This window comes from Mobula birostris, chromosome 3 (genome assembly GCF_030028105.1).
Source record: "Mobula birostris isolate sMobBir1 chromosome 3, sMobBir1.hap1, whole genome shotgun sequence".
In the NCBI taxonomy this organism is placed as follows: domain Eukaryota; kingdom Metazoa; phylum Chordata; class Chondrichthyes; order Myliobatiformes; family Myliobatidae; genus Mobula; species Mobula birostris.
The window spans coordinates 37,223,599-37,295,687 of record NC_092372.1 but is presented as its reverse complement, the minus strand read 5'-3'; the positions used below and the strand labels follow the sequence as shown (position 1 = coordinate 37,295,687).

At 42.1% G+C, this 72,089-nt stretch overlaps 1 protein-coding gene across 1 annotated transcript; it reads right to left on the bottom strand.

Annotated features, from left to right (window-relative positions):
* Positions 1 to 32,018: 32,018 nt before the first annotated feature.
* On the bottom strand, positions 32,019 to 40,827 carry mrps30 (mitochondrial ribosomal protein S30). Its single transcript, XM_072252489.1, has 5 exons — positions 40,258 to 40,827; positions 36,489 to 36,634; positions 34,960 to 35,065; positions 34,561 to 34,737; positions 32,019 to 32,315 (listed from the first exon to the last, which is right to left on the bottom strand). The coding sequence occupies exons 1-5, from the start codon at positions 40,811 to 40,813 to the stop codon at positions 32,032 to 32,034; spliced, it is 1,269 nt and encodes a 422-aa protein (XP_072108590.1). The 5' UTR covers positions 40,814 to 40,827; the 3' UTR covers positions 32,019 to 32,031.
* Positions 40,828 to 72,089: the final 31,262 nt, after the last annotated feature.

Sequence of the window (72,089 nt, the reverse complement as noted above, 5' to 3'; positions counted from 1 at the left end):
CAAAGAGCCAGAAGTGCCTATTCGACACGGTATCTCTAAATAAATAAACTAATTGGGTATACAGGAATTAATCATAAACACAAGAGATTCTGCACATACTGGAAATCCAGAGCAACACTTACAAAATGCTGGAGGAACTCAGCAGGTCAGGCAATATCTATGGAAATAAATAAACAGCGACTGTTCATTCATTTCCATGGATGTTTCCTGACCTGCTGAGATCCTCCAGCATTTTATGTATTGCTCTGATTATAGAGGATGGCCCTTCAGCCAGACTGAGAAAGAGTTAAGCAAGTTGGTTTGATGGTAGAAACAGTAAAGGAGGAGTATAAGTGAAACAAAAGGACTTTCCCTGATAGGGTGAGACAGGATGACCTAATGTGGGAGATATAAAATCAGATTTAACTTCTGTGTGAGTATAAATGTGCTGTTATTGGAAAGGCAGTGCCTCAGGTTTGGGGATGAATTTCTTCCAATCTGATTTTGTGGGTTCTGAGGAGGCTGATCAAGTCAATGTGGAAACCGTAGATTCTTCCACAGATGGGGTAGATGATGGTTGATGGTTAGGTGATTTTTACAGCAATGCACTCCTTCCATTTATACAGATTTGCTGTCTGTTTCTGGTGCATGCCCTCAATAGTAGCTCAAGTCCTCCTTCTCCAAAACAGTTATGACCAGAGATTCCTAACAGGAAACTTGTACTTTTTTTTCAGGAAGGCTTTATCTACTGCTTTAAGTGGCTTTCTCCTTCCACACAGTGCTTGGAATGGAGTGCCTCCTTCTGGAATTTAGTGTTTGATATAGTCAAATGATAGTCACTAGGACCTCAGCACTGGGGAGGTTGGCCTTGGAGAGGATGCTGACTTTAGTTTGCTTATCCTTCCAATAAATTAAGCTGATCTTGAAGAGACAGCATTGATGGTTTTCCTCCAGTTCCTTTAGATGACTGCTGTAGGTTGCCAAGGTCTCAGAAAGACAATAGATTTTGTGCTAATCTGAGGTCTTAATCTGAAGATACCTTTTTCTTTAATTTACCAAAGACAATGTCAGTGTGTTAAATGTGTTGTCTGTTTTTGCCAACAATTTGACCTTGATGTATGAGAAATGACTTGTGACTTTCCAGGATCTCAACAACACAAATTTTATTGTTAGAGGACAGTGTGTTGCATCAAGGGCAGGCTAATCTACATGACCATCTTCAACCTCACTAAAGCCTTATGACTCCATTATTCAAGGTAACATCTTCCTCAAATTTGGCTGCATGCGGAAACTTATCTCTTGGATAGACAGCGACTGATTAGGGACAGTCAACATCGTTTTGTGATAGGTCGGGTGTGCCTAAACAATCTTACAGAGTTTTTCCAGGAAGTTACCAGGAAGGTTGATGAAGGCACGGCAGAGGATTTTGTCTACATAGAGAAGGCCTTTAATAAGGTCCTGCATAGGAGGGTGGTCAAGAAGGTTCAGTCACTTGGCATTCGAGATCAGGTAGTAAATCGGTGACATGGGAGAAGCCAGAGAGTGGTAGTGGATGCTTGCCTCTCTGACTGGAGGCCTGGAACTAGTGGTGTGCTACAGGGATCGGTGCTGGGTCCATTGTTGTTTGTCATCTATATCAATAATCTAGATGATAATGTGGCAAACTGGATCAACAAACTTGCGGATGACACCAAGACTGGGGACATCATGGACAGCAAGAAAGACTATCAAAGATTGGAGCAGAATCCGGACCAGTTGGAAAAGTAGGCTGAAAAATGACAGATGAAATTTAATGCAAACAAGTGTGAAGTGTTGTACTTTTGGAGGACTAACCAGGGCAGGTCTTACACAGTGAACGGTAGGGAAACAAGGAGTGTGATAGAACAGAGGGATATAGGAATAGAGATCCATAATTCCTTGAAAGTGGTGTTACAGATAGATAGGTCATAAAGATAGCTTTTGGCACATTGGCCTTCACAAATCAATGTATTGAGTACAGGAGTTGGATGTTATGTTAAAATTGAATAAGACATTGGCGAGGCCTAAATCGGAGTATTGTGTGCAATTTTGGTCGACAACCTACAGTAAAGATGTAAGTAGGACTGGAAGAGTGCAGAGAAAATTTACCAGGATGTTGCCCGGACTTGGGAGCCTGAGTTATAGGGAGAGGTTGAACAGGATAGGGCTTTATCCCCTGGAGCATAGCAGATTAAGGGGAGATTTGAATGAGCTGGTGGGGTGGGGGGGGGGCAACTGCACAGGACCGGAAGAAGCTGCAGAGTGTTGTAATCTAGTGGGCTCCATCTCGGGTACTAGCCTACAAAGTACCCAGGACACCTTCAAGGAGCAGTGTCTCAGAAAGGCAGTGTCCATTATTAAAGACCTCCAGCACCCAGGGTATGCCCTTTTCTCACTGTTACCATTAGGTAGGAGGTGCAGAAGCCTGAAGGCACACACGCAGCAATTCAGGAACAGCTTCTTCCCCTCTGCCATCCGATTCCTAAATGGACATTGAACTGTTGAACACTACCTCACTTTTTAAATATATATTATTTCTGTTTTTTGCACAATTTTTAATCTAGTCAATATACGTATATTGTAATTGATTGATTGATTCTTTGTATTATTATTACTTTATTTTTTTTCTTTTTCTTCTATATTACATATTGCATTGAACTGCTGCTGCTAAGTTAACAAATTTCACGACATAAACCTGGTTCTGATTCTGAAACTATGAGAGGTATAGTTAGGGTAAATGCAAGCAGGCTTTTTCTACTGAGGTTGGGTGAGGCTACAACTAGAAGTCATTGGTAAAGGGTGAAAGGTGAAATCATAGTCATAGTCATAGTCATACTTTATTGATCCCGAGGGAAATTGGGTAATGATTAAGAGGAACCTGACAGGGGAGGGCCTTCTTCACTCAGAGGATGGTGAGAGGATGGAATGAGCTTCCAGCAAAAATAGTTGATGTGGATTCGATTTCAACACGTAAGAGAAATTTGGATAGGTATGTGAACATGAGGGGTATTAAGGGCTATAGCCTGGATGCAGATCATTGGACCTAGGCGGATAAATAGTTTGACATGGATGAGACAGATCGAAGTGCCTGTTTCTGTGCTGTTGTTTTCTATGACTCCATCCCATTGGTTCCACAGAAATTCAGGATGCACTCTGACTAAGTTGCAATTGAAATGCTGAATCTGCAGAAGTTGCAAAGTAGAATTACTATAACCATTTTGCTGACATTGACCACATGACCAGAATAACTTCTTTCTGTATCAAAAGTTTTCTTAGATGTTATATTTGTTATGTTCATGTAATTGCTTTACAATATAAAATTCATGGAATTGCCAAAGCACACACTGCCCTCTAGTGTTAATCCAAAATTATTCGGTTCGTTACCCTAGTCCACCCAAGTTCTCTCTCCTTTGTTCACCCTTCCCTTTCTCGAGGGCTTATTATCACAACTTAATTCTCTCCCCCACCTAGTGGACACTGATTTTTTAACATATTTTACAAATATAATTATCATTAGGATAATTAAATCCATTTTAAGATGCTGAAATGCATCACGTTTGTGCTAAAATATATTTAGCCAGAAGCATACCTAAAAACCACCAAAGTTTGCAAATCAGGAAAATCAGTTAAAACAGTTACTATTTTATTACATTATGCAAACAATGAACACTGTACATCACTAATCCCTGCGCCATTCACTGCAGAAGACGATTATAGCAACTGTAAGCAGCTTTGGCCCCCTTATCTAAGAAAAGATGTGTTGACATTGGAGGTGGTCCAGAGAAGGTAGATGACAATTATCCCAGGAATGAAAGGGTTAATGTATGAGGAGCGTTTGATTGCTCTGGGTTTGTATTCACTGGAGTTTAGAAGAATGAGGGGGGATCACATTGAAATGTATCGAATATTGAAAGGCTTAGAGTGGATGTGGAGAGGACGCTTCTTATGTGGGTCGGTCTCAGACAACAGGGCACAGCCTCGGAATGGAGATTCATCCATCGGGAAGGGTGATGAGAAGGAATTTCTTTTTTCCATGGACAGCCGTGGAGGCCAAGTCATTGAATATAGTTAAAGCAGAGGTTGATAGGTTCTTGGTTCGTCAGTGTGTCTAATGTCATGGAGAGAAGGCTGGAGAATGGGATTGAGAGGGATAATAAATTAGCCATGATGGAGTGGCGGAGCAGACTTGATGCGCCAAGTGACCTAATTCTGCTCTTATGTCTTATGGTCTTATAAACCCCACCTATTTTAATCTAATTCCTACTTCCACATTCTAGATAGTGGGCGTATTCAAAACTATGCATCATGTTCTTAAAGTATAAATATATTCAGTATCCTTGAAAAGGATATGCAATAACTATCACTGTTATTAACAAAACAATACCGTAACAGTCACATTCATCTTCCTTGTGCAAGCTATATTGCCATCTACAATTTTTGCCTTGATTCCCACTGAATCTAATCTTAAAAAGAATTGAATTTACTCCATGTAATATCAAGAAATGGTTGATAAAACTGGATAAGTAAAGGCTAAAGGCCCTGGTAATATTCCAGTTCTGATGTAGACATACCCCAAAATTCAGCTCCAAATCTTATTAAGATCTTGAACAAAATTGACAAAAGACTTGAATTCCAGAATTGAGGTCAGTGTGATTGGCCTTGCCATCAAGACTGCACATGACTGAGTGACTGGCATCAAGGAGCTTCAGTAAAATCATTGTTGGGTCAAATCTAGAACTACTTACTTAATAGAACTGTGGTCTACCATCACTGTAGTAATTCAAAAAATCTACTCATTAAAACCTTCTTCAAGACAATTAAGGGTGGCTAATTCACATTGGCCAATGCCACTGATACATTCATCCAACAGAAGAACAAAATCAATATCATCTCACTACTAAACCCACAACACAACATATTATGGTTCCTAAATATTGAATGAAGGGGACAAATCAGAACATGTGCTATAAGTTATATATAAGAAACTGAAGTCTGGAGATAAACAGGGACCAAGATTGGCAAGAGTGGAGTCGGGTGCATTGTACATGAATTTCAAATTGCATGCTGTCGATGTCAGATATGAAGATAACCATAGAATCCATAGGAATGTGGTAAGCTGCTTTCGAAACTGGTTCAGAAATTAAAAGGTAAGATTTAATGAATGTTTTATAAGTGAAGGTTTATTTCCAGTAGGGTTCTACGAAGTCAGAATTTGGTCCCTTATTGATTTAAAGTTGCTGACCCACTCCACCTCCAATGAGGACTGGCTCATGGACCTCAGCTTTCCTCCTCCTGAAGTCAATAATCAGCTCCTTGATCTTCCTGACATTGTGGGAGAGGTTGTTGTTGTTGCAACACTCAGCCAAATTTTCAATCTCCCTTATATATGCTGATTCACCACCATTTTTGATTCAGCCAACAACAGAGGTGTCATCAACTAATATGAATACGGCGTAGGAGCTGTGCTTAACCACACAGTCTGAAGTATAAAGCAAATAGAGCAGCGGGCTAAGCACACAGCCGTGTGGTGTACCTGTGCTGATGGAGATTGTGAAGGAAATGTTGTTGCCAATCCAAACTGACTGAGGTCTGCAGGAAAGGAAATTGAGGATCCAATTGCACAAAGAGGTATTGAGACCAAGGTCTTGAAACTTATTTACTAGTTTTGTGAGAATGATAGTACTGAGTGCTGAGTTATAGTTGATTTAGAGCATCCTGGTATATACATCTTTGCTATTCAGATGTTCCAGGGTTGAATGAGAGGCCCATGAGATGACATCTACTGTGGCCCTGTTGCACCAGTAGGCAAATTGACGCAGATCCAAGTTGCTTCTCGGGCAGGAGCTGATATATTTCATCACTCACCTCTCAAAACATTTCATCCTTGTGGATGTAAGTGCTACTGGATGATAGTCATTGAGGCAGGCTACCATGTTCTTCTTAGGCACCAGTAGAAATGACACTTACTTGAAGCAGGTGGGTACATCATACTGCTGAAGTGAGAGTTAAACTCCTTGATAAACTGCAACAGTCTATGCAAAGAGCAGAGCAATAACCAGTTTTATTAAACAGTGCAGTGAATCTTAGTATAATAACGTAGAAAATGAAAACCGCAAAAGTCTGCTAATGAATCACACGCAACTTAGTTTGTCTAATTCTCCAATTACTTAACCACTGTGGAGACTCTTTCACACCATTATTTCCCATTACTTAAAATTATTAATTACATGGATTAGAGTGACTTTGACTGAAGTGGTAATTATATTTGAACAGTAGCTATTAGATCATGGATACTTTAGCAGTTTCACTGTTCCAGCAGCATTCTTCATGGCTCACAGATGTATTTTTAATGCACCTAATGCATCGGAGGTTAACAATATCCATTTTGAAGTTGGGCTTTCAAGACAATTAAAATAAGAAATGGTTTTAATATTCAAAGTTAATGAAAAGTGTGTTTACCTCAGATCTTGCTTCATTGAGAAGTTGCAGAACCTGGGCCTCTGCACCTCCCTCTGCAATTGGATCCTCAACTTCCTCACTGGGAGACCACAATCTGTGTGGATTGGTGATAACATCTCCTTCTCGCTGACGATCAACACTAGTGCACCTCAGTGGTGTGTGCTTAGCCCACTGCTCTACTCTCTATATACACATGACTGTGTGGCTAGGCATAGCTCAAATACCATCTATAAATTTGCTAACGATACAACCATTGTTGGTAGAATCTCAGGTGGTGACGAGAGGGCGTACAGGAGTGAGATATGCCAACTAGTGGAATGGTGCCACAGCAACAACCTGGCACTCGACGTCAGTAAGATAAAAGAGCTGATTGTAGACTTCAGGAAGGGTAAGACGAAGGAACACATACCAATCCTCATAGAGGGATCAGAAGTGGAGAGAGTGAGCTGGCTTCAAGTTCCTGGGTCTCAAGATCTCTGAGGATCTAACCTGGTCCCAATATATGAATGTAGTTATAAAAGTGGCAAGGCAGTGACTATTCTTTATTAGGAGTTTGAAGAGTATAATGTATTTGATATAATTCTTTTTTCTTGAACTCTGTATTCTCCTAGGTAGGAAATTAATAAAAAGTATTGAAAAAGAGATTTGGCATGTTAACAAATACACTTAAAAACTTCTATTGTTGTACCGTGGAGAACATTCTGACAGGCTGCATCTCTGTCTGGTATGGGGAGGGGGGCTACTGCACAGGACTGAAAGAAGCTACAGAGGGTTGTAAATCTAGTCAGCTCCATCTGGTGCACTAGCCTACAAAGTACCCAGGACATCTTCAGGGAGCGGTGTCTCACTAAAGCAGCTTCCATTATTAAGGACCTCCAGCACACAGGGCATGCCCTTTTCTCACTGTTACTATGAGGTACGAGGTACAGAAGCCTGAAGGCACACACTCAGTGATTCAGGAACAGCTTCTACCCCTCTGCCATCTGATTCCTAAATGGACATTGAATCTTTGGACACTACCTCACTTTTTTTTTAGTATACAGTATTTCTGTTTTTGCACGTTATTCAAAAATCTATTCAATATACGTATATCATAATTGATTTACTTATTTATTATTTTTTAAATGTTATTTATTATTATTATTTTTTCTCTGCGAGATTATGTATTGCATTGAACTGCTGCTGCTAAGTTAACAGATATCATGTCACATGCAGATGATGATAAACCCGATTCTGATCTTACAAAGTACAAAAAACATGAGTTCACCTCAACTTGTTCCCCTACATCCAATAAATACAAACTCAGTGGTATTTATGGTAGGATTTAAGAAGAAAGCTGTAGTTGCAATGCTTACTCCAATAATTTGCAACTTTTCCTATTACCTTTGCAATTGTTGAGGAATTCTTGCCTTATCAACATTTAAAAAGAAAGCAAATAGAAAAAAAGACAATCAGCAGCCAGATGTGCAGATGGAAATAGCTATAGTTTAGTCACAACTTCACAGCTGGATGCTATACACTTCTGGCATGAGCATGAGAATTTGAGTGCGTCATTAAGGCAGTTAACGCATGTTCCCCTGAAGAACTGGTACATTTAGATTCTTGCAAGTTAGCTTTCTCTTTGCAGCTGCCTATTTGCTTGTTTTGTAACTGAAACAAATTTAGAAGCTAATTTATCTGCAAATGTCTATCCTTTCACAAGTACAAAATAAAACAATAGCTTCTATTTTTAAAAAAAAATCTGCAGTTAACACCATGCAAAAGATTAAAAAGTTTAAAGTAGCAAAGCATCACACACACACACACCCACACCTACACAGTCCCGAAGAAGGGTCTTGGCCCAAGATGTCGACTATCCATTAATTCTCTGAGATGTTGCTTGACCTGCTGAGTTTCTCCTGCATTTTGTGTGTGTTGCTTTGGATTTCCGGGGTCTGCAGACCTTCTTGTGTTTATGCTGTAGTTGTACCATTAGAGTACACTTACATTGTGTATGGTATTGAACTGTAGCTCATGGATTATTAGCAGATTCAAAATGTAGTCAATGGTTAGCTTTGCAATGCCAACTGTAAGATCGGGGTTTGATCCCGGACACTGTCTGTAAGGAATTTGCACATTCTCGCCTGACCACAATGATTTCCTCAGGGTCCTCTGGTTTCCTTCCACATCACAAAGATGTACAGTTTGGGTCAGTAAGTTGTGGTCACCCTATGTTGCTGCCAGAAGCATGACAACACTTACAAGCTACATAGCACATCCTCACTGATTTAATTTTACAAAAATGGTGCATTTTAATGTGCTTGTGACAAATGAAGCTAATCTTATCTTATTAATGTAAATATTAATGGATGGCAGAAGTTTCTGCTCCAAAATAAGCTTTTTTCAGTTGGCAGTACAAAAATATTATACCTAAAAATTAAATGAAACACAGTATCATGACATATATGAATAAATTAAGATTTTCAAGCTGTAATTGTCATCTTGCAATGCACAAGGCCAGAAACATTGTGTGTTGTAATCATTGGAGAACATCCACCAACAGAAATTTAATTGTAACAAATAAATCAAGTCTGCCCACCATTCCATCAAGTCTGATTCATTATCCCACTTAATCACCTTCTCCCCGTAATCTTTGATGCCCTGACTGATCAAGAATCTATCAACCTATGATTTAAATGTACCCAATAATTCACAGCAGTCTCTGACAATTAATTCCACAGAATCGCCATTCAATGGCTAAATAAATTCCTCCTTATCTGTTCCAAATGGATGTCCCTCTCTTCTGAGGCTGTAAGCTCTGGTCTTACACTTCCATACTTTAAGAATCATCCTCTCCGCATCCACTCTATCTCAGGTTTCAATATTTGATAGGTTTCAATGAGATCCCCCTCGTTCTTCTAAACTCCCATGAGTACAGGCCCAAAGTCACCAAACGCTCCTCTTACATTAACCCTTTCATTCCCGGAATCATTTGCGTGAACCTCCTCTCGACTCTCTGCAATGCCAGGACATCATTTCTTAGATTCAGGACCAGAACTTCTCACAATACTACAAGTGCAGTGTGACAAAAGTTCAAAGTACATTTATTATTGAAGTATGTATACTTCATACAATCTTGAGATTTATCCCCTTGCAGGCAGCCACAAAACAAAGAAACCCAAAGGAACCCATAACAAAATGAAGACCATCAAACACCCTATGTGCAGGGAAACAAAGTCATGCAAACAATAAAAGTAAGCAAACAGCATTCAGAGCAAAACTGAATCCATAGACGTGGAACCCGGAGCAGCTGGGGCAGACCACAGCCTCGGCCTCAGTTCAGCACAGAGCCGAGTAAATGTCGTGGAGCAGCTATCACAACTGGTTCAACTCTCGCCTCGTCTTGAAACCCTGCCTTTTCAATCCATCTGGGCTGACACTTAAATTGTCCAAGCATCGGGTCGCTTCTTGCACTAGGTCTATGACTGGGAACCAGGCCCTGTCATATTGATACAATCTGGGCCTGGACTCTGCAGCTACATTTCGGCCCATCTCCGATCTTTACAAATTGGCCTGGTGTGTAGTAGATCAATCAGACCTCGCTCTCATTTTAGGTGGATAGGCCTTGAAACTGCTTTTCCTCTGCTCTGACTTTGCTGTGCTCTGCTCACCCCGACTTTGCCTTGAACATGTCTCAATCTCACCTTGACTTTGCTTCACTCCCGCATGCTTCAACCTTCAACACAGTCTCGCCTTCGCTTACCTCTCCATTGCCATGATTATTTACCATAAATTTTACAAGAAAAAGTGTTACTAATAAAGACCAATGCCTTATATAGCCTCTGCATTACATCTTTGCTTTTATATTCTAGTCCATTCGAAATGAATACTAACATTACACATGCCTTCCTTACCACTGAATCTACCTGCACGTGAAACTTTAAGGAATCCTGCAAAAGGACTCTCAAGTTTCTTTGCACCGCTGATTTCTGAATTTTCTCCTCATTTATAAAATAGTCTACACCTTAATTCCTTCAACCAAAGTGCATGACCATACACTTCCTTACACTATATTCCATCTGCCACTTCTTTGCCCATTCTCCCAATCTGTCTAAGTACTTCTGCAGACTCCCTGCTTCCTTAACACTACTTGCCCTTCCACCTGTCTTTGTACCATTGGCAAACTTGGCCCCAAAACCATCAATTCCATCATCCAAATTATTGACACGTAATGTGCAGTGAAACCACTCCAACACTACCCCAGCTGAACAGCAATGGTCACTGGCAGCCAACTAGAAAAGACCCTTTAATCCCACTCTTTGCCTCCTGCCAGTCAGCCAATTTTCTATCCACACTAGTATCTTTCCTATATTACTAAGGACTCTTGTCAAGCATCTTCATGTGCAGCACCTTGCCAAAGACCTTCCAAAAATTCAAGTAAACAAAATGCACTGTTTCTCCTTTGTCTATCCTGCGTATTATTTCCTCAAGGAATTCCAACAGATATGTCAAACTAGATTTCTCCTTAAGGAAACCATGTTGACTTTGGCCTATTTTATCAAGTGCCTCCAGGTATCCTGAAATCTCATCCTTAAAAATGGACTTCAACATCTTCCCAACCACTGAAGTCAGGCTAACAAGCCTATATTTCCTTTTTCCTGCCTCCCTTCTTCAAGGGTGGAGTGCCATTTGCAGTACTCCAGTTCTCCAGAACCATTGTTGAAAGATCAACACTAATGCCTCTACAATCTCTTCAGCTACCTTGTTCAGTACCCTGGGCCGCAATCCATCTGGTCCAGGTAACTTATCTATCTTCAGACCATTCGGCTTCCTAAGCACTTTCTGCTACATTAACTTCCGTCCCCTGACACTCCAGAACATCTGGCATACTCCACAGTGAAGACTGATGCAAAATGCTTACGGAGTTCATCTGCTATTTCTCTGTTCCTTGTTATTTCCACCATCAATTTTCAGCAGTCTCTTATCAATTCTCACCTCTCATCTACTTTTTATATATCTGAGAAAAGCTTTTTTTTTAATCCTCTTTTAAATTATTGGCAAGCTTACCCTCACATTTCATCCTTTCTCTCCTTCTGGCTTTTTTTTACCTGCCTTCTGTTGGTGTTTAAAAGCTTCCCAATCCTCCAAATTCCTCCTAACATTTGCTATATTATATTCCCTTCCTTTTGCTTTTAAGCCATCTTTGACTTTGCTGGTCAGTCACGGTTGCTTAATTCTTTGGATGCACTTCTTCTTTGGGGTGTATCTATCCCACACTGTCCGAAATGCTCCCAGAAATTCCAGCCTTTGCTGTTCTGCTGTCATTCTTATTGGTGTCCCTTTCCAATCTGCATTGACCAGCTTCTCTCTCATGTCTCTATAATTCCCTTTACTGTACTATAATACTGGTATATCCAGCTTTAGCTTCTCCTTCTCAAACTGTAGAGTGAATTCTACCATATTATAATCACTGCCTAAGGATTAAGATCCCTAATCAAATTTGGTTCCGTACACAACCCTCAATCCAGAATTGCCTTTTCCCTAGTGGATTTAAGCACGTGCTACTTTAAAAAGCCATCTCATAGGCATTCTACAAGTCTCCTCTCTCGGGATCAAGCACCAAACTGATTTTCCAGATCTACCTGTATATTCAGATTCCCCATGACTTTCGTAACATTGCCTTCTTTACATGCATTTTTAATCTTCCATCGTAGTTTTTACCTCATATCCTAGCTACTGTTCAGGGGCCTGTAAATAACGCCCATCAGGGTCTTTTCACGCTTGAAGTTTATTAACTCTACCCACAAGGATTCTACATCTTCCAGTCTGATGTCATCTCATTCTAAGGATTTGATTTCATATTTTACCAACAGAGCCACCCACCCCCTCTGCCTTCCTGCCTGTCCTTTCAATAAATGTGTATCCTTGGATGTTAAGCTCCCAACTATGATCTTCTTTCAGCCATGTCTCAATGAGGACCACAATGATATAACTGCTAATCTAACTGTACAGCAAGAGCATCTACCTTATTCTGTATACTGCATGCATCCAAATATAACATCTTCCATCTTGTATTCATTGCCCTTTTCTATTTTGCCCCCATTTTACTCCAACTCGTCCCACTGAACAATTTTGCCCTATCATCTGCCTGTCCTTGCTCACAGTCTCACTACACATTGCATTAACTTGTACAGCAACAGCCCCATCCTCAGCCCTATCACTCCGGTGTGCCCACAGTACTGCTTAAAACATTAGCAAGTTAAATGGAGGAGATTCACCAAGAAACATGTCATAATAGACTGTCACTCCATTTATCAAACATTGCTCATCGTTTTGTTTTAGAAGGCACTGGTGAGGTCTCACCTTGAGTATTGTGAACAGTTTTGGGTTCCTCATCAAAGAAAAGATGGGCTGGCATTGGAGAGGGTTCAGAGGAGGTTCACAAGGATGATTTCGGGAATGAAAGGGTATCATATGAGGAAAGTTTGATAGCTCAGGGTCTGGACTCACTGGAATTTAGAAGGATGAGTGGGGATCTCATTGAAACCTTTTGAATGTTGAAAGTTCTAGATAGATTAGATGTGGAAAGGATGTTTTCCATGGTGGGGGAGTATAGGACAAGAGGGCACAGCCTCAGGAAAGAGGGGAGTCCATTCAAAACAGAAATGCAAAGAAATTTCTTTAGCCAGAAGGTGGTGAATTTGTGGAATTTGTTACCACAGGCAGCTGTGGAGGCCAGGTCGTTGGGTGTATTTAAGGCAGAGATTGATAGGTTCTTAATTGGACACAGCATCAAAAGTTACAGGGAGAAGGCCGAGAAGTGGGGCTGAGGAGAGGAAAAAAGGATCAGTCATGATGGAATGATAGTGCAGACCCAATGGGCCAAATGGTCTAATTCTGCTCCAATGTCTTAGGGTCTTATGGTCTTACAGATGCCACCTTTCGTGTAAGACGTTGCCTCGCAATGTCTTATTAAATATTTTCCCTCTGTGTTTTGATGACCCAATTCTGCAGAAAAGATTGAATCTCTATGGGTTGAGTTAAGAAATGGCAAGGGTAAAAGGACCCTAATGGCAGCTGTATACAGGCCTCCAAACAGCAGCCGGGATGTGGATTACAAATTACAGCAGGAGATAGAAAAGGCATATCAGAAAGGTAATATCATGATAATCATTGGGGATTTTAACATGAAAGTGGATTGAGAAAACCAGGCCAGTACTGGACCTCAAAAGAGAGAATTTGTAGAATGTCTAAGGGATGGCTTTTTAGAACAGCTTGTTGTTCAGCCCACTAGGGGATCAGCTGCGCTGGATTGGGTGTTGTGCAATGATCCAGAGGTGATAAGAGAGCTTAAGGTTAAGGGACCCTTAGGGAATAGTGATCACAATATGATCGAGTTCACTTTGAAATCTGAGAGGGAAAAAATAAAATCTAATGTGTCGGTATTTCAGTGGAATAAAGGAAATTGCAATGGCATGAGAGGAGAACTGGCCGAAGTTGACTGGAAAGGGACATTTGCAGGAAGGACAGCACAACAGCAATGGCTGGAGCTTCTGTGAAAAATGAGGGAAGTGTGAGACAGATATATTCCAAATAAGAAGAATTTTTCAAACAGAAGAAGGACACTACCATGGCTGACAAGTTAAGTCAGAGCCAAAGTAAAAGCAAAAGAGAGGGCATACAAGGAAGCCAGAAATAGTGGGAAGATAGAGGATTGGGAAGCTTTTAAAAACTTGCAGAAGGAAACTAAGAAGGTCATTTGGAAGGAAAAGATGAATTATGAGAGGGAGCTGATGACTAATATCAAAGAAGATACTAAAAGCTTTTTTAAGTATATAAAGGGTAAAAGAGCGTTGAGAGTAGATATAGGACCAATACTAAATGACGCTGGAAATATTGTAATGAAAGGTGCAGAGATGGCAGAGGAACTGAGTGTGTATTTTGCATCAGCCTTCACAGTGGAAGATGTCTGCAGTATACCGTACATTCAAGAGTGTCAGGGAATTGAGGTTTGTGCTGTGAAAATTATGACTGAGAAGGTGCTTAGGAAGCTTAATGGTCTGAGGGTGGATAATTCTCCTGGATCTGATGGAATGCACCCTCGGGTTCTGAAGGAAGTAGCTGGAGAGATCGCGCAGGCGTTAACGATGATCTTTCAAGAATCGATAGATTCTGGCATTGTACCGGATGGCTGGAAAATTGCAAGTGTTACTCTGCTATTTAAGAAAGGTGAGAGGCAGCAGAAAAGAAACTACAGACCTGTTAGCCTGACATCAGTGGTTGGGAAGTTGTTGGAATCAATTGTTAGGGATGAGATTATGATGTACCTGGTGGCACATGACAAGATAGGCCAAAGCCAGCATAGTTTCCTGAAAGAAAGATCCTGCCTGACAAACCTACTGAAATTTTGAGCAAATTCCAAGCAGGGTAGACAAAGGAAATGCAGTGGACGTGGTGTACTTGGATTTTCAGAAGGCCTTTGACAAGGTGCTGCACATTAGGCTGATTAGCAAGATAAGAGCCCATGGAATTACAAGGAAGTTACTAGCGTGGGTGAAGCATTGGCTGGTCAGCAAAAAACAGAATGGAAATAAAGAGATCCTATTCTGGCTGGCTGCCGGTTACCAGTGGAGTTCCACAGCAGTTGGTTTTGGAACCGTTACTTTTTACAATGTATGTCAATGATTTGGACTACGGTATTAAGGGAATTGTGGCTAAATTTGCTGATGATACAAAAATAGGTGGAGGAGCAGGTAGTGTTGAAGAAACAGAGAGCCTACAGAGAGACTTAGATAGTTTAGGGAAATTGGCAAAGAAGTGGCAAATGAAATACAATGTTGGAAAGTGTATTGTCATGCACTTTGGTGGAAGAAATAAACAGGCAGACTATTATTTAGGTGAGGAGAGAATTCAAAATGCAGAGATGTAAAGAGACTTGAGAGTTCTTGTGCAAGATACCCTAAAGGTTAACCTGCAGGTTGAGTCTGTTGTGAAGAAGGCGAATGCAATTTTGGCATTCATTTCTAGGAGTATAGAATATAAGAGTAGGGATGCAATGTTGAGGCTCGATAAGGCACTTGTGAGACCACACTTGGAGTATTGTGTGCAGTTTTGTCCTCCTTATTTTAGAAAGAATATACTGATATTGGAGAGGGCTCAGAGAAGATTCACAAGAATGTTTCCAGGAATGAGAGGGTTACCGTATGAGGAACGTCTGGCAGCTCTTGGACTGTATACCCTGGAGTTCAGGAGAATGAGGGGGGACCTCATAGAAACATTCCAAATGTTAAAAGGCCTGAAAAGATTAGATATGGCAAAGTCATTTCCCATGGTAGGGGATTCTAGGACAAGAGGGCACAACTTCAGGATTGAAGGACGTCTTTTTAGAACTGAGATGTGGAGAAATTACTTTAGTCAGAAGGTGGTAAATCTGTGGAATTTGTTGCCATGAGCGGCTGTGCAGGCCAAGTCATTGGGTATATTTAAGGCAGAGATAGGTTTGTGATTAGCCAGGGCATCAAAGGGTATGGGGTGAAAGCAGGGGAGTGGGGATGACTGGATGAAGTGGATCAGCCCATGATTAAATGGTGGAGCAGACTCGATGTGCCGAATGGCCTACTTCTACTCCTATATCTTATGGTCTTATGGTATTTCCCCTGTCTGCGCTCCTCATGATTTTATACATCTTTGTAAGATCACCCCTCAGTCTCCTACGCTTTGAAGAATTTTAATTGAACTGGTTGAAACAGCAACACTAAGATTCCATAAATCGCGTACAGAGCCTTACGCACTGTGTCCTAAAGTGGATGCTGAACTGCAGAGCTTGGAGACGTCTGACACTGTTTCCAAGGCTGAGTGGAGCAATTGGGCCATGCCCATTGTCCTGGTGATTAACAAAGGGAAAGCTGGAGCTATTTGCATATGTGGGGATTTCAAGGAGAGCATTAACCCAGTGCTGTGTACTGTGCAGTATACAATTCAATCCTGGCCTTCATTGACAGGCGGGGAGAGGTTTTCAAAGATTGACTTGTCACAAGCCTATCTACAAATGGAGATTGAGGAGCCAAGCAGGAAGTTCCTCAAAATGAACATTCACAGGGGACTGTGCCAGTATAATCATCTCGTTTTTGGCTCCAGCAATTTGGCAAAGAGTAATGGACCAAGTGCTCCAAGATATCCCAGGAACACAATGTTACCTTGATGAAATTATTATGACTGGCACCTCCAGAACCTTGGTAAATTGCCGACCAGGCTGAGTGAGTATGTCTGCATGTAAAGAGAGAGAAATGTGAATTTTTCAAGAATGAAATCTCATATTATTGACAAGCATGGCTTACATAAGTCACAAGAGAAGATTGAAGCAGTGCTACAGGTACCCAAACCAGAAACTGTATCACAACTCAGGTTATACTTGGGCCTTGTAAGCTACTACCACCAGTTTCTCCCAAACATTGCTGCAGTGCTGCATCCATTGAATCTACTGTTACAGACGGGAGCGAAGTGGGAATGGTCAGAAAGATGTGAAAAAGCATTCAAGGAAACAAAGAGACTAATAACATCTGATGTACTGCTCATGTATTATGACCCATCTCTGCCCATCAGACTGGTGTGTGGTGTGTCCTCTTATGGCATTGGAGCTGTTTTATCAAACGTTATGAAAGATAGATTTGAACGCCCGATCACGTTTGCTTCAAGATCACTGATGAGTGCAGAACGCAACCACCCACAGATCGACCCAGAGGCCCTTAGTCTAGTATATGGAATAAAGAAGGTCCATCACTACCTCTACGGACAAAAGATTACGCTAGTGATGGATCACCAGCCTCTTGTGTCCATATTCAATCCCAGGAAGGGAATTCCAGTGATGACTGCTACCTGCTTACAACCTTGGGCACTATTGCTAGGAGCTCTCACTTATGGATGGGGTACCAAACAACACAGCAATGCTGATGCCTTGTCACATCTTCCACTATTAGTAACTGAAGAAGAAAAGTCGTCATACTGTGACCCTGCAGAAGCGTTCCACACAGCACTGATGGACCATTTGTCGGTAACAAATTCTGAAATACAAAGGGAAACAAGGAATGACCTGACATTGTCAAACATCCATGAAATCACCACGCAAGGATGGCCAGCTCATGGTAACCCTATGTTTCCAGTGTTCTCAGTGAGACGAGACCAACTGTCGGTATGTCAAAGAACGCTGATGTGTGGATTTCGTGTTGTGGTTCCCTCTAAACTGCACACCAGAGTGTTAGAGAATCTACATGATGGGCACCTGGGTACAGTCAAGATGAGAGTCTTGCCCAGAGCTATGTGTGGTGGCCGGGATTAGATAAACAGATTGAAGACTTGGTCAAAGCTGTTCCGGAATGTGCTCCCAGAAGCCCCATCACTCCCGTCGGAGCTGCCATCGTCACCATGGCAAAAAGTACATATTGACTTTGCTGGACCATTCATGGACTCCATGTTTCTGATTGCTGTGGATTCTCATTTGAAGTGGCCGGAGGTTATACCAATGAAGTCAACCACCTCAGCAAAGTCTGTCTCCATTCTAATCTATCTTCACCGGAAACAGCTTACCAGAACAGATTGTGAGTGACAACGGACCACAATATACGTCAGAAGAATTCCAACCGTTTATGAAGAAAAATGGCGTCAGTTATTTCAAGTCAGCTCCTCACCAGCCAGCAACGAATGGGTTTGTTGAAAGATTTATCCAAACCTTCAAATATTAAAGCGATGGACAAAGGGGACATTTCTCTACAGCACAAGATAGACAACTTGTTGCATATCGCAACTCTGTTCATGCAATGACAAATCAGGCATCTGCAAAGCTGTTCGAGACCAGGATTCTGAGATCTCGTATAGACCTCCTGAAACCAGGCCTATGGAAGGAAGTGCAAAGTAAGCAGTTCAGCCAGTTGCCAAGTGAAGCAGCAAGGGGCTTCGAGATTGGACAGGAAAACCCAGTGCATGATTACCGAGAAGACAAGTGGACACCTAGTAGGACAGCTCCAAGAACTTGACCACTGATGTACACAGTGGATGTTGGAGATCATTCGTGGAGATGTCATGTGGACCAGATACTGATGCTCAAGTGAAGAACACACCTGAGTTGATTGCATCCAACAAAATGGACACATTACAATCAACACACATCGAAGTTGCTGGTGAACGCAGCAGGCCAGACAGCATCTCTAGGAAGAGGTGCAGTCGACGTTTCAGGCCGGGACCCTTCGTCAGGACAATCACCAGACATACCTCTCAGTGATGATGTCACTGACAGTAATGTGACACAGGAAACTGAGAAAGTTGTCTTAGACAAATCACCAACCAAACCCAGTGACAATCCATAGCTTGAGGCACAACGAGAACATTATCCTTGACAAGACACCTGCGAAACCTGATGCCACTCCACAGGTCCAGAGGTGCTATCGTGAAAGAAACCAAGCACCACCCAAAAGGCTGAGCCCTTAGAACTGTGAAGTAAGTAATGGACTCTTACAGTGAAAGCATGTTTATTTGGAATACGGCTTATGAAAGGAAAATTGAATGTTGTGCACATATACAGTTTTATGTTGCATTAATCTAAAGGAGGAGGAAGTGTAATGCATGTATCTATTTCTTTAGAGCAATGACTCCCCTTTAGTGGTACATATTGTTCTGTTGTCTGCGCATATGCTGCTGTCTAGGCATGCATATTGCTTTCTCTCTCTCTCTCTCACTGCAATGTGAAAGCGCCAGTTGAAACCACCTTCTGCATGAGTGCTTTTATTTAATTGATACGTAGTTGTGCACAGACACAACATCTGTAACGCTATAACCATCAGGCATGGATAACTTCACTTACGAAAACTCTGAACTGATTGCTCAATCTACATACTCACTTTCAAGGACTCTCAGAATTACTTATGTTTTTGCACGACTTGTCTTCTTTTGTGCAATGCTTATCAGTTTTTCATAAAGTCTGTTGTATTTCTGTAAATACCTGCAAAAATTGATATGATAACATATATGTACTTTGATAATTAATTTTACTTTGACTTTGCCAATTTTAATGTCACCTGCAAGCTTATTAACCAGAATTTTTACATTTCTATCCATATCTTTGATATAGATGACCTCACTAACACTTGTTGAAAATTAAAATCCCTTATGATGATAACCCCATTATTGCTGCAATTCTGCACATTCTTCCTACATATTTGACCTTCTAATTCATGTTAACTATTTGGGGGCCTATTGAACAATCCCAATGATGCGATCATACCTTTCTTATTTCTCAGCTTCACCAATAGTCTCAGTGGATGATCCTTCAGTAATTTCATCTCTGACTGCTGTTGTGACATTCCCCTCAATTTAAAATGCAACTCCCCCTCCTCCAACTTTATCATGCTTAAAACACCAATACATGAGAAACTTAAGCTGCCAGATCTGTCCTCCCTTTAACAATGTTCCCAGAATGGCAATAAAACCCCAATGCTAAATAGCTATCCAGCTCTAAAGTATATCCATCTTATCTGTCGGTGGGGGGGGGGGGGGGTGTTAATCACGACTGGAATATAGGTGATAAGTCAACTGTAAGTCATTTATCAGTGGCTAATACGCTCAATTTCGTTTCTAAAAGGGTTTATCTAACGAATTTAATATTAAACACACAGTGCATATTTTCCTCTCATGAATATAGTGATAAGTCAATTATAAGTCATAAGGGGGTTCCTTATGTCCAGTCTATTCTGCAATTTAGTTTTTGTTGCATTCATTGCAGAAAACCTCGCTTCACAGCGATATGATGTTGGAAATGGAAGCAACGTTTTCAGTGCTTTCGTGGCTATCTCAGGATATTCAATCTTGACTTTGATCCGGAATGCCGGCAGAGATGTTATGTCAAACAAACTTTTCGGCCCACCGTCATTTGCAAGCTCGAGGAGTTGATCTACTTCCTGCGCTGACATGGATGATTCACCGGGGACATTCACAAGTGGGTCACGGACCCATTCCTTTGCATGTTTTGGGTCACTTACGGTTGGGAAGTAACGCTCGAATTCTGTCGACAGTGAAGACAGGTGTTCATGCACCAGCTGTGAGCCTCAGTCTCTCCCAAATTCCCAGCTAATGTTGGGAACGTGTCAAATATGCCCCTGTCCACTCGCTGTCCCCACAGTTCCAGTTTGGCTGTGAAAGTAGACACTTTATCTGCCAACTTGAAGACAGTTGTCACATTCTCCCCTGAAGTGACAAATTGAGTTCATTGAACAGGTTGAAGATGTAACACAGATAAGTGAGTTTTGCTATCCACTCCTCGTCACTGAAGTGTGCTGCCAGTGGTGACTTTTTTCCTGAAAGAAATCTCTGTAGCTGCTCTCTTAACTCAAAAACTCTGGACAGGGCTCTCCCCCTTGATAGCCATCTGACTTCAGTGTGTAAGAGAAGGCATTTGTGCTCTGCATCCATTTCCTTGCAAAGCTGCTCAAACAGATGTGAGTTAAGGGCTTTTGCTTTGATGTGATTGATAACTTCAACAACATCACTCAATATGCTTCAATTCCAAAGAAGCAGCATACAAATTAGCCAGAGAAAGTGGCTCACCTGAGGACTGGGAGAAATTCAGAGTTCAGCAGAGGAGGACAAAGGGCTTAATTAGGAAGGGGAAAAAAGATTATGAGAGAAAACTGGCAGGGAACATAAAAACTGACTGTAAAAGCTTTTATAGGTATGTAAAAAGGAAAAGACTGGTAAAGACAAATGTAGGTCCCCTACAGACAGAAACAGGTGAATTGATTATGGGGAGCAAGGACATGGCAGACGAATTGAATAATTACTTTGGTTCTGTCTTCACTAAGGAGGACATAAATAATCTTCCAGAAATAGTAGGGGACAGAGGGTCCAGTGAGATGGAGGAACTGAGCGAAATACTTGTTAGTAGGGAAGTGGTGTTAGGTAAATTGAAGGGATTGAAAGCAGATAAATCCCCAGGGCCAGATGGTCTGCATCCTAGAGTGCTTAAGGAAGTAGCCCAAGAAATAGTGGATGCATTAGTGATAATTTTTCAAAACTCGTTAGATTCTGGACTAGTTCCTGAGGATTGGAGGGTGGCTAATGTAACCCCACTTTTTAAAAAAGGAGGGAGAGAGAAACCGGGGAATTTTAGACCGGTTAGCCTAACGTCGGTGGTGGGGAAACTGCTGGAGTCAGTTATCAAAGATGTGATAACAGCACATTTGGAAAGCGGTGAAATCATCGGACAAAGTCAGCATGGATTTGTGAAGGGAAAATCATGTCTGACGAATTTCATAGAATTTTTTGAGGATGTAACTAGTAGAGTGGATAGGGGAGAACCTGTGGATGTGGTATATTTGGATTTTCAGAAGGCTTTTGACAAGGTCCCACACAGGAGATTAGTGTGCAAACTTAAAGCACATGGTATTGGGGGTAAGGTACTGGTGTGGGTGGAGAGTTGGTTAGCAGACAGGAAGCAAAGAGTGGGAATAAACGGGACCTTTTCAGAATGGCAGGCGGTGACTAGTGGGGTACCGCAAGGCTCAGTGCTGGGACCCCAGTTGTTTACAATATATATTAACGACTTGGATGAGGGAATTAAATGCAGCATCTCCAAGTTTGTGGATGACACGAAGCTGGGCGGCAGTGTTAGCTGTGAGGAGGATGCTAAGAGGATGCAGGATGACTTGGATAGGTTACGTGAGTGGGCAAATTCATGGCAGATGCAATTTAATGTGGATAAATGCGAGGTTATCCACTTTGGTGGCAAAAACAGGAAAACAGATTATTATCTGAATGGTGGCAGATTAGGAAAAGGGGAGGTGCAACGAGACCTGGGTGTCATTATACACCAGTCATTGAAAGTGGGCATGTAGGTACAGCAGGCGGTGAAAAATGCGAATGGAATGCTGGCATTCATAACAAGAGGATTCGAGTACAGGAGCAGGGAAGTACTACTGCAGTTGTACAAGGCCTTGTTGAGATCACACCTGGAGTATTGTGTGCAGTTTTGGTTCCCTAATCTGAGGAAAGACATCTTTGCCATAGAGGGAGTACAAAGAAGGTTCACCAGATTGATTCCTGGGATGGCAGGACTTTCATATGAAGAAAGACTGGATGAACTGGGCTTGTACTCGTTGGAATTTAGAAGATTGAGGGGGGATCTGATTGAAACGTATAAAATCCTAAAGGGATTGGACAGGCTAGATGCAGGAAGATTGTTCCCGATGTTGGGGAAGTCCAGAACAAGGGGTTACAGTTTGAGGATAAAGGGGAAGCCTTTTAGGACCGAGATTAGGAAAAACTTCTTCACACAGAGAGTGGCGAATCTGTGGAATTCTCTGCCACAGGAAACAGTTGAGGCCAGTTCACTGGCTATATTTAAGAGGGAGTTAGATATGGCCCTTGTGGCTACAGGGATCAGGGGGTATGGAGGGAAGGCTGGGGCGGGGTTCTGAGTTGGATGATCAGCCATGATCATAATAAATGGCGGTGCAGGCTCGAAGGGCCGAATGGCCTGCTCCTGCACCTATTTTCTATGTTTCTATGTTAATATGCTGTTAAGATCAAGTGACATTTTTCGGCTAGCCAGCATTTCTCTGTGTGTGACACAGTGTGTAGACTGGCAGTCAGGAGAAACCTCTTTGACTCGGGTAGTGAAACCAGACTCGTTAAGCCGTTCCTACAGCTGTGCTTCGATGTCCTCCACTATGTCATTGATTCTCCTTGAAACTGTGTCATTTGATTAGCTGCAGCTTCTCCCAACAGTTCATGGCACATGTCCTTGGCAGCAGGCAGAATCAATTCTTCACCAACAGTGAAAGGCTTCTTAGCCTTAGCAATACGGCTAGCCACTAAGTACGGCGCTGTCAGAGCAGCAGCATTTGTGGAGGTGGTGGCCCTCAGCATTTGCTTCTGTCCCGCTTGCTCACGTTTCTTCCGCTCAAAAAACTCAACGGGTTTGTCTTTAAGTGCAGGGTGCTAGGACTCAAAGTTCCGAGGCAGTTTTGAGGGCTTAATTCCCTCATTAGACAGCTTGTCTCCACATATCACATACAGGAGGCTTGGAGCGTGCAAGTCACCTGTCACAATAAAGCCATATTTTATATACGACTCGTCGTATTTTCTGTTGAAGGAAGCTTTCTTTTTTTTTGCAGTCTCAGCCTCAGCTGTCTCTGCATTATCATCAGCATTAGGCCTTTTACGTCCCCTACCATCTCTTCCAAAGAAACCCTCAAGCCACGTTTGTTTTTTACTCATCGAGTAGTTGTAGGTTAATGACCGACTGATGACCACGCGTGCGTTCAAGTTCAACAGTGGGCGTGACAGGGAATGAGGAAAGGTGCAGTTGACTCATATTGTTTCCTCGCAGCACGGTAGCACATGCTTTGCGGCTCGGTGGTTGGAGACCACTGACATTTTGGATCTTGGCACAAGGGAAGCAAAACTATTCCAGAGTCTCTTTTGTTGCCACAGAATCTCCCATCTACCACCAGCTCTACACCCCCACCCCTATGCATCGAGCTCCTACTCGTCATGCTTAAATAACACATTTTAATGCATTATTTCTACTCTAGTATCCTGTTGAAATGAAAATTACCCAGTGTTTGAACTTGTACACTAGTTCTTCAAACTGGAGGATTTATATAGCTAACAACAGATTTCACTTAAGTATAGTATACACTCTTGTGGCCATTTTAGTAGGTACACCTCCACACTCACACATTAATGCAAATATCTAATTGCCCAATCAATGCATAAAAGCATACAGATGGTCAAGAGGTTCAGTTTTTCTTCAAATCAAACATGAGAATGGGGAAGGAATGTGATCTAAGTGACTTGAAACTTGAAATGATTTTTGGTGCCGTATGCCTTGCCTTGCCTTGCGCCCTTAACTCCTGGTGGAGTCATTGGGACGCCGTCATGACAAGCTTTGCACCAGTCTGTTCCACCTGTCGCGGTTGTGTGCCAGAGCCTGGGTCACCGCAAATGTTTTCCCTGTCCATTCTTTAATGTTGTCCGTCCATCTTTCCCTCTGTCTGCCTCTCTTTCTTTTCCCCTCCACAGTTCCTTGTAGAACGGTCTTTGCAAGGCCACTGGATCTGGTTATGTGGCCGTACCATCTCAGCTTTCTTTTCTTCACCGTTGTGAGAAGGTCTTCATGGGGGCCAACGTGGTGCTGGATGGTCTTGTGGACCTGCTCGTTTGTCAAGTCAAGTCAAATTTATTTATAAAGCACATTTAAAAACAACCCATGTTGACCAAAGTGCTGTACAAACCACAACAGGTAGCTAAAATCACAAATACAAGAAATGTGATGCGGTCCAAGTATGAGATGCCCAAGATGTTGCAATAGCATCTCATTTCCAATGGCTGTATCTTCCTCTGTAGCTCTGCTGTGAGGGTCCATGTCTCGCATGCGTACAGGAAGATGGAGAATACCAATGCACGCAGGAGTCTGATCTTGTACTTCATGGTGATGTTGCTGTCCCTCCATATTGTCTTGAGTTTGGATAGTGCAGTCATTGTCTGTGCGGTTCTTGCCAGGACTTCTGGTCTTGATCCTTCATCACTGATGATTACCCCCAGGTACTTGAATTGCTGCACTGTCTCAACTTTCTGACCATGGATTGATGTCTGTTGAGGTGGCACCATTGGCATTTGCCATGAGCTTGGTTTTCTCGGCTCTTATTTCCATTCCAAACTTTGTGGAGGCTCTGTCAAGATGGCTGACCAGGTTGGCCAGTTCATCCTCTTTTCCTGCAATTCGATCAATGTCATCAGCAAATCTTAGGCTTGTGATGTTCCTCCCTCCGATGCTGACTGTGCCCACATGATCTTCAAGGGCAACACTCATGATCCGTTCCAGGAAGACGTTGAAGAGAGTGGGGGAGAGGAGGCAGCCCTGACGGACTTCTACAGAGGTATGGAACCACTCCCCGATGGTGCCCTGAGCGAGCACTGCACTGGTTGCCTTGGCGTAAAGCTGATGGATTGAATGAATCAGCTTCTGCCCCATGTTGAATTTCTTCATGGTGACCCATAAGGCATCATATCAGACTCTGTCAAACGCCTTCTTGAAGTCTATGAAGACGTGGTAGAACTCTCTCTGGTGCTGAAGGTGTTTCTCACAGTGGGTGTGGAGTTTGAAAATCTCAGTGGTGCTTCTGCCCTTACGGAAGCCTGTATGTTCTTCGGCAATGATGTCTTCTGCCTGAGGTCTCTGTCTGTTCAAGATGATTCTGAGCATTACCTTGCTTACATGGCTGAACAAGCTGATGGTACAGTAATTCTGGCAAAATTGGAGATTGCCTTTCTTGGGAAGCACAATGATCAACGACTGAGTCCAAAGTGTCGGCCATTCACCTGTCTGCCAGATCTTATTGCAGATGGTGGTAAGCATGTCTATCGTGGCCTCTCCTCCATGCTTCAGCAGTTCAGCAGGGATGTTGTCAACTCCTGCCGACTTCCTGCACTTCAGTGATCGTATTGCGACTTCAAATTCTTCACGCATGATTGGATAGTCATCCTCATTGGAAGACTCCTGCACATTCAGCACACTTGGATCCCCTTTGCTCAGGTAGTTGTACAGTTCTGAACAGTACTCTGTTCACCTTTCCATTATTTCCTTTCCTTCTGTGAGACTTTTGCCATTTTTGTCTTGGACGGTGTTCACTTTGGCTTGTTTTTCTTTGGTAAGATCTTTCGCCAGTTGGAATGCCTTCCTTGTGTTGTTGTTGGAGAGACTGTCTTCAATGTCTGCACATTGTTCAGCTATCCATTTTTGCTTTGCTTCCTTCATTTCCCTCCTGATTTCCTTGTTGATTTTCCTGTATTCTGTTCTTCCCTCTGCTATGTTTTTATCTTTCTTTAATTTCCTTCTTGTGTCACACATATCCAGTATCTTGTTAGTGACCCATGGTTTAAACTTGTGGTGGCTTTTCCCCAGAATCTTGCTTGCTGTTTCCGTCATCACTGTGTTAATTTGTGGCGGTCTCTAGGTTTCCATCAAAGAGGAGTATTGGTGCAAACTTCCTCCCAATTGTTGCCTGAAATTCTTCCGGGGTCATTCAGTTTTTAAGGTCGAATCTCAGCCAGGTGCTTTTTGGCTTGTTGATTTTTTTTTAAGCGCACTCTGATGTTCATCATGACGTCATGGTCACTGCCCACGTCTGCTCCTGGGAATGTTCTGGTCTTCGATCTGTCACACCAGATTTGTGCCGTCTTTGCACCAGGATGTAGTCAGTCTGGTGATGTTGACCACTGGGGGCATGCCAGATCCATCTTCGGGATGCTTTGGGCTCTCCAAGTGTGTTCGACAGCACCACGTTGTTATAACTGGCAAATGCCAGCAGGCATAGTCCCCTCTCATTGGAGGTGTCATTGTATGAGAGGCCGATGAGATACCCCCTCTCATCTTGTGCGTCTCTGCCCACCTTGGCACTCCAGTCACCCAGAATGATCAAAATATCTATTTTGTCCACTTTGTCGATGACATCTTGTAGTTTCTTATAGAATTCTTCAATGTGTTCATTGTCGTAGTCTGTTGTTGGGGCATAGACTTGAGTCACTGTGATGTTGAATGGCTTTACTCACAGGCAGGTGGTCATGAGCCTGCTTGACACTGGTTGGCATCCTAGGACAGTGTTCTTGATGGATTTGTTGACTAGGAACCCTACACCATTTTCATGTCTGTTCTCTTCTCCGCTACAATAGAGTATGTGTCCTTCCTCAGTACGCACTTCTCCAGCATTCTTCCATCCGGCTTCACAGAGCCCGAGGAGGTGCCAGTTGTATCTTTCCATCTCATGCGCGAGTTCCTTGAGTTTCCCTATTTGGTTCACCGTTCTTACATTCCATGTGGCGATTGTGATGTTCTCTTTGCCACGGATCTTCTGTGTCGAATCACCAGTAGCACATTTATCACGTCCACCCTGGTGTGAGATGGATAGCAGGGTCATTGGTAACCCAGGCTGCCACCGAACCGGTATGAAGTTGCTTTTTGGTGTGCTCATCATGCGGCATGTCTTGGGCATCTGAAACCTGGCAGACCCCATCCCTCTCCAGGTTTGACCACAGCCGATTTCCTCCAACTAGGTGGCTCACCTTGGTCGTGAACACGTGGCCGTTATAGTTCATCTGAGAACCTTTCCGTCCCGGCCGGTGACTTCATCATGGAAGTCATTCGCTCAGTGGTGCCGTGTTAACACCACCCCCTCACATGGTTTAGCCTGCCTGCTTAAGCAGTTTACTGGGGTATGGGGCTTGGAGCCAACACGTGAGATTTAGGAGATGGATGAGAACCGGTGATGCCCGTCCACCCTGTCTGGTAGGGAGCAGCATGCTAGATATCAAAGGTACTACCTCTATCCAGTGCCCTCTATCCCCCATATGGGTTGATTTGAATATCTCAGAAGCTGCTGGTCTCGTAGGTCTTCACACCCAGTCTCCAGAGTTTACAGAGAATGGTACAAAAAACAGAAAAAAAAACATGCAGTGAGCAGCAGTTCTCTGGGTAAAAAACACCTTTGTAATGAGGAAGGTCAGAGAAGAATTATCAGACCAGTTCAAAATGACAAGAAGGTGACATTAACTCAGATAACTACACATTACAACAGTGGTGTGTAGAAGAGCATCTCTGAACATGTGGTACCTTGAAGTCGGTGGACCTAATAAAGTGGTCATTGAGTGGGCATTGCTGTTTTACTGTGACTGTATAGCCTTCTGCACACAATGCAAATTTCAAACACCCACAGTCACTTGGTTTCTCAATCACAAACGATATCTGCCCTTCATTTATCTTCAATCATATGAATATGTTTTGTTTGTCACTGCTGTTTCTAAGATATCAAGATCAAAAATTTAGGGCAGGGGTTAGAACATTCCTTACAACCTAAGGTTAGTGCCCCTGCTTGGAACTGCCTAGATCCAAGAATTCCATTTATCTGTATTGCTTTTAGTGACCAAATAATCACTTATTAGACTCAGCACCCTATTCAGTTGTTCAGACATGGTGAATCATAAAAGATCGAACTCTATAGCAATAGACAGGTTCTTCAGCCCGCAATGTCAATGCTGAATCCCAGACTAAATTAAACAAAATCAGTTTTGTCTATGCATGATCCACCTCCCTTCCCATCCATCCCATTCACCGCATATTTACGTCTAAAAGCTCCTTGAACACCACTATTCTGCTTCCACCACAGCCCCTGGCAGCTTGTTCCAGGCATCTGCCATATTTTGTGTAGAACAACTTGCCTTGCACATCTCCCTTAAATGCTCCTCCTTCCACTTAAATGCATGTCCAGTTGTGGTATTTGATATTTTTCCTCTGGGATAGAATGATTCAATCTACCCGTATCTATGCTTTTCAATTGTAGATGACTGGAGGTGTTGTATTTGAATACATGCAGTATACAGTATACAGAATAAGGTACATGATCTTCCAGCAGAGTTTTGAGATGAGTTATGACATTATGAGCATTACTGAGTTGTGGCTGAAAGAAGAACATAGTTGGGAGCTTAACATCCAAGGATACACATTGTGGCAAAAAGACAGGCAGGTAGGTAGAGGGGATGTCACGGCTCTGTTGGTAAAAATTGAAATCATATCCTTAGAAAGAGGTGACAAAGGAACTTCGACTCAGACCATGAGAGGCCTGCGTCGGGCATTTTTATGCTTTACAAGGCACAGTTTGGAAGTCTATGTGGGGCGCCCCTCCTCGCACAGACACCAGAGCAATGCGTGATTAAGTGCCTTGCTCAAGGACACAAACACGCTGCCACAGCTGAGGCTCGAACCAGCGACCTTGAGATCACTAGACGAACGCCTTAACTACTTGGCCACTTGCCTCACACAGGACCAGACAATATAGCATCCTTGTGGGTAGTGTTAATAAACTGGAAGGGTAAAAAGACCCTGATGGGAGTTATATACAGGCGTCCAAACAGTAGCCAGGATGTCAGATACAAATTACAATGGAAGATAGGAAAGGTATGTAAAAAGGGCAATGTTACAATAGTCACAGCGACTTTCAATATGTAGGTAGGCTGAGGAAAATCAGGTTAGTGCTGGATCCTGAGAGAACTTGAAGAATGCCTTGGAGATGGCTTTTTAGAGCAGCTTGTGGTTGAGCCCACTAAGGGAAAGGCAATTCTGTATTGAAGTTTGTGTAGTGAACCAGACTTCATTAGGGACCTTAAGGTAAAGGAATCTTTAGGAGACAGTGATCAAATATATATATAATAGAATTCACTCTATATTTTGAGAAAGAAGATAAAGTCAGATGTATCAGTATTGCAGTGGAGTAAAGGGAATTACAGAAACATGAGGAGCTGGCCAAAATTGACTGGAAGGGGACACTACTAGAGGTGACAGCCGAACAGAAATGGCTGGAACTTCTGGGAGCACCTCGGAAGGTGCCAGTTAAATATATCCCAAAGATGAACAACTCCTAAGAGAGGATGAGGTAACCCCTTGTCTTACAAAGGAAGGCAAAGACAGCACGTAATGTGGCAAAACTTAGTGGGAAGTTAGAAGATTGGGTAGTTTTTAAAGACTAACAGAAGGCAACTAAAAAATTGAGGAGAGAAAACATGAAATTTGAAGGCAAGTTAACCAATAATATAAAAGAGGATATTCAAAAAATTTCATCGGATAAAGAATAGAAGAGATATCAGACTGCTGGAAATTGATGCTAAAGAGGTAGTAATGGGCGAAAAAAAATGGCAGACAAATTTATTAAATATTTTGCATCAGTCTTCACTGTCGAAGACACTAGCATAATGCCAGAAATGCTGGAGTGTCAGGTGGCAGAAGGAAAGGGTGCTTGGAAATCCGTTGTCCTTAGGTAGACAAGTCACCTGGAGCAGATGGACTACACCCCAGGGTTCTGAAAGAGGTAGCTGAAGAGATTGTAGAGACACTAGTAATGATCTTTCATTTCTGGAGGGCTGGAAAATTGCAAATATCACTCCACTCTGAAAAGGGAGGAAAGCAGAAGGAAGGAAATCATAACGCAGTTAGCCTGACTTCACTGGTTGGTGAAATGTTGGAGTCCATTATTAAGGATGGGGTTTCAGGATTCTTAGAGGATGTGATAATAAAAGGGAAATCTTGCCTGACAATATGTTGGAATTATTTTATGAAATAACAGGCAAATCAGACAAAGGAGTCAGTGGTTATTTTTTACGTGGATTTTCAGAAGGTTTTTGACAAGGTGCCATACATGAGGCTGCTTAACATGGCATTACAGGAGAGATGCCAGCATGGATAGAAATTTGGCTGACTGGCAGACAGGAAGCAAAGAGTGGGAATAAAGGGGGCCTTTTCTGGTTGGCTGTCGGTGACTAGTGGTGTTCCACAGGGGTCGGTGTTGGGACCACTTTTCACGTTACGTATCAATGATTTGGATAGCTGGTTTTGCGGCCAAGTTTGTGGAGAATACTAAGATAGGTAGAGGAACAATACTGAGAAAGCAGGGAGTCTGGAGAATGGGCAAAATGGCAGATGGAACAACATGGGGAAGGATCATGCACTTTGGTAGAAGTTGTAGACTATCTTCTAAACCAGGAGAAAATTCAAAAATCTGAGGTGCAAAGGGACTTGTGCAGGATTGCCTAAAGGTTGACTTGCAGGTGGATAGGTGGTAAAGAAGGCAAATGTAATGTTAGCATTCATTTTGAGAGGACTAGAATACATGAACAAGAATACTGAGGGTCTACAAGGCATTGGTCATACCCCACTTGGAATATTGAGCTGTTTTGGGCCTTGTATCAAAGAAGGGATGTGCTGGCATTGGAGAATGTCCAGAGCAGGTTCAAGTGAATGACTGTAGGAATGAAAGGGTTAACATATGAGGAGCTTTTGATGACTCTGGGCCTGTATTTGCTGGAGTTTTGGGAGAATTGGGGGACGGGGGGGAAGAAGAGGAATTTCATTGAAACCTATCTATTATTGAAAGGCTTAGATAGAGTGGATGGAGAGAGGATGTTTCCTATAGTGGACGAGAACCAGAGGACACAACATCAGAATAAAGTGATATCCATTTAGAACCGAGATTAGAAGGAATTTCTTAAACCAAACGGTAGTGAGTCAGAGAAATTTATTGTAACAGACAGCTGTGAAGCCAAGTCATTGAGTATATTTAAAGCGGGGGTTTAGAGGTTCTTGGTTAGTCAGGGCATCAAAGGTTACAGGGAGAAGGCAGTAGAATGGGGTTGAGAGGGATAATAAATCAGCTACGGTGGAATGGCAGAGCAGAATTCATGGGTTGAGTGGCCTAATTTTGCTGCTCTGTCTTAAGGAAATTCAAAACTACACTCCACGCTACATTTTGAAATTCATAAGCAAATTATATTTGTAATATTTTAGATATAAACACTAGAAACAGTTTAGTAACCAGAAATATATTCTTCACAACTACTAATTTTCTTGAGTACGAAATAATAAATAAAACAATCTGCCTTATGCAGGAATTGTTTCGAAACATTTATTTTAGATAGCTTAGCACAAGTAGTTTTTGAAATTATGATTGTGGTGCTATTCCTTCAATGTATATTTTAAATTAATTTCAAAGTCATGAAGTTTTACATTCATTTTATTTCAGTTTCAACTGATTCAGGCCTATTAAGCAAAAACCGAACAAGCAGATCCACAACCTCATTATTCAACCCTTTCACATCTCCTCCCTCAATAGTCTCATACAGACGCATACTCTCCATTCCCCAGCAAATGTTCTTTCGGAGATTATGCTGATCTGCTTGAACAGTCAGAGCTAAAGTGTTCAACTGATAGCAAAAGAAGGAGAAATAAACTCCATCTGTAATTACAGCTTGAGAGACAAATGGTCTGGTCACATCTGCCTCACTCCAGAATCCTGAAATAAAACCAAAAACAAATTAAGTGGTTGCCAAGATTTTGCTGATTGCCTACAATTTTTTATAAAAAAAGTCAAGAAAAATTAGACATTAGGGTTAGCCACACCCAAAACATGCTTTGGACTAGTGAGGGTAACGTAATGGTTAGCCCATACTTTACAGTACAGGCAACATGGGTTCAATTCCCACTGCTGTCTGTAAGGAGCTTTTATGTTCTCCCTGTGACCCTGTGGGCTTCCTGCGGGTGCTCCAGTTTCCTCCCACGGTCCAAAGTCATACCAGTTGGTAGGTTAACTGGTCATTGCAAGTTGTCCCGTGATTATGCTCTGATTAAATTGGGGGATTACTAGGCGGGGTGGTTCAAAGGGCCAGAAGGACCTATTCCATGCTGCATCTCAATAAATAAAATAAACTTCAATAATTGAAAATAGATCAATTCTGACCAACTGGAACATCATTCCCAAACACCCTTAGAGATTCTAAGGTTCAGGTAACAAAGGTAACTAAAATAAAATCAACGCAGAAAACAAAATAGATTTCAATTTATCGCTGAATTGTGGCACAGGTGTTTCATTATTTTGTCATCAGTCCAAGTATCACACATCACATTCAAATATCAAGTAATCAGTCCATTTGTGAAATATACAACCCAATAAGTACTGCAAAAATAACCTGTATTTAAAATTTTGAAAAACAATTACTTAACCTTGGTTGAAACTACAAGTTGTGCATGCATAAAATTTCTCCAGTTCCAACCAACACGATAAAGATCAGGTGACATCAGCCAAAAATATTTTTTTCTTCTAATTCAAAAAGTTATAGGTTCAGTACCAAGCCAGAGACAAAAAAAAACAAAACTGAACCATGATATTCCAGAGCTGTATTAATATACAAGTTAGAGCTGCTGTATTCTGGATTAACAATATACTAGCTGAAGGTGGGTGCCATATTTTACACTCTACTTTTAAAAGGTGCTTATCTGACAACTTAAGGGAATGCAAAAGATTCTTTGACACAATTGCCAAGACTATGAGGAATATTTCCATAAATATTTAAACCCAATCAAGATCACAAAATTTGATTTAATTGCTTTGCTGTTAATAGTGCAATACCCTATCAGTTTGCTGCACTGCCTAAAAATTATTACATTTGAGAAGTGGCCTCACTGGGATTGGAACATACTGAGATTGTAAAATTCAAAAGAATTCCTTCACCTTCCAAGGACAATTTGATGCTTTTCCCCCACAGAACACTTTTTTTTGCCTTGCATTGCCCCTTAAATTTTAAGCAGAAATGAGAACAGTAATCCCCCCCCCACCTCCCCAGAGTACAAATTAGTCAACCTTTGCTAATCTACAAGGAAATGGAATTCTGTATCTTTCTTCAAAAGATAATGACTCTAATTGTCATCTCCCAAGGTTGGTGGAGGTGAGATCATCAGTTCTATTTAAAGCAGAGATAAATATTTGAAGGACTGAAGTTAGCATCATGTACAAGTGTCACAGGAAAGGGGTTGAGGCCAGCATTGATGAGCCATGATCATCATGGTATGACGGACTCAGAAGGAAATTATATCAATGAAAAAGCACACACCTTAAATGATGAAATATCGAGCTCTGCATCCTTTCAAAGGAACAAGTTACTTGTTCTATAATTACTTATGTCAAGCGAAAAAAAGAGTACCTTTAGATCTACAAAATGCTGTTTATAGCATCATTTAATGCACATAATAAATATATGGCTATTCAAGAGAATTTTCTGAAAAGTAATGTTGCAAAAAAAATCCACTTTTACAAATTCAAAATAAATCATTTTCTTCAACATTACTGAATATTTAAATTTAGATGATTAATATTTCAATTTAGTAATGTCATCAAGCCCAAACTCTCCAACAACTTTCAGAAATCATATTCCACAAGCTGCAATTAAACTTACTATTAGAGTAATTCAGTTTGCTTTTTTTCAATAAGGTAGGAAACACCAGTCTTCTGCATTTCTTGCTAATCTTCAAGAACTAACGCAAGTCTGAAACTATTTTAATTTCACTCAGCACAATAAAAAAGTGCAATTTGCAACCATAATCAAAACGAGTGAAGCAGATTCCTGTAGAATTTTAGTACATTAAATATGCACTATATCTATCTTTATAAAAATCTGTTTTCCCTTTGGATTCAATGAATTTGTAAAATAAAGATAGTTAGAGGATGAATAATGAGAATCTTTGATGAATTAGCATCATCTAACCTTGATAGGCTGCCTGAGCTGCAGTCCAAGCAAACAGACTTGCAATGCCATTGGCTCGCAAACGCACTTCAATTTGATCAGCTAAGTTGTCCCTTAGAAGTCTTTCTCGTCTCAACTTTTCAGAAGCAAAGTGAAACTGGGTATGCCCATAGCAGGCAGGATCATCGATCTTTGAACCTACAAGTAGAAGACAAAACAAACAAACAAAAAGTCTTGCATTAGCTCAAAGTAAGATTGCAATACAGTAATTTAGTGGAATTCCCTCTCAAATCATACATAGGAATACTACCAATCTATAATAAAGCATATTAAAATGTGTAAAATATTCAACTTTGTAAAACAAATCATGGAAATAAGTAAAATGCATGCAACTAAACTGCAAATTAATTTTATCCCTACCTGTGAAAATATTGTTGTCATACTGCCTTTGAAATAAAGGAAGTGGGCTTGGTTCCAAATGAATAACAGGAACATCTTCAGTGATTTGATTTTCTAGGGGCTCAAACTATGAAGGAAAATAAAATTAATTTACAAAGCATTTTTCAAATTGCATTTTACTTTTAAGGATGATTTACAATTCACTATCAACCACTTATTAACCATAGCATAGATCTAGAAAACTAATGTCAATCCAGAGATAAAAGTAGAAAACATCCATTCTAATTTGTATCAATTGCTAAAGCATTAATTTATGTACAAAGATTTAATTAAATATTAATCAGAAGAACATACTCAATTTCTGGAGCAATCAACTAAAAATGATTAACACAGGACTGAATACTGTCAAACTCTGATAACAGGGCATGTTGCTCTGGAGAGGAATTTTTCTGCATTTTTTGTATATTTATTGGAGTACAACTCTTAATTCTACTTTTTTTTAATGATACTCAGCAGCATTAATAATATTTCAATAAACCAGTTAAGTTTCAAGTGAGTGAGGGAACTGGAGTCTAGGCAGGCAGCCGAACAATCAAATAGCAGACATTCACCACATCTATTAAATTTAGTCCTTAGATCCAAATTCCTGGAGCAGCCCAGAGTAGGTCCAAAGCCTCGCTATCTAGTTCATCATATTAGAAGGGCAAATCACCATAAAGTTTGCAGGCATGAAGCACAGCAGCCAGGGGCAGTCTCACAGCGTTAGCATTGCAGAGAGTGAACCCCAGTCTTTCTGAGATTGTCCGAACCTTGCACTAGGACCTGCGCCCCACCACTGGCGAATCGCCCTGGGCCTAGACTTCGCTGCCGAAGGAGCTGTTCTCAACCTCTCCAGCCTCATCCGACTCCCGACACCCTGCCTTTCCAGTCTAAATGGGTGGCATTTGGATTGTCCAAATAGCGGATTGTACCTTGCATTAGGACCCGGACCTCACCGCGGCAAATTGCTCCGGGCCTTGAACATGCCTCCCAACGATTCGCTTCGCTTTGGACCTGGATTCCGCTGCCAAGTTACCCGTTCTTGACCTCTCCAATTTGGCTCGGCATTTAGAATGATCCTCCCTCGGACCTGGGTTAGTTGGACAGATTTCTGAACTCTTCTCTCCTGTCCTTTTCCCTCTAAATCATCTGCGCCAGCCAGCGTGACTCCAACTACAAATGCATCGATTTTGCAGCGCACTAGCAGAACACACCCCGTGAATTCACTTTGCCTTTGCTCACTTCCTCAGAGAATGGGATGACAGCTTACCACAATTTACTTTTTAAAAAAAGGTTTTAATCAAATTCCTTTGCTTTCAAACTACTAGTGAGCTGTCACACTTCTTCAGTAGCACCATCTGTAATGGGAAGTGCTATCCTGTGCTTGAGAGTCAGACTGTATACAATTCCTTTATCATTTGGCTTTTCTGTACTACAAGGTAACAGATGCCACCAAACTATATGAAAATTTGCAGTTAAAAACAGATGTGTATGAATCTTAATTCTATTACCTCAGGGAGTTGTCGATGTACCCGAATTTGGCAGTAAGGTTTGTCTTCAATCTGGAAACGAATAGGGTCAACCTGTCTTTTCCGGTGCCCTCGGGGAACTGTTCGTTCACCCCGAAACCAATAAAAACCAACTTGTGGTTCATGATCTGTAAGAATAAAAATTATTTAGCTATGCCAACATACAAGTGCAATAACATTATTTTTCAAAAAATTTCAGAACATTGAAATAAACTAAACTACATCTGGGTGCACAATGTAGAAGATTATGAAAGATTCATGGGACAGCTTTATCAGCCAGGTACGTGGGCTGAGGAATAACAAATGGCTTTCAATCCCGATAAATGCAACGTATGGTATTTTGCAAGGTCTAATCACAGTAGGAATTGTAGAGAATAGTTAGGTCCTAAGGAACAGTGAGACCTAGGTGTACAAGCGGCAACGCCACAGGTAATCAGGGTGGTGAACAAGGTACTTAGTCACCAGCCTTCATCAGTTAACATATTTAATACAGGAGTAGGAGGCTATATTGCAGTTACATAAGACTTTGATGGGTCCACACTTAAGAATATTGTGCACAGTTTTAGTTGCCTTGTTATAGATAAGATGGTATTACAGTACAAAGTGAAGAGATTCACTGGAATGTTACTTGCACTTGGGGGCCTGAATTACAAGGAACGGTTGCGTAGACTAGGACATTATTCCCTGAAGACCAAGAGATTGAATGGCAACTTGCTAGAGGTACAGTATATAAAATCGTGAGGGGGACAGACAGGGTGAAAGTACAATCTTTATATCAGGGAGAAGGAAAGGTACGTCGCATCCGGAGTTTCTCTAGTTAGCGGATGACTTCCCTCTACGCCTCTCTGATGTAGTGGGGAATCGCGTACGAGGCAAGTTACAGCAGTGGTTTGCCATTGCCTTCTGCTGTTCTCAGGGAGCAGCTGCTTAAAAACAAGAGGACACAGGTTTAAGTTCAAAGGTGAGGGATTAAAAAAAGGAAATCAGAGGCAGTTTCTTCATGCAAAGGGTGGTGTCAATGTAGAATGAGCTACCAGAAATAATGGTTGAGACAGGCACATCAGCAACTTTCAAAAACCATCTTAGAAAAGCACATGGATAGGCAACAGTGTTGGCATGGGAAGTTAACCAAAAGGCCTATTTCCAATGCCGTATGATTCTGACACTGCATCTTTCAATGTGGAGAGCAGAACACTGACACAGTAAAATCTTTCCATTCTAGCTTGAAATTCTATTCACGTGGAAAGTCTTGTGTAGTTTTAAACTACCTAATGTTTTCCTTTGTCCATTCCTACAATGAAAGTTACTAAAAAATTCACACTATCAGACTTGTAAATGCTTACTAAAATATGTAAACCAAATGTAACAAAGTCAAAATCAGCAAAATGTTTAAGGTGACCTTCCATCTAAGAAAACAAAGGTTTTCTAAGGAAAAAGGCAGTTAAAGAATCAAGAATGCAAAAGGTTTAAAGCAGTAATGAAGAACTGAGAGTTCTGGATGGTAATTACTTACAGTACTGTGCAAAAGTCTTAGGCATCCTAAATTTTGATATAAGTTTTGTTTTAGATGTTTATTTTTTGTTTTCTGTATGTGTGTCAGCAGAAAAGTTAAACTTTTAGATTTCCAAACATTAATTTTCCAAAAACTGCTATTTTTTTTTTGTATTTTGGTAAACAAAGTAACATTAAGTAATTGACCATTTTTCAAATAAAAACGATTACTTTCAAGGTAGATAGCCCAATTCATGATTAAACAAAGACAACAAACAGGATGCTAATGATCAATGACATGAGTTGAATAAACTAATCTGATAAACTGAAACAAAAACAGGTGTAGGAGGAGTCAAGCAGAGCGAAGGACAATCAGACAAAAAGGTGAAGGTGTGGCAGAAGTGACAGTTTAACGTTCAAATCACCAATTCTTACACCTTGGCAGCAAGAGTGAGCACAAGAAGACACAAGGTAGTCAACATGCATCAAGCAAGGTCTCTCCAGAGCAGAAATTTTGCAGCAGACTGGAGTTTCAAGAGGTACAAGCTTTTCTGAAGAAGCACAAAGAAACAGGCAAGGTAGATGATCAGAATTGCAATGGTTGGCTACGGAAACTAAGGGCAGCAGACTAGAGATTGACGTCCCATTTAAATCAGGAGAAATCCAGCACTGCTATCTTCTCTGAACTCACAGAAACCATTGGAAACCAAGTACACCCCTCCAAAAAAAAGTCCAGAGAACTCTTGTCAGAAGTGGTCTTCATGGAAGAGTTGCTGCCAAAAAGTCATTCCTCTGAAATGAAAACAAACCAAAGCTGAGATTCACCTTTGCACAAAAACACAAGCATTGTGGTGTTGAGCAATGGCAGCAAGTGCTCTGGACTGACGAGTCAAAATCAGAAATATTTTGCTCAAACAGGAGGCAGTTTGTCTGTAGAAGAGCTGGAGAGCGCTACATGGACCAGTGTCCACAGCCAACAGTGAAACACGGTAGGGGTTCCCTGCAAGTTTGGGGCTGCATTTCTGCAAATAGAGTTGGTGATCTGGTCAGAAGTAATGGAATCCTCGATGCTCAGAAGTACACACAAATTCACATCCATCGTGCAATACCATCGGGGAGGCATCTGATCAATCCCAACTTCATTCTGCAGCAGGACAATGACCCGAAACACATGGCCAGGGTCATAAAGAACTATCTTCCAGGAGTTCTGCAACAGATGGCATGGCCTCCAGAAAACCCAGATCTCAACATCATCAAGGCCATCTCCAATTACCTGGCGAGCCAGAAGCAAGCAAGATAGACAAAGTCTGTAGAACTGTGTGACAAGTTCTCCAAGATGTTTGGAACAACTAACAACTAATTTTCTTATAACACTGTACAACAGTGTACATAAGAGAATTGATGCAGTTTTAAAGGCAAAGGATGGTCAAACCAAATACTGATTTTTACTATTTACTGTTCTTTATAGTTTTTTTGATCTTGAGAAATTTTTCATTTCATTACTTTTGAAAGCATCGTCACTTTACTGATTTTTTATGAGCCTAAGACTTTAGCACAGTACTGTAAACGTGTAAAGCAACAGTTTGAAAACAGTTCACATAATCAATATTATCAAAGAACTATTACACAGCTTTAAATAATCACTACTGATCACTTTGCATTTCAATATGGCTTTCCTATTTTGGATGGATTCTGCATCAGTCAACCATCTCACTGTTTCCTCCGATGCTGCTTAACCAAAGTTGCTCCAGCAGTTTGTGCTTTATTCCAGACTCCAGCATCCGTTGTCTTCTGTGTTTCAATGTTCTTGTTGATTCCTTAACTCCCCACACCCAGTATAAAAGGATTCCTTCACCAAATCTGAAAGTGATGATTTACCCTCAACCCAGTTGGTGCCTTACTTGTTGACTGTTCCCTCAGCCACTGAAGTGTGTTGAAAAAGGTTGGAACTTTTCCCCCTTGCGATGTAGGTGGCTGAGATTTATAAAATCATGAGAAGTGTAGATAAGGAAGATCAACACCAAAACAGTTAGTCTAAAACTAGAGAACTTAGAGTAAGATAAAAGAACTGGCACTCCCTCAATGATCCAACTAGGCAGAAGGTTCGTGACTGGGTCAGTGTTGTCAAAAATGAACATTCGTCTCCAAAGACTGGGTTTGATGGCCCGGCCGGGCCTGTACTGTGTGTGTAACAGTGACAGGACTGCTACTTCTAAACCTCAGATGTTACCCGGGCGGGGGATAAACGCAGCGTCCTTACCCAAAGTGGAGCGTTCGAGCAGTGGGTTGCGGCCGGCTAAGGAGCTGACGAGCTGCGGCACCAGGTTGCCGATGAGGGGCAGCACCGTCTGCTCCCGTTCGCGGTACAGAGCGGGGCGCCGCTTTTTCAGGTAGAAGTTCTCCTGCAGCAACGCCTCGCACACCAGCGACTTCGCCTCGGCCAGGCCGGGGTCGGGGCCGGGCGGTAAGCCGGCGGGCAGCCCCTGCACGAAGGCGGTCTTGGTGAAGTGTTGGAACCAGCGGTCCGCATCCAAGCCAAGCGTCTGCGGGAGGATCACGTACTTCGGCCGCTGCAACTTGGTCAGCAGCCGGATCTTATCGGCGGGCGACTGGCAAGCGTGCACCCGCTGGTGGAACTCCTCCAACCGCCGCCGCTTAGCCGCCTTGCTCTTGGCGGTCAGGGATGGCAGCAGCGGTGGGTAGCGGGCGGTGACGGGCCCTCCCTCCGCCGCCGTTGCTGTTGCCGCCGAGCTGAGCGCAGCGCGACCCCCGCCCCATGTCCCCAACAACCGCGGCAACCTGCTGGGCGCCGCCATCTTCCGTCCGACCGACGTCATCCAGCCTCGAGCAAATCTAACCAATAGCCACTACACCACTCTTGCAAGGTGACCAATCATCTGCAGAGTCTCAAGACGCCAGCGACGTCAGCCGCGGAGCCAATCTGACCAATGGCCAGTCACCCACTCTTGCAAGGTGACCAATCATGTACAGAGTATCAGGAGCTCGGTAACGTGAGATGCAAGGGTAAAGTGCTGCGGAGTCTTGCGCCGCAGATTCGCAAACTTATAGGAGGAAGAAAGTTGCTTCGCTCCGGTGAGGTGATAATTGTACCGGGCTGAAAACCAGACAGGAAATAATTTCATAGAACATAGAAAACCTACAACGCAATACTGGCCTTTCGGCGCACAAAGCTGTGCTGAACATGGCCTTACCTAAAAAATTACCTAGGGTTACCTCTTTTTCTGAGCTCCATGTACCTATCCAGGAGTCTCTTAAAAGACCCTATCGGATCTGCCCCTATCACCGTCGCCGGCAGCCTATTCCACGTACTCACCACTCTCTGAGTAAAAAACTTACCCCTGACATCTCCTCTGTACCTGCTTCCAAGCACATTAAAACTGTGTCCTCTCTGACTATCCACATGATCAGTGTCTCTCATCATCTTACACACTTCGATCAAGTCACCTCTCATCCTCCGTCACTCCAAGGAGAAAAGGCCAAGTTCACTCAACCTGTTTCCCCAATGTTCCCCAATCCAGGCAACATCCTTGTAAATCTCCTCTGCACCCTTTCTACAGTTTCCACATCCTTCCTGTAGTGAGGTGACCAGAACTGAGCACAGTACTCCAAGTGGGGTCTGACAGAAAATAATTAGCTCGACCTATTTGTCACTGAGTAGACGGCATTTTACCTGGAGAGTATTGTGATGGTGGGGCTTCCCTGCTGTGGGTGAAAGGCCTGCCAGGTTCTGCTCGCAGGAGCACCCGGGTCTGTCCCTTACTCGGGGCTGTCCGATGTACCAGGTTGGAACCTGCTGAACCCCAGAGTGCAGCCACCCCACCCCCACCACAGATATGTCAGCAATTTAACTCGATGCCACAGCTTTTACTGTGAGCACTATTAACCGATGCTGGTTTATAACTTTCAGTCGTCAAGTTTTAAAAGTGATTTGCATGAACATTAGGTTCCTTCGGAGTAGGAAAAAAATACATCTTTATTTTAGAGCAAGTTGCACAAACAATGAAGAAACCAGCAACACTTAAGTGTTAATAATTTGTGTAAAAGCCTCGCTCGCATATTAGATTAGATTATGAGGACACTCACTCCTCGTTTATTGTCATTTAGAAATGCATACATTAAGAGATGATACAATGTTCCTCCAGAACGATATCACAAAAAAAACAGGACAAACCAAAGACTAACACTGACAAAACCACATAATTATAACATATAGTTACAGCAGTGCAAAACAATACCATAATTTGATAAAGAGCAGACCATGGGCACAATAAAAAAAAAGTCTCAAGTCCTGATCGACTCCAATAGTCCCCGATAGCAGGCAGCAAAAAGGGAGAAACTCCCCTGCTATAAACCTCCAGGCACCGACAACTGCCGATGCATTGGAAGCACCCTACTACAGCCGACTCTTGAGTCCGTCCAAAAACTTCGAGCCTCCGATAAAGCCTCCCGAGCGCCTTCAACCTCGTCCTGGCTGCCGAAACAAGCAAAGCCGAGGACTTAGAGGCCTTCTCCTCCAGAGATTCCAGACCACACAGTAGCAGTGGCAACGAAGTGGGCATTTCAGAAGTTACTCCAGATATTCCTCCATACTCTCACGTCTGTCTCCATCAAATCATAATTGTGCACGGTCCCCTACTTAAGAAATGCAGATATCATTCCTGGAGTGGCTGCACGCGTTGCATTGCACCGCCATTTTCTCCTCCCGATGAGTTTCATTTCCTAAGTCACAGTCATCTATTGGTTGAGTTGGAAATGAATTTATTGGAACTCAATGGTTGTAGGGTAATAACCGTTCCTGAACCTGGTGGTATGGGCCTAAGATTTTAGTGGCTCAATTCAATGATAGCAAGAAGAGGACATCAATTGAAATGAGAGGATCCTTGATAACGACCACTTCTTTCTTGTGCCATTGCTCCCTGTAAATATATTCAATGGTGGAGAGGGCTTGGTGTGTGCTGGACCAGGCTGTACCCACCACTTTCTGTAGCCTTTTCCGTTCCTGGTCATTGGTGTTTCCATACCAGGCCGTGATGCAACCAGTCAGGATACTCTCCACTGTGCATCTATAGAAATATGTCAAAATTTTAGAAAAATATGCCAGATCTCCATAGCCTACTAAAAATGTAGAGGGGCAACCATGCCTTCTTTGTAGTGGTACTTTACTGGTCCCAAGACAAATCCATTGATATGCTAACAGCAAGGAATTTAAAGCTACTGAACCTCTCCAACTCCGATCCCCTAATGAAGACTGGTCCATGAACCTCTGGTTTATTTCTTAGGTTTGCTGATAATGAGTGAGAGGTAGTGCCATTGAACCAGATTTTCAATCTCACTCCTATAGGCCGATGGGTCACCACCTTTGATTCGGCCAACTACAGTGGTGTCATCAGCAAACGTAAATATGGTATTGGAGTTGATTTAGCCACACATATGTAGGTATGAAGTGAGTAGAGCAGGGGGCTTAGCACACAGCCTAATGGTGTATTTGTGCTGATGGTGATCGTGAAGCAGAGAGATTAGTTTCGAAGGGCTGACAGTGTTGAATGCTTGTCTATAGTCAATAAAGAGCACACCAAGGTATACATAGAACATAGAAATCTACAGCACATTACAGGCCCTTTGGCCCACAATGTTGTGCCGACCATGTAACCTACTCTCAAAACTGCCTAGAATTTCCCTACTGCACAGCCCTCCATTTGTTCGTTGTTCCAGGGTTGAGGAAAGAGCAAATGGAATGGCATCTGCTGTTGACCTTTTGCTGTGTGGAGAGACAAACTGGAGTGGATCCAAGTCAGATCTGAAACAGGAGTTCACATGCTTCATGACCAACCTCTCAAAGCATTTCATGTAAGTGGTACTGGTACTGGTAATCGGACTTCAACTACTGCACAGAGTCTTGTCATCTTCAGAAGTTTTCGGATGACTCTGCCATAGTTGGATACATCAGCAAGGGAGATGAGGCTGAGTACAGGGCTACGGTAGGAAACTTTGTCACATGGTGTGAGCAGAATTATCTGCAGCTTATTGTGAAAAAGACTAAGGAGCTGGTGGTAGACCTGAGGAGAGCTAAGGTACCGGTGACCCCTGTTTCCATCCAGGGGGTCAGTGTGGACATGGTGGAGGGTTACAAATACCTGGGGATACAAATTGACAATAAACTGGACTGGTCAAAGAACACTGAGGCTGTCTACAAGAAGGGTCAGAGCTGTCTCTATTTCCTGAGAAGACTGAGGTCCTTTAACATCTGCCGGACGATGCTGAGGATGTTCTACGAGTCTGTGGTGGCCAGTGCGATCATGTTTGCTGTTGTATGCTCTGGTAGCGGGCTGAGGGTAGCAGACACCAACAGACTCAACAAACTCATTCGTAAGGCCAGTGATGTTGTGGGGATGGAACTGGACTCTCTGATGGCGGTGTCTGAAAAGAGGATGCTGTCCAAGTTGCATGCCATCTTGGACAATGTCTCCCATCCACTACATAATGTACTAGTTGGGCACAGGAGTACATTCAGCCAGAGACTCATGCAACACAGAGCGTCATAGGAAGTCATTCCTGCCTGTGGCCATCAAACTTTACAACTCCTCCCTTGGAGGGTCAGACACCCTGAGCCAATAGGCTGGTCCTGGACATTTCCTGGCATAATTTACATATTATTATTTAACTATTTATGGTTTTATTACTATTTAATTATTTATGGTGCAACTGTAACAAAAAACAATTACCCCCCGGGTCAATAAAGTATGCCTGTGACTACATTTGGGACTACTTCACTGATTTACTTTAATAATGGCCTAATAGCCTCCATGAAACTGAATAAACAGGTCTCGGCTTGAAATGTCGACTGTTGATTAATTCCCATAGATGCTGCCTGACCTGCTGAGTTCCTCCAGTATTTTGTGTGTGTTGCTCTGGATTTCCAGCATCTGCAGAATCTCTTAATAATAGCCTATATATGACCCTCAGCCATAGCCCCCTTATTTGGTTCAGTCTTAGCAGCCTCTTCTGTTGAAGGGCAGTTAAGAATTCACATCCCCAAAATGTTAATATTTCACGTTATAATTTCCGGTGCACCAATAATTTTGTCTTTGTTCTTCGATTTGTATTTTTTTTGCATTGTCTACTCTGCAGTTCTTAACGCCACCACTAGAGGTCACCATATGCCTGATTAATAATAAGAATTCAAATCGACATGCTCATTAAATTACGTGAGCAACCCATTTTGGCCCAACCTGTTTAAATCAGTGTCTAGTACTGATATGAGTAAATGATTTTAATAATGTAATAATAAATGTATATATAAATTGCTTTCTTATCAAGCATGTGACTAAATGGGATCTATCGTGGTATAATTCTAAATCTGGTAACTCCTGATTCTCAATCCTGCACTTCCTTCAATCGCAGGACTTTGCAGAGAGTGTCGCGGACAGCCCAGCTCATCTACAGATGTAAACTTCCCACTACTCAGGGCATTTACAAAGACAGGTGTATAAAAAGGGCCCGAAAGATCTCTGGGGACACAAGTCACCCCAACCATAAACCGTTCCAGTTGCTACCATCTGGGAAACAGTACCACAGCATTAAAGTCAGGACCAACAGGCTCCGAGACAGCTTCTTCCACCGGGCCATCAGACTGCTTAACTCATGCTGACACAACTGTATTTCTATGTTATATTGACTATCTTGCTGTACATAATATTTATTATAAATGACTATAAATTGCATATTTAGACAGAGAAGTAACGTAAAGATTTTTACTCCTCAAGTACATGAAGGAGGTAAGTAATAACGTCAATTCAATTCAATTCCAACAACATTGTGTGAATAACTTCAGGAGAAGGGCTGTAGCAGTTCACGAAGATGATTGATGCTCATCTTCTCACTGACAATAATAATCAGCTTTGTCCATAAATGACTATTTAAGCAAAAACATTCTGTAATTCTTCTTTCCATGTCCACATTTCCAATTTACTATTAGCATTAACATTGCTGGGTGATTTTAAGACCCCCAGTTCTTAGAACCACCTCATAGATCTGATTTAATGATCTGGAGACATGAGCTCAAATCCCAGAAAGGCACCTGGGAATTAAAATGCAATTAAATAAACCTAGAACAAAGTTTATTATCAGTAATGGTAACTGCAAAATTGTTGGGCTGTTGCAAAATTCCATGGGGTCCAATCACTCGAGTCGAGTATGATCTTCTCCTAGGGAGTTGTCTTTTGGTGCTTCCTCAGGTGGCTGTAGAGGCCGATCTGGGATTCTGGTACAGAGCGAGCAAGAGCATGTGGTAGCTGTGGTTAGTGCTTGGGTTTTTTTGCAGCTGCCGCTTGTTCTCTGAGGCCTAGGGGTGGTCGCTCATGTAGCGCAGCTCCCTCTTGAACAGATTTCTTCCAGGTGTATCTATCGGCTGCAATATCTCAGTTTTTAGATGTAATGTTGAATTCCCATCAGTGAGACCAACTCTTCACTGCCCTCTGAGATATCTCACTAAATTAGTTCTGGAAGAAATCAGGAATTCCACTGAACCAGGGCTGTTGTAACAGTTAATTTTATAACAGCTTCAAATAGTTACAGGATCGTGCACTGTCAGTTCCCTGGTACAAGTATTTGAGGCACATAGTTACTTTATGTGCCTGGTCTTGCAATATAGGAATGGCGGCAGTTTCTAGCTTAGCTAATAATAAAATTATTATGAGTTATTAATGTACTTGATTGTGTCTGAATATTCTGTATCTGAACCTAACAGAAGATTATGCTCCATGTATTAAATACGTTAAAGGATGATTTCCTCTAGAAATGGATTCAAAAATTTGCTATAACAAACTTGTAGGAACTTCAGTTTCCAATTAAGTAAAACGAGTCAAGTAATAGTCTTAAATTTACAGAAATGGACATTTCATGACATGCCCTGTGAATCAGGATTTTTCCTCGCCCATCATCTGGAAGCATTTTTGCAAACCAAGCTGCTGGAAGTGCAGGTTGATAATAAGGTCAATAGAGCATTTGGGGTGATGGCAAACAACAGAACCAACTGCTTGTCTCCTTTACCAATTATACTTAATAACAGGAGGAAAAGGAATAGTGGAGACGGAAATTGGGTAAAATAGATTTGACGGAGAGTGTTCGGTAAATGCACCCCTTACACATACACATTTACACACACACACACACACACACACACACACACATTGCCTTGTTATTCTGCATTCTGCTGTGGGTGTGCTGAGTGTGCAAACTTCAATGTCTCCCCCAGCATATTCTTATAATGAGTTTGGTTTATTCTGCTCTCCCACCATGCATGGTACGATATTCAATTTCTTTAGCAACTAGGATGTGTAAATGTGTATATATTGTTTGTATATACTGTACTTAAGGTAAATACCTCTGTTTATTTTGTAATATGATTGTAACCACATTGTGGGGTGCATCATATTCTAATTCATCATTGTGGGGTTCATCATATTCTAATTCATGTGTAGTCTTAAGTTAATTTTTTGGGTGGTTAAAGATGTATGTCCTAGTCCCTTAAAAAACGAGGCAGTTCACTCTCAGTAGGAGAGAGAGGGAGAGAGATCGAGTGACCAGGAGTTCACACTGGACAAAATTATTATGTAGACATTTATTATGTTTTCTGGTAGATAACTTTTTGTAAATATTGTCAGGTTTTTTTTGCTATTTTCACTAAATTTTGTAAGTTTTCATTTTTGACACACCTCAGCTAATAGTGCTAAGTGGCTCCAGCCATTTTTTTCTCAGTTTATAACCCACCTATCATAACAATAGAGTAATATTAAAATTGTAAGGAGAAGGAAAGTAGGATTGGATAATGAGAGAGGAAAGGTCGTGTAGAAACCTCTAAGAACAATTTACAGACTGAAGGAATGAGACTCCAGCTACACTTGCTTCGTTTCTGGACCTCCAAGGTTGAATGTCATTGCAGGATCATAAATTATGCTCTAAAAAGTAGTTTTTCTGCTGCTAAATGCCAGTACAAACATTCTGTGAATAATTTGATTAATTCTAACGGCACACTTCCTGCAATTTTGTGGAACTCATTGGGAGGTTGATGGCAGGCTTAGTTTTCTGCAAGGCTATTATTTGCGCAGTGGCATTTACAAAGCAAAGGGTTGAAGGGTTACCACAGGCAGACAGAAATGCAAAGCTGAGGTTACAAACAGATCAACCATTATCTTAGTACTTGGCAGCAAGGGGTTGAGTGGCCTACTCCTGCTGGCTTGTTAGTTCACCCAAATATGCCAATATTCTGTGCTGTTCTGGTGATCAACTACTCCTGGTGTATTGCTTTTCTTTTAGAAAATAAATAGAAGAATTCAGATTTAACTTGGTATTTTTCCCCAAGAATATTATTTTCTATTCCTCAAGAATATATTATCTTGGGAATTTATTCCCAAGAATAATTCAAACAAGTTTCCCATATTTTCACCAATTAAAAACACACGTAGGAGTTGCACATTACATTGAAGCTTTTGAGCATTTGGAGGTGCATGGCCTGATTAGAGATATTCAGCATCACATTGTAAGGGTTAAATTGTACCTCACAAGCCTGATGGACGTTTTTGAGGAAGTGGCAAAACAAATTGATGAAGGTAGAGTGGTGGATGCAGTTCAACAAGGTTCATTTCACCATGGTAGGCTCATTCTGAAAGTCATGGCTGTGTGGATTTGGAACTGGTTTGCCCACAGAAGGCCGAGGATGGTAGTAGATGGAGCATATTCTGACTGGAGGTCAGTGATCTGTTCTGGGACCCCCGTTTTTGTGATTTTTCTAAATGACTTGGATGAGGAAGCGGAAGGGTAGGTTAGTGAGTTTGCAAATGACACGAAGGTTGCTCGTGTTGTGGATGGTGTAGAAGGTTGCCATAGGTTACAGCGGGACAGTGATAGGATGTAGAGCTGACTGAGAAGTGATAGATGGAGTTCAATCCAGAGAAGTGTGAAGTGAGAATCCTTGGAAGGTTGAACTTGAACCCAGAGTACAAGGTTAATGCAGGATTCTTAGCAGTGTGAAAGAACAAAGGGATCTTGGAGTCTACATCCATAGATCCCCCAAACCTCCCACACAACTATTCAATAAGAATAAGAATATGTTTGGTGTCTCAACCTTTATTAGTCAGGGAAATGAATTCAAGAGCTATGAGGTAATGTTGCAGCCCTATAAAATTCTAGTTAGACTACTCTTGCAGTATTGTGTTCAGTTCTGGTTCCCTCCTCATAAGAAGGATGTGGAAGCTTTGGAGAGGGTGCAGAGGAGATTTACCAGGATGCTGACTGCACTAGAGAACATGTTTTATGAGAAAAGGTTGAGCAAGTTAGGGCTTTTCTTCTTAGAGTGAAGGAGGACGATGGGCAACTTGATAGAGATAGAGGGGTACAAGATGATAGGAGGCATAGATATGGTGGACAGCAACCACCTTTTCCCCAGGTGTATATGGCCAATACAAGAGGACATACTTTAAAGGTGATTGGAGGAAAGTATAGGGGGGGGATGTCAGAGGTCAGTTTTTTTACACAGAGAGTGGTAAGTACATGGAAGATACATTAGGGGCAATTAAGAAACTTAGATAGACACATGGATGATATAATATGGAGGATTATGTAGGAGGGAAGGGCTAGATCGATCTTAGGGCAGAATAAAAGGTTGGCACAACAGCATGGGCTGAAGGGCTGGTCTGTGTTGTAAACTATGTTCATAGTGAAAAGCAGATTATTTAACAGCAAGATAATAACATTTGAAGAAAGACTCAATGCTGAAAGCAAAGTTATTTGGAATATAATACAAGCAGAGGTATGACATATTCTTTAGGGGTTTTTCTTTCAAAAAACTTATATCCTGCCACATTTGTGTGCACTGCCTACTATGATACCAAACAGGTCTGATCTGATTCCTGTTAACCCATTTGTCTAGAAATTTATTCCACCTTCACATTTGTTTTCAGTGCTAGGATCAATTCAGATCTTCCTCAAGAATATATGAAATTGGTCAATTTGAAATCGAGTTAGTTGTTTATCGGCAGAGAGAATCTTTAGGGTGCAGCTTCTCTCTTTCCAAATGGGGTCACACTCAATTCAGTACAGCTGCAGATACTTTGCAATGCAGCCATATGAGAAAGGCATCACCTAAAGGCATACCCCCCGTGGCATACAGACAGCAACACTCATTACAACTTAATTGGGAAAGAGTGAGATTGCAGGAGAGAGGGAGATAGGTCCATGATTTCCTGAAAGAGGCATTGTAAGCCAGAGATGTGATATGACAGGAGGGAGGAGCAATTGCAGATTATTGCAGACTGGCAGGAGATCTTACCAGGTCTCATACAACACTATTGTATTGAAGTCCTTTTGCATGAAGAGCCAGTGTACAATTTACCTTGCCAATTATCTACTACACTTTCATGTTAGCTTTCAGGGATGTAAGTAAAAGGACGTCAAGGTCCCTTTGAACATCAACTACTCCCAGTCTCTCACCTTTTTAAAAAGTACCGGTGCCTCCCAACCCCATCTGACCAGTGGTCTGCTTGGATCAGTGCATCCTATACTTTGAGTGAATTCTGGAATTCGGGAATCTCTTTTCTACCTAAGGCTATGATCTTTTCAAAACCACAATCCCTCAACTGATGTGACTCACTCCAGTAAAGAATTAACTAATAACATAATTAAATCCATGTAAAGACTTTGAGTTTTTGATACCTGTTGTATCAGCTACTGTTCTAAGTTGTAAATTGACTACTTTCAATAAGACATGTTTTAAATAGCTGCACTTCTTTTGCTTGCCAAGGCATATAACACCACTAAAGAGCCCACAGTCATGATATATAATACAAGCCTAGAAAATGAATTAAGGAAAAACATTGCTTTTGTTTTATATAGAGTGAGCCAAAGTCAAAATCGTTTTTTTGTCACAAGCACAAGTATGTATATGCACAGGTGCAATGAAAACTTGCAGCATCATCATCATAGGCACATCAGCAGTATCAGATATACAGCATTCACAAGAAAAACATCAATTAACAATGCAAATTATACGAGAAAGAATGCAATTAGAACAAAGGAAAAACCAAGTCCTTTGAAGTGCAAAGTGATCAAGATGTTGCCCTACTGAGTTATTGTTTCCTAAGGCTGTTATAGCTGGGGGTGGTAGTGGGGATGGACTTCTACCAGGTATTCAATGCTCTCAATGGCATGCGTCTCAAATAGCCTCTGACAACAAAGTCCAGCTCCCGGCCGTTTCTACCGACAGGAGAAGGGGCAAAGTCGGGTTACTGGCATCTTAACACCAGTTGCTTCGGTCAGATGAGCTTGTCAGCTGTAGTTGGTAGCTCATCTAGGAGAAGGAAAACTCTGACCTCAAACCACCCCAAAATCTTGACTGAAAATATATAAGCTTATTAAGGGATTAGACACGCTGGAGGCAGGAAACATGTTCCCGCTAATGGGGGAGTCCAGAACCAGAGGCCACAGTTTAAGAATAAGGGGTAGGCCATTTAGAACGGAGTTGAGGAAAAACTTTTTCAGCCAGCGAGTGGTGGATATGTGGAATGCTCTGCCCCAGAAGGCAGTGGAGGCCAAGTCTCTGGATGTTTTCAAGAAAGAGATAGATAGAGCTCTTAAAGATAGCGGAATCAAAGGTTATGGGGATAAGGTAGGAACTGGATACTGATTGAGGAAGATCAGCCATGATCACAGTGAATGGTGGTGCTGGCTCAAAGGGCTGAATGGCCTACTCCTGCACTTATTGTCTATTGGCTATTCTCTATGGTCGACCCTGACCAACGGAGGCCTCTGACTGAGGTATTGATTAGGGTTGCATTGATTGAACATAGAACAATACACCACATCCCTGTCGTGATTCACCTGAGCATGAATGTCACTTCATGTATGCATGACTTAGCAATGCGATCAGGAGGTCCTGAGGGAGGAATAAACGTGTACTATTGACTCTTATTATTTTAGAAACCACAACATACAAACAACTGCTTTATGCAGCATCCCATATGGTAGAAGGGAGCATGTTTGCTGATCATGCAGAACGCAGACCTTATCATGGAAAGGTCATTGATAAAGGAGATGAAGATCGCTGGGCCAAGTACAGGTTTCTTATGATCTCCTGCAATCATGTCCTGCAACTGACATCCAATAAGCACACCTACCTTTTTTGTTGTACAAGGTCTGAATCTAATCAAGTGAGTCAGTTTTAATAGGACACAATTAGTCCTGTTAATGTTTAGGATGGCCACTCCCATTTTACCGCTAGATTGCATCTCTTTCGGTCCATGATTGAGACAAGGCTGTTAGAAAACATGGTGTTAGTCATTCAGCCGAAACTCAAGCCGGACATTAGCAAACAAGTTATTGCTAAGTAAGTACTGATTAAATGGTCAGCTAGGACCATACTGCAGTGTAGTGGTATGTGTGAGCAAGTGAAATACCAAATTGTTTGCTTATTTACTGTCCTTTGGGATATTCAGAAACTTCGCATTTATGTGTATGAGAAAAAAAATCAACGTCCCAAACTAGTTGCCAAAAATGAAGGAAGTTTGTTAGAATGAATGGAATTGTACTTAATGGTTTCACAGGAATTCTTTAATACCAATAAGCTCAATTGAGAAAATGTAGGGCACAATAAAACAGTCAGTTACTTTCAGATTTTCTTGAATTTTATGTTTTTGATTTTCAGTGTCAAACCCTCCTCAAAACCTGGCAGCTTGTTAATCCTATCCTTGATAACAACCAACATTACGAAATTAGCAACACTCACAACAAGCTGGAGGAACTCAGCAGGTCGGGCAGCATCCGTGGAAAAGATCGGTCGAAGTTTCGGGCCGGAACCCTTCGTCAGGACTGTAGAGGGAAGGGGCAGAGGCCCTATAAAGAAGGTGGGGGAGTGTGGGAAGGCTGGTAGGTTCCAGGTGAAAAACCAGTAAGGGGAAAGATAAAGGGGTGGGGGAGGGGAAGCAGGGAGGTGATAGGCAGGAAAGGTGAAGAAAGAATAGGGGAAAACACAACGGGTAGTAGAAGGAGGTGGAACCAAGAGGGAGGTGGTAGACAGCTGGGGGAGGGGGCAGAGTGACATAGGGATAGGGGAAGGGAGGGGGAGGCAATTACCGGAAGTTGGAGAATTCTATGTTCATACCAAGGGGCTGGAGACTACCTAGACGATATATGAGGTCATACCAAGGGGCTGGAAACTACCTCATATACCGTCTAGGTAGTCTCCAGCCCCTTGGTATGAACGTAGAATTCTCCAACTTCCGGTAATTCCCTCCCCCTCCCTTACCCTATCCCTATGTCACTCTGCCCCCTCCCCCAGCTGCCTACCACCTCCCTCTTGGTTCCGCCTCCTTCTACTACCCATTGTGTTTTCCCCTATTCTTTCTTCACCTTTCCTGCCTATCACCTCCCTGCTTCCCCTCCCCCACCCCTTTGTCTTTCCCCTTACTGGTTTTTCTCCTGGAACCTACCATCTTTCTCCTTCCCACCCTCCCCCCACCTTCTTTATAGGGCCTCTGCCCCTTCCCCCTACAGTCCTGACGAAGGGTTCCAGCCCGAAACGTCGACCGATCTTTTCCACGGATGCTGCCCGACCTGCTGAGTTCCTCCAGCGTGTTGTGAGTGTTGCTTTGACCCCAGCATCTGCAGATTATTTTGTGTTTAGCATTACGAAATTAGATGTAAAGGCAAAAGCAACTTGTTTTCAAACACACACCATTCATTCCCATGTCTAATTAACGTTAAAAAAAAACTGGAAGAGACAGACAGCATGCAAAATAGTGACACATGTCTGGAACTGGTCAGAATCAAAATCTGGAGCCAAAAGGGAAGAATCTCAATTTTGAGCATATGCCTTCAGGTTACATCGGTGACCCCTGCTGGCTAGTCAATAGCTAACAGCGCCCTTAAATGATGTGGTCTCCCTGATACAAAGTATTGGATCATAAAGTATCTTTCGGAAGCTTGACTTAATCCTGAACTTTCGTCACCAGATGGTCATATCGAAACTCTCTCTTCACTTAGTCACCTCTTCTGATGTCATCCATCAAGGATTGTTGTGGGTTGATCATTCTCCTTCCATGTTCATAGAAAACATTTTTTTAGCATATGTGTAGAAACACTACCATTTAGCTACAAAAATTTAAAAAACATTGAAAATCAGGGAAATATGAATAACAAAATGATAGAAAGGCTGTATCTAAATAAAGTAAAATGTGAACACTCCCCAGCCTAGTCCTGAGCTCATATCTTTGTCCAGTTTCTCTTCTATCTTTCTTCATTTTCCCTGACATGGCCTATCCTATTGAGCCTACTCCCACCTAACTATTGGCCAACTAACTTTACTTTTAGGCCCTAATGTTAGCAGATGTTATAAATGACTGCCTCCTTTATGGTGCTGGGGCCCACACTCTCAAAACTGCTGCCAGTACTCTTAATATCTCACACTTGGTCAACTGAGGTTGTTATTAAATGCAATAGAGTAAAAATATATAATATCCAAAATATACATTGCAAATTTTATTTTTTTAAATGAAAATATGTCAAATACTTAAAAAAGTAAAACTCAATTAATTAAAAAAAATCAAGAACCTAATATCTACCTTGACAGTTGTCAATATACCAGGTCTAACCTGGTTTCAGTTAGGCAGTAGATTCAAGGTGATACAGAGTTATAGAATATACAGCGTCGATTCTGACTTTTATACCCACTGAGGCCAATTATGCTAATTCCATTTTATTTTCACCATGAGGAGTCTGAAGTCAGAGTGCATTCCGAAGAAAGGCTGTTAAACTATATCCAGCCATTTCAGGACCTCCACATTCAAACTGAATGCCTGAATCGTAACTTGCATCAGACAAAAATAGAAAATGCTGAAAATACACGAGTAGCATCTATGGAAACAGAAACAAAGTTAACGTTTTAGGTCTGAGGTACTTCATTAGAACTTTTCTACAAATATTGCTTGACTTAAAGAGTTCATCCAGCATTTTCTGTTCTTATTTCAATTTGCAGCATCTGCAGCTATTTTGACTTTAAGTTATCACATGGACTTGTGCTGGCAATTTCCCACAAACTCCAAGCTGTCAACTCTTTCTCCCCCAGTAATGCTTCAGGTGGCTATTTCTTGAAGTTTGTGTTTTGACCTTGCCCACCTTTTCCCCCACATCCACTTGCCGTAGCCTTCCAAACTACTCCACCCTTTCCACCCACTTTTTACTCCCTAGATTCCTTGAATATTACCCCTGCCAAAATATATTATAACATGTTTAATTATTCTTAAAATTCCATGTTTGAACCCCTTCACCCAAGCTCCTGTCTTTGCCCTCATACTTAAGTGGTCCTTATCAAAGTCACAAATAAACTGCAGAAGGATCATTATACCCTTATGGTGGCATGGTAGTATAGTGTTAGTGTAACAGTATTACCGTCCCAGTGACCTGGGTTTAATTCTGTTGCTGTATTTTACCCTGTGAATGCATGAGTTTCCTCCGGGTGCTCCAGTTTCCTCCCATGACCAAATGCTCAGAGCCAATTTATTATCAAAGTACATATATGTCACCATACAGAACCCTGAGATTCGCTTTCTCATGGCACACTCAATAAATCCTTAATAGAATCAATGACAGACCGCAACAACTTGGGCTTTCAAACAATGTGCAAATAAACAACAAACTACAAACATGAAAATAAATAAACAATAATAATAAAGAAATAAGCACTAAATGTCGAGAACATGAGATGAAGAGTTCTTCAAAGTGAGTCCATAGGTTGTGGGAACATTTCAACGATGGGGCAGATGAAGTTATCCCTTTTGGTACAAGAGCTTGATAGTTGAGGGGTAGCCGCTGTACTTGAACCTGATGATGTGAGTCCTGAGGCTCCTGTACTTTCTTCCTGGTGGTGGATAATGGATGTTGCTTTCCTGTGACAACACATCATGCAGATGTACTCAATGGTGGTGAGAGCTTTACCTATGAGGAACTGGGCCGTATCCACTACTTTTTGTAGGATTTTCCGTTCAAGGGCATTGGTGTTTCCATATCAGGCTGTGAAGCAGCCTGTCATTATACCCTCCATTACGTATATATAGAAGTTTGTCAAAGTTTTAGACGCATGCCAAATCTTTGCAGACTCCTAAGGAAGTAGAGGTATTGCCGTGCCTCCTTCATAATCGCCACGTGCGTGCTGGGCCCAGAACAAGCCCTCAAAAATGATAACAGCGAGGAATTAAAAGTTGCTGACCTTATCCACATCTGATAAGCACAGGCTCATGGACCTCTCGTTTCCTCCTCCTGACGTCAATAATCAGCTCCTTGGTCTTGCTGATATTGAGTAAGAGGTTGTTGTTGTGGCACCACTCACCCAGCTGGATTTTCAATCTCCCTCCTATATACTGGTTCATCACCACCTTTGATACGGCTAATGACCTTTGATTCAACCTATGACAGTGGTGTCATCAGCAAACTTGAATATGGTAATGGGGCTGTGCTTAGTCACACAGTCATAAGTGTAAAGTGAGTAGAGCAGGGAGCTGAGCACACAGCCTTGTGGTGCACCTGTGCTAATGGAGATTGTGGAGGAGACGTTGTTGCCAATCCAAACTGGCCGGGGTCGGCAAGTGAGGAGATAAAGCATCCAACTTCACAAGGTGTTATTGAGGCCAAGGTCTCGAAGTTTATTGATTATTTTTGAGGGGATGATGGTATTGAATGCCAAACTGTAGTCAATAAAGAGCATCCTGATGTGTGCATCTTTGCTATGAGATGTTGCAGAGGTGGGTGAAGAACCAATGAGGTGGCAACTGCTAAGGACCTGTTGTTACTGTAGGCAAATTGGGGCAGATCCAAGTTGCTCCTCAGGCAGGAGTTGGTATGTTTCATCAACAACCTCTCAAAATACTTCATTAGTGTGGATGTAAGTGTTACTGGATGATAGGAATAAGGCAGGTTACCACCTTCTTCTTAGGTACCGGTATAAGTGATGTCTGCTTGAAGCAGGTGGATACTGATGTGATCTCAGTGAACTCTCTAGCCAGTTGATTTGCACAGGTCTTTAGTACTTGGCCAGGTAACTCATCAGGTCTGGATGCTTTTCACACTCCTGAAGGCTGTAAACAGGTTGGCCTCAGAGACTGAAATCACAGGATCATCGGGGGCCGTGTGAGTTCATGATGGTCCCTCCATGTTTTGATGGTCAAAGTGAACATAGAAGGCACTGGGCTCATTTGGAAGTGAAGCCCTGTTCCCCTGTTCTCACCTATGTCGCTTGATTTACTAGATAGGAGGTAATAATATTCAAGCCCTGCCAGAACAGTTGAGCATTCTTCATTGATTCAGGTTTAGTCCAGAAATGCCACTTTGTCTATGAGATGGTTTTCTGGAGATTGTACCTGGACCTCCTGTAGCTTTCTTGGTCACTGGACTTGAATGCCTTGGATCTGGACCTCAACAAAATGTGGATCTCATGGTTCATCTGGGGTTTCTGGATGGGGAAGTCTCTGAATAATTTTATGTGTTCACACTCATCTACAACTGTTTTAATAAAGTCCGTGACAATCATGGTGTATTCATTCAGATCCACAAATGAGTCCTTGAACATGACCCAGTTGACCAACTTGAAGCAATACTGTAGCTGCTCCTGTGACCAACTCTTTGGTGTTCTAATCTCTGGAGCTTTGCTATTTAGCATCTGCCTGTGTGCTGGTAGGAGAAGGGCAGCCGAGTGACCAGATTTATCAGATCAGAAAGCCATACGGGTTAGTAGGTTAATTGGTCACATCGGTATAATTGGGTCATGTGAGCTCTTTGGGTCAGAAACGCCTGTTACTGTGCTATGTTTCTAAATAAATTAAATTTGAAAAAATAAAATGTTATGGACTCCACAATATACACACCACCTTCCAACCCTTCTCTTCATCAGAAAAAAGAGTGAAGTTGACCTCACTACATTTGCCAAAGCTGGGAAATAACCTGCAATACCTACTTTTCTGGCTTCGGATGAGTAATTCTTTTCTCGCTTCGGATGAGTAATTCTTTTCTCGCTCACACAATTATCTAAATACACTACCTTCTCTTGCCCTGGTGCTAGCAGATTTCTGGTCTGATACAATATAGTTACATATCTATTCAAATACTGGGAAGACCAAGCGTCCCACTGGTGGGCCGAAGGGTGATGAGACAATTCAAAGTATCTCTCCAAGATGACTTTCTGACTATAAGTCCTCTCCATCATCAAAATTTATTTAAATAGAAGCAAAGGTGAAGAAGTTCAATTATAAATATCAGGCCTAAAGAAACAGCGATTCCTTTCTGACAGAAGATAAGATTAAAGGTAAGTTTAATAGAGATATTCAAAATATGACAGGTTTTGCTGAAGTAGATAGGATGAAATATTTTCCACAGAAAGGTTGGTCGGTAACCCAGTGACTCAGAAATTAAAATATAGAAGCGAAATGTAAAGATAGCCTTGATTAGAATCAGGTTTATTATCAATGAAATATGTCATGGAATATGTTGTTTTGTGGCTTCAGTACAATGCAAAACAAAAATGCTATAAATTACAACAAGAAGGTAAAATAAAAATTATCAGAATCAGATTTATTATCAGGGGCCCGTGATGTGAACTTTGTTAACTTAGCAGCAGCAGTTCAATGCAATACATAATCTAGCAAAGAAAAATAGTAATAATAATAATAAATAGACAAGTAATCAATTACGTACATTGAATAGATTTTTAAAAACATTCAAAAACAGAAATACTGTATATTTTTAAAAAAGTGAGGTAGTGTCCAAAGATTCAATGTCCATTTAGGAATCGGATGGCAGAGGGGAAGAAGCTGTTCCTGAATCACTGAGTGTGTGCCTTCAGGCTTCTGTACCTCCTACCTGATGGTAACAGTGAGAAAAGGGCATGCCCTGGGTGCTGGAGGTCCTTAATAATGGACGCTGTCTTTCTGAGACACCACTTCCTGAAGATGTCCTGGGTACTTTGTAGATTAGTACTCAAGATGGAACGGACTAGATTTACAACCTTCAGTAGCTTCTTTCAGTCCTATGCAGAAGCCCCTCCATACCAGACAGTGATGCAGCCTGTCAGAATGCTCTCCACAGTACAACTATAGAAGTTTTGAGTGTACTTGTTGACATGCCAAATCTCTTCAACCTAATAAAACTGCCCTACCTTCTTTATAACTATATCGATATGTGGGACCAGGTTAGATCCCCAGAGATCTTGACATCCAGGAACTTGAAGCTGCTCACTCTCTCCACTTCTAATCCCTCTATGAGGATTGGTATGTTTTCCTTCGTCCTACCCTTCCTGAAGTCTACAATCAGCTTTTTCATCTTTCTGACGTTGGGTGCCAGGTTGTTGCTGCAGCACTACTCCACTAGTTGGTATATCTCATTCCTATGAGCCCTCTTGTCACCATCTGAGATTCTCCCAACAATGGTTGTATCATCAGCAAATTTATAGATGGTATTTGAGCTATGCCTAGCCACACAGTCATGAGTATATAGAGAGTAGAGTAGTGGGCTAAGCACACACCCCTGAGGTGCACCAGTGTTGATCATCATTGAGGAGGATATGTTATCACTAATCCGCACAGATTGTGGTCTTCCAGTTACGAAGTTGAGGATCCGATTGCAGAGGAAGGTACAGAGGCCCAGGATCTGCAACTTCTCAGTCAGGATTGTGGGAATGATGGTATTAAATGCTAAGCTATAGTCTATGAACAGCATCCTGACGTAGGTGTTTGTGTTGTCCAGGTGGTCTAAAGCCGTGTGGAAAGCCATTGAGATTGTGTCTACCATCGACCTATTGTGGTGATAGACAAATTTCAAAAGGTCCAGGACCTTGCTGAGGCAGGAGTTCAGTCTAGTGATGTCCAATCACTCAAAGCATTTCATTATTGTCGATGTGAGTGCTACCGGGTGAGAGTCATTAAGGCAGCCCACATTATTCTTCTTTGGCACTGGTATAATTGATGTCTTTTTGAAGTAAGTGGGAACTTCCGCCCTTAGCAGTAAGGGGTTGCAAATGTCCTGGAATAGTCCTGCTAGTTGGTTGGCACAGGTTTTCAGAGCCTTACCAGGTACTCCATCGGGACCGTCCACCTTGCGAGGGTTCACTCTCTTTAAAGACAGCCTAACATCGGCCTCTGAGACAGAGATCACAGTCATCAGGTGCAGCAGGAATCTTCACAGCTGTAGTTGTGTTCTCCCTTTCAAAGCATACATAGCAGGTGTTGAGTTCATCTGGTAGTGAAGCATTGCTGCCATTCATGCTATTGGGTTTCACTTTGCAGGAAGTAATGTCTTGCAGACCCTGCCAGAGTTGCTGTGCATCCGATGCCACCTTCAACCTTGTTCGAAATTGTCTCTTTGCCCCTGAAATAGCCCTCCGTAAATCATACCTGGTTTTCTGGTACAGGGCTGGGCTGCCAGGCTTGAATGCTACAGATCTAGCCTTCAGCAGACAACATACTTCCTGGTTCATCCATGGCTTTTGGTTTGGGAATGTACAGTAAGTCTTTGTGGGCACACACTCATCCACACAGGTTTTAATGAAGTCAGTAACAACTGTAGCATACTCATCCAAGTTTGAAGATGAATCCCTGAATACAGTCCAGTCCACCGATTCAAAGCAGTCCTGTAGGCGCTCCTGTGCTTCCCTTGTCCAAACCTTCTTGGTCCTCACTACTGGTGCTACAGTCTTCAGTCTCTGCCTATACTCAGGGTGTAGAAGTACAGCTAGGTGATCGGACTTCCTGAAGTGAGGGCGTGAAATAGGACGGTAGGCATTCTTGATGGTGGTGTAGCAATGGTCCAGTGTATTGTTTTCTCTGCTATTACAAGTGATCTGTTGATGGTAGTTGCATAGTGATTTTTTTCCAGACTGGCCTGGTTAAAATCTCCCAAAACGATGGTGAAGGCACTATTTAGGGTGCGCTGTTTAGTGCATGTTGATTCCATTGCTCAGATCATCTAAAGCCTGCTTGACGTCGGCCTGAGGTGGAATGTAAACTGCGATCAAAATGACCCCAGAGAACTCTTGCGGTAGGTAAAAAGGATGGCACTTTACTGCTAGATATTCCAGGTCTGGTGAGCAGAATTGCGACAGCACTGATATATTTGTGCACCAAGAAGAGTTGATCATGAGGCATACTCCTCCACCTCTGCTTTTGAGAGACTCTATAGATCTAACCTGACGGTGTATAGTAAACCCGTTGATCTGGATCGCTGCATCCGGTACAGAAGGGGTTAACCAGGATTCTGTGAAACAAAGGACATATGTGGTCCTAACGTCCCTCTAATTCAGCACCCTAGCTCAGAGATTATCAATTTTATTCACCAGAGACTACATGTTCGCCAGCAAGATAGTCGGTATAGGGAGTTTTAAAACCCCGTTTCCTAAAATGAACTCATAACCCTGATCTACACCCGTGCTTCCTCCGAGGTGTCCTCTGTGGGCACTTCCAGTGTTGTTTCTATCGGTTTTAAGCAGCAATTGTTCTTTTAAATTCATTAAGACATCTCTGTTGACTGTGCGGACCTTGGAAGCAGTTCTGCTTTCTAGCAGTATCAGGCTGAAACGGGCTGCCACCTGAGTCGCGCCAAGGCTATTTAAATAAATAGTGCGAAAAAGAACAAAATAATGAGGTTGTGTTCATGGGTTCATAGATCGATCAGAAATATGATGGTGGAGGAAAAGAAACTGTTCCTAAAACATTGTGTGTTTTAGTGCTTCAGGCTCCTGTACATCCTTCCTGATAGTAGTCATGAGAAGAGTGGAGGGATGGCAAGTGCTTCCTGAGGCATCTCCCTTTGAAAATGTCCTCAGTGACGGAGCCAGCCAAGTCTACAATCCACTGCAGCTTTTTTCGAACCTGTGCACTGGAACCTCCATACCTGGAAGTGATGCAGCCAGTTAGAATGCTCTCCGCGGTACACCCGTAGAAATTTGATAGAGTCTTTGGTGACATACCAAATCTCCTGAAACTCCAAATGAAGTATAATGACTAGCATGCCTTCTTCAATATTACATCAATAGGTTAGGGCAGGATAGATCCACTGTGATGTTGATGCCCAGGAACTTGGAGCCTCGCACTCTTTCCCTAATTATCCCTTGATGAGGACTGTTGTGTGGTGTATCTCTAAACAAACAAATAAATAAATAAAATTTTCCTGACCTCCCCTTCCTGAAGTTCGCAATCAATTCCCTGGTCTTGCTGACATTGACTGCAAGGTTGTTGTTGTGACTCCACTCGATCATCCACTCTATCTCACTCCTGTACACGTCCTCGTCACCATCTGAGATTCTGCCGACAACAGCTGTTCCCTAGGTGAATTTTTAGATGGTGTTTGAGCCGTACCTTGCCATATAACCATGAGCATAAAGAGAGAAGAGCAGTGGGTTAAGCACGCGTCCTTGAGGTGCGCCTGTGGAGATATTATTTCTGATCCGCACTGAATGTGGTGTCTCAATGAGGAAGTCAAGGATCCTGTTTCAGAGGGAGGTACAGATGCCCAAGGTTTTTGAATCTTGTTGATTTGTATTAGAGGACGATGATGTTGAACACTAAATAAACAGCAGCCTGACTTAGGCTGAGTGGAGAGCCAGTGTGAGTGGATTCACTGTAGTTCTGCTGCAGTAGGCAAATTGCAGCAGGTCCAGGGAGGTCCTTGCTCATGTGAAAGTTAATTCTAGCCATGACCATTCTCTCAAAGTGCTTCATCAGAGGAAATGACAGTCATTGAGGCAACCTACCCTGCTCCTGATGCCCTTTTGGAGTAGGTGGGAAACTGCAGCTGTAACAGTGAGAGGGTGAAGATATCGTTGAACACACCAGCCAGTTGGTTGGTGCAGATTTTAGAGCACTGACAGGTACACCATTGGGACCTGACCCCACATGAGGGTTCAATGTCTTGAAAGATGTTCTAATGTGAGCCCCTGAAACGGATATCATCGGGTCGTCAGATGCTGCAGGGCTTCACAAAGGTATAGTTTTCCTCTCCCTTTCAAAGCACGTATAAAATTTGTTCAGCTCATCAGAGGGTGAAGCATCACAGCCATTTATTTCATTTTACTTAGAGATACAGTGCAGAACAGAGCCTTCAGACCCACCGAGCGGCACTGCCCAGCAAGCCACCAATTTAACCCTAGCCTAATCACAGGGCAATTTACAATGACCAATTAACCTACTAGCCGGTACATCCTTGGACTGTGAGAGGAAACCGGAGCACCCAGAGGAAATGCACACACACATGGGAAGAATGTACAAACTTCCTTGCAGAGAATACCGGAACTGAATGCCAAACTCTGATGCCCTGACTCATAGAGGAGGAGAAGATGGCGGCGCGACGGCAGCGCGCACGGCCTCTTCGGTGAATGATATCTGTTATCTGTCAAGTAGGGGACCGTGCACAATTCTGATTTGATGGAGATGGACGTGAGAGTACAGAGGAACATCTGGAAAACTTCTGAAATGCCCGCTTCGCTGCCGCTGCTACTGTGTGGTAACCGGAATCTCCAGAACAGAAGGCCCCGAATCCTCGGCTTTGCTTGTTTCAGCAGCTGGGGCGAGGTCAAAGGCGCTTGGCAGAGGATGGCGCTCAGGAGGCTGTATTGGAGGGGCTGGTCGGAGGCTCGAAGTTTTTGGACAGACGGACTCAGTGTCGGCTGTGGTCGGCTGCTTCCAAGGCATCGGCAAGTTAACGGTGCCTGGAGGTTTATGGCAGGGAGTTTCTTCCTTTTGCCGCCTGCTATCAGGGACTCGGGAGTCGATCGACTCAGGGAATTTGAGACTTTTCTTACCGTGCCCATGATTTATTCTTCATCAAATTATGGTATTGCTTTGCACTGCTGAAACTATATGTTATAATTATGTGGTTCTGTCAGTGTTAGTCTTTGATTTGTCCTGTTTTCTGTGTGTCCTGTTTGTCCTGTTCACTCCAGAGAAACATTGTATCATTTCTTAATGCATGTATGCATTTCTAAGTGACAATAAAAGAGGACTGAGTGTTCTCATAATCTAATAGCGTCTGTTAATCGCTAGACTACCACGGCAATTTGATATTTGGTTTTGCCTTATAAGAAGTACACCCTGCTGGAGCTGACGTGCATCCAATTGCATCTCTATAAGTTGTTAAGATCTGAAAAAGGAGCAGGTTAAGTAATAATGTAAAATTGAATTGAGAAGGAGAAGTGTGCAGAGCAATTAGAAAGACCAATGAAGTGGGACTAATAACTTTAACAAAGAGCCACCAGAGACTCTGTGGTAGATATTTCCTCTTACTTTGTTGTGTAATTTCTCAAAAATTGCTTTTGCACAATGCAAAATCCAGGCTGATGAAAAAATAACTTAAGATTAGAGTACTGAACATTAAGGACATTGTCTTTGAAACATTAAATACTTCCACCTTGCTAGGTTGGTAAGTAAGGAATAGACTTAAATATCAGAGAGAAGGTTGGAAGATTTTATTGGCAATGATTATTAAAACTATGTATTTTTCACTAATGAAGCCATATCAACCAGGGGAATTAAGGGAGGATTAGATAACCACTTAAAAGAAACATTAACTGACGCAAAAGAGGGAATTGAAACCAAGTAGCTAATTCTGTCATAGACATAGCACCGAAACATTTAGAATGGGCCAAAGTACTTCTGATCTGCTCCTTCTGAAATATTTGGCATCCTTCTCCCCCTCGGCATTGGGTTGCTTACTGTTAGTAACTGCAGTGCTTTGTCCTCTTGGTTTTCTGTGGTTGTTACTATTCCTCATGCAGTTCATAAGCAATGCCTCAGTAGGAGGGAAAATTGTCCACCTACAGTTTTGCTAATTTCTCTTGGTCACTTTATCAGTATTATAAAGAAAATAAATGCAACATTTAAAAAGTAGATTGCTTTCACATTTTACTGAAGAAAATACAAATTTAAGCAGGATAGTTGGAACTGTTTCAGCAAATAATGGAATAAGTTACCGTATTTATAATACTCAGCATTTTGCATATATCTCTGTTATGAACATCTGCTGGATTTAGTTAACAGCAAGATGCAGTCATGCAATATCAAAGGTGATTTTTCTTAGACTAAAAGCTAATTAAACATGTGAGGACGAAGTATTTGGCTTTCAGTTCTTATTACCATCATTAAAGGGTACCTACCATTAAGTATTAAAGGATCACTTTTGCATGACAAAGGAGGATCAAAAAGCTGGTGGAAAATTTCTCTTTAGCAATTTCTTAAGCTTCATCTAACACCGTACAATTTTTATCAAATCACAGATTGTAGGTGAAGGTAAATGTGGCTGATATTTTCACAATGGTGATGATACATTCAGTCCTCAGGTCCATAAACCATTATAATTCGCTCTATCTTGCACTGTTTCACCTATTTTTAATGGTATTTGGAACACAGTGAGTAAGTAACTTGAAATAATATATTAATTAAGAAACAGCAAATACGTATGCTGTATGAACAACATTTAATTCCTTTATAAAGTGGGATCAGATTTACTTATTGATTCATTCCCACAAAAGCCGATGTTTGGTTTCTTGGTTGCATGAAAGTAATTCTTTGAACATGGGAAATACCTCAGACTCACCATCATCATCAAAGCAAAGGATTAGCACAGGTGGTGAATTGATTAGCTTGTAGATGGTTGTATCACCTGATTTGAATGGGGTAATACTGTTGAGTGCCGGATGAAATGTGATAGGAGGTATTATTCCCAAGCCATGGCTTTACCAGTGGAATAAAAATAGTATCAGGCTTTTGAACTTGATATTCAAGAAGCAACAAATAGGTTTGCATTTGAATAGGAAAGAAAAAAGAAAACAGTTGAACCATTACTAGTTCCACCATATTTTTGAAACAAAGAAATAAAAGCTAGAAAAGTTGAAAGGAAGCTGCGGTCATAGGGGAATCTCGAACTTGTCAATCTCCATAAGCTAATAATATTAAAGGATGGCTAGCATATTTTAAACTGCTGCACACAAAATATAATATTCTTGTGAGAAATATGTTTCTTGGGCAAAATTTCTCTTGAAAATCAGGTGTGACACAATTCTAAACTTAAAAGTTTACAACCTATTTAGTCTGTGGGAAAAGCTTGGAACACTAAGACTAACTTGATGCTCTCCTACCACCCCTCCAGCCTCTGCATGCAGCACATAATTCTCTGTAAATTCCATCATCTCCAATAGGTTCTCACCACCAAGCACCTTTCCCTTGCACCTCCCCCCCACGCTTTCCACATTCTGCAGTGATCACTCCCTATGAGACTCCCTTGTCCAGTCATCCCTTCCCACTGATCTCTCTCCTGATACTTATCCTTGCAAGCGGAACAAGTGCTACAGCTGCCCCTACACCTCCTCCCTCACTGCCATTTGGGACCCCAAAGGTGAGGCGACACTTCACCTGCAAGTCCGTTGGGGTCATCCACTCTATCTGGTGCTCCCGGTGTGACTTCCTGCAGATCGGTGAGACCCAGCATAGATTGGGAGACCGCTTCGCCGAGCATGTTTGCTCTGTCTGCCTCAAAAAGTGGGATTTCCCAGTGACCACTCATTTCAATTCTACTTCCCATTCCCATTCCAACATGTCAATCATTCGTCTTCTGTACTGCCATGATGAAGCCACACTCAGATTGGAAGAGCAACACCTTATATTCCATCTGGGTAACCTTTAAGCTGATGACACGGTTATCGATTTCTCGAGCTTCACCATTCCTTATTCGTGTTTCCCTCTCACACCTTCTCTTCTTACTGGCCCAACACTTCCCTCTGGTGTTTCTTCTCCTTCCCTTTCTTCCATCTCCTATCAGATTCCCCTTTCTCCAGCCCTTTATTTCTTTTTTCACCAATCATCTGCCCAGCTCTTTACTTCACCTTTCCCCCTCTTTTGGTTTAACCTATCACCTGTCAATCTGTACTACTTCCTCTCCTCCTCCCACCTTCTTATTCTGACGACTTCTCCCTGCCTTTCCAGTCCTGATGAAGGGTCTTGGCCCAACACATCGACCGTTTACTCTTTTCCATAGATGCTCCTTGGCCTGCTGAGATCCTCAGCATCATTTGTCATTTGGATTTCCAGGATCCGCAGACTTTGTTGTGTTTGGGGGGTAAATTGATGTCTCCTGCAAAGAACTGAATAATCCCTGTAGCTCAATGGCACTGCTAACACGGCTTCAGCTTCACAATTTCAGTGGCCAAAGTTCAGTCCGAATCTTTGTGGAGGTTAGGACTGTATTGAGTTTGCATGTTCTTCTTGTGACCAAGTAAGTTGTCCCCTGAGGCTCAAACTTCCTTCAGTACTCCATAGTGTACCGGATGGGCACAGGAGTACATTCAGCCAGAGACTCATTCCACTGAGATGCAACACAGAGCGTCATAAGAGATCATTCCTGCCTGTGGCCATCAAACTTTACAACTCCTCCCTTGGAGGGTCAGACACCCTGAGCCAATAGGCTGGTCCTGGACTTAATTCCTGGCATAATTTACATATTACTATTTAACTATTTATGGTTTTATTACTATTTAATTATTTATGGTGCAACTGTAACGAAAACCAATTTCCCCTAGGATCAATAAAGTATGACTACGACTATTCACAGAAATGTGTGGATTGATAGGCCATGTTGCTTAAACTAGAGAAAGCTAATGGAAATGTGAGGGAAGTAGGTTACAGGGAAAATTCAGAGGGAATGGTTTGCTTTGAGAACTGGCATAGACTTGATGGGTGGAAATACCCTCCTATTTTGAAAAGAAATACAAATGTCAATAGAATTTTCCCAGAAATCTCTTATTTACAGCGTTCAGGCTGTTATTTTCTGACACATCAAAGTCATCAGTGGAAGGTAAGAGCATGTTGTCTTGCTGGTTGCTTCATAGCTCTTCCAATTCCCTTGGGATGAGAAGGGAAAATAGGATTGTAATCCCTGCATTACAGGGACTGGGGACTGTGTTCCTAGAAAACAGCCAATCTCACAATTTTCCATAATTGTGAGGCATGATATCTGTGCACACGTTATTTACCCTTTTTTATATAGATTCCATGAAATAGAATTTCATTCCCAATCTCCAATATTTGGGTGTTGATTTTACGAGTTCTTTAAGGGCAAATTCCCATTATCGGAATGGCAATACTGTGGGAGTCACCTGTAAACTGATACGAATACTGAAGAATATGTACCCCAAGATGACTAGTTGTGAGATCTAACTGAATGGCTCTCTTTTTGCTTCTGTGGAGATATAAATATCATGTCCATCTGTTGGACCTGTCTCTATACAATGCCTGTTAAAATTATTCACCCCCACTGGAAGTGTTTATGTTTTACTGTTTTACAACATTAAGTCACGGTGGATTTAATTTGGCTTTTTGACACTGATCAACAGAAAAAGACTCTTTCATGTCAAAGTGAAAATAGATTTTACAAAGTGATGTAAATTAATTACAAATATAAAACAAAATAATTGATTGCACAAGTATTCACTCCCCCTTTTAATATGGCACACCAAATCATCACTTATGTACCCAGTTGGTTTTAGAAGTCACATAATTAGTTAAATGGAGATCTGATTTTGGAGACCTGGGTGCAGTCAAGATGTTTCAATTCATTGTAGTAAAAATAAACCTGTATCTAGAAGGTCCAACTGCTGGTGAGTCAGTATCCTGGCAAAAAGTACACCATGAAGACAAAATAACCCTCCAAGCAACTCCGTAAAAAAAGTTATTGTAAAGCACAAGTCAAGAGATGGATACGAGAAAATTTCCAAGACACTAACTATCCCTTGGAGTACAGTTAAGTCAGTCATCAAGAAATGGAAAGAATAAAGCGCAGCTGTAAATCTGCCTAGTGCAGGCTGTCCTCAAAAACTGAATAACCATGCAAGAAGGGGACTAGTGAGGGAGGCCACGAAGAGACTGATGACAACTCTGGAGGAGTTACAAGTTTCAGTGGCTGAGATGGGAGAGACTGCACACACAACAGTTGTTGCCTGGGTGCTTCACCAGTTGCAGCTTTATGGGAGAATGGCAAAAAGAAAGCCACTGTTGAAAAAAAAAGCTCACATGAAGCCTTGACTAGAGTTTGCCAGAAGGCATGAGGGAGACTCTGAATTCAGCTGGAGGAAGGTTCTATGGTCTGACGAAACCAAAATTTTTGGCCATCAGACTAACGGCTATGTTTGGCATAAGCCAAATACCACACATTCTCTAAAACACACCATCCCTACTGTGAAGTATGGTGGTGGCTGCATCATGCTGTGGGGATGCTTCACTGCAGCAGGCCCTGGAAGGCTTGTGAAGATAGAATGAATGCAGCAAAATACACGGAAACCCTACAGGAAAACTTGATGCAGTCTGCAAGATAACTGCGACTTGGGAGAAGATTGGTTTTCCAGCAAGACAATGACCCCAGCATAAAGCCAAATCTACACAGGAATGGCTTAAAAACAACAAAGTTAATGTCCTGGAAAGACCAAGTCAGAGTCCAGACCTCAATCCCACTGAGAATTTGTGGCTGGACTTGAAAAGGGCTGTTCACTCATAATCTCCATGCAATTTGATAGAGCTTGACTAGTTTTGTAAAGAAGAATGGAGGGAAATGCAGTGCCCAGATGTGCAAAGCTGATAGAGACCTATCCACACAGACTCAAGGCTGTAATTGCTGCCAAAGGTGCATCTACTAAATATTGACTTGAAGGGGGTGAATACTTAGGCAGTCAAATTATTTTTGTGTTTTATATTTATCATTAATTTAGGTCACTTTTGAGAGATCTGTTTTCACTTTGACAAGGAAAAGTCTTTTTCAGTTCAGCAGAGTCAAAAGAGATGTGGTTGAGTGCAGTGTCATTCTAGAACGAAGGAGATGTCCTCTTTTTTTAAAGAAAGGAGATTTCCTTCCTCCACCATCAACACTGTCCTCAACTGAATCTCTTCCATTTCATGTCCTTTTGCTCTTACCCCAAACATTTTTATGTGGTCAGATCATTTCTTATTCAGCTAAGCTTAAAAAACAGACTAAAGTAGAATTAGATAAGATTTCAAAACAAATTAAAGACTTAGATAATATTTATGCAATCTCCCCTAATATTGATTTATTCAAAGGGTGGAACTTCATTCGCAATATAATCTATCATTAACTCATCCTAATGAAGGCTATTTGCTTAAGCTAAAGAGCCAATTTTATATGTTTGGAGATAAAAATAACAAACTGCTTGCATCTCAATTAAAAATGGCTAGAGCCAAAAGGCAAATTTTGAAAATCTGTAGGAAAGATGATACCCTGACTTGGGAATATGAAGAAATAAATAAGATTTTTCAAGATTTTTGTACTGAACTTTATAAATCTCAATGTCCAGTAGATTCTTCTAAAATGAACACTTTCTTATGAAAGATTGCTCTTCTTCAAATTTCTGTTGAGGATCAAAAAACTCTTGATGCCCAAATTCTCTGAAACTTCCACCACATCCAACAGGATCCCACCACCAAGCAATCTTGCCCTCCCCACCACTTTCTGCTTCCACAGGGATCGCTTCCTATGCAACTCCCTTGTCCATTCATCCCTCCCTACTGATCTCCCTCCTGGCACATATCTTTGCAAGCGAAACAAGTGCTACACCTGCCCCTACACCTCCTCCCTCACTACCATTCAGGGCCCTAAACAGTCCTTCCAGGTGAGGCTATACTTCACCATTTGAGTCTGTTGGGGTCATTTACTGTGTTTGGCGCTCCCAATGTGGCCACCTGTATATCAGTGAGACCTGACATAGATTGGGAGACTGCTTCACTGAGCATCCATGCTCCATCCACAAGAAAAAGCTGACTCTCTAATTGGCCACTCATTTTAATTCCACTTCCCGTTCCCATTCTGATATGTCCATTCATGGCCTCTTCCACTATCTTGATGAGGCCACGCTTAGGTTGGAGGAACAACAACTTATATTCCATTTGGATAGCTTCCAACCTAATAGTATGAACATTGATTTCTCAAACTTCTAGTAATGCTCCCCAACACCCCCCGCCTTTCCATTTCCCATCCTCTTTTCCCTCTCTCACCTTACCTCCTTGCCAGCTCATCGCCTCCCTCCGGTGCTCCTCCTCCTTTTTTCTTTCTTCCATGGCCTTCTGTCTCCTTCACCAATCAACGTCCCAGCTCTTTACATCATCCCTCCCTCTCCCAGTTTCACCTATCACTTGGAGGTTCTCTCTCCCCTCCCCCCACCTTTTAAATCTACTCTTCAGCTTTTTTTTCCCAATCACTGCCTTACAATACCTGACAGAAAATGCATGCTCAGCTTTATTTTGCTCCGTCCTAAACTGGCTTAGAGTCATATAGCACCACAGCACAAAACCAGGCCTTTAGTCCCATCTAGTCCTTGCTGAACTATTAATCTGCCTCGTCCCATCGACCTGCAACCGGACCATAGCCCTCCATACCCCTCCCATCCTTGTACCTGCTTCTTCTCCTGCACAAGTATAGGTTCCCTGCTATTAGTGGAATCACATCCAGCAATCATTTGTATTTATACAGCTTTAACATCTAATATCCATTCATATGATTGTTATCAAACAACATTTGACACTCAGCTGTGTAAGAAAATATTACGCTTTGGAAAGGGAAGTTTAGTGTCTAAGATGGAGAAGTGAATTCAATCTAGAGGTTTGTTGATGATTGTAAACTTTGGATTAGACATTGGCTTTGTGGGAGAAGCCAGGGAGTGGTAGTATATGGTTGCCTCTCTGACTGGAGGCCTGTGCCTAGTGTTGTGCCGCAGGGTTTGGTGCTGGGTTCTTTGTTGTTTGTCATCTATCTGAATGATAATGTGGTTAACTAGATCAGCAAGTATGCGGATGACACCAAGACTGAGGGTGTAGCGGACAGTGAGGAAGACTATCATGGCTTGCAGAGAGATCTGCATCACCTGGAAACACAGGCTGAAAAATAGCAGATGGAATTTAATGCAGACAGTGCAAGGTGTTGTACCTCGGTAGGACCAGCCAGGGTAGATCTTACACTGTGAATGGTAGGGCACCGAGGAGTGTGGTAGAACAAAGG

Excerpts from the sequence above, each read along its gene's own strand:
- mrps30 (XM_072252489.1), bottom strand. The coding sequence starts at position 40,813 with ATGGCGGCGCCCAGCAGGTTGCCGCGGTTGTTGGGGACATGGGGCGGG. Across the intron at positions 36,635-40,257 it reads GCTCGAACGCTCCACTTTGG|ATCATGAACCACAAGTTGGT; the intron begins GTAAGGACGCTG and ends TTATTCTTACAG. Across the intron at positions 35,066-36,488 it reads TACATCGACAACTCCCTGAG|TTTGAGCCCCTAGAAAATCA; the intron begins GTAATAGAATTA and ends TTTCCTTCATAG.